This window comes from Pezoporus occidentalis, unplaced genomic scaffold, assembly GCF_034315485.1.
Source record: "Pezoporus occidentalis ecotype Australia unplaced genomic scaffold, CSIRO_AGI_Poc_V1 ctg1, whole genome shotgun sequence".
In the NCBI taxonomy this organism is placed as follows: Eukaryota; Metazoa; Chordata; class Aves; order Psittaciformes; family Psittacidae; genus Pezoporus; species Pezoporus occidentalis.
Window position 1 is genome coordinate 1204935 of NW_026912778.1, and position 60948 is coordinate 1265882.

The window sequence follows — 60948 nt, forward strand, 5'->3', positions numbered from 1 at the left end:
AAAACATCCATTTGTCTTCAAAATCTCATCACTGTGGTTCTAGTGAGGCATTCTCTGATGGCCATTTGTTTGAACCTCTAGTACACGATTGGTCATGACAAGTAGCTTTTTAATCAGAAGCAAATTATAACAGTGACACCACTTTGCTCTTGTGTGTCACTGATGCCCCTTTCACCTCTTCCCACAGCTACTACTATTCCTGTAGTTTTCTTTGGCATTCGCAAGAGACATTTCATTACTTTCTGTTCTTTAATCCCTGGTCTGGGAAATGCTCTCATTTCCATTGCATGGGTATAGAACAAATTTCCAGCAGACAGGCAGGTATCATTAGCAACAGCCTACATCTACAGGTTGAAATTTATACTTTTATATGGATTGTGCAATGGTTTAAGGTCAGAAGAATATTATTTTGGCAATTCTTACTGCCAAGGAAAAGTTTGTATTCTAACTTCTCAGAGCACCTTTCATTGAATCACGGAAAAATTCTTAAATTAGGTAAAACTGCAGCTGCTACTATGGTATTTTTTCAATCCAAGAGATGTGTTCAACAAATAGATGAATGAGCTTATAGAAAAAAAAAAGAATTTTTCCTGTTTCTTTTAAGCTTGTTCATTTAATATATGCTAGGTAATTAACATCAGAGAAAGTGAAAAATACCCGTCAGCCATAGACCACACATGCAAAATCTGAGCTGGCATGCAGAAATATAGCATGTATATATACCGAACTTGGTCTTATAATGATAATCCCTTAAAAACTTCTTTAGAAGCTAGGTACACTATTCAACCAACTATTCTAAGAAATTAAGGGGAGTTACTGTCATTTCAGAAGACCTTTAAAATGTATTCCCTATAAAAACTGCCTTACTGATCTATGATATATATCCACCTAATGTAATGCCACAACTTCACTTGCCTGTACTTGATGTTTGGGGAAAAAGCATAGAAACCCATTATATTCAAAATAATCTTGGTATACCCTTCTGTTTTCCAAATGGCAGTGATTTAAGGGCTTCTTGAGTGAGAGGCAGCATCCAGAGCACTGTTTCCCAAAGAGCCCACCCTACTATGGAAACACATCTAACCCTTCAGCCACTTGTGTCTATTAGCTGGGCATAAAAGAGGAGAAGGATAGTGACAGGAAAAGTGAGGACAGTAGAGGACAGCTTCACAGTGAGATAGAGCTGAAGCTGGCAGGAGCTACTGGAGAGACACAGGAGCACTTCACTGACATGAGAATCAAGAGCTACACAAAGTCTCGTTAGCCTTTAGTCTTTGCTTCCTGCCAGCCTGACTTCACAGCTGGTCTATCTCCTGTACATGTGTGGTATGTTGCACGCAGAGAGGAGCTATCAAAGCGCATTGAGTCAAGGGTTATGCTGCTATAAACACATGAACAACAGGATTTAGGGCTCCTGCTGAGGTGCACACAGGCCAGATGGAAGCATGCAGGAAGAAAAATCCTAATGGAACAGGATGCGGGTGCTAGTTAATCACCAAATCTCCATGTTACAGTTTATCACTAGATTTTGACCCATTGCTTGTCATTTTTAGGGCTGTGGCATCTTGTTAGGCAGTTTCATTTTCAGGCCCATGTAAAATTTAGACCTTTCTACTGTCACAAGTAAGCCCAGTCAGTGAATAATAGCACTGTTGTATCTGAGTCAACTGATCTAATTATTTCTTGTGGCTTAGCAGGGATTTCAGACATTCATAGTTGCTTAGACAAGGCATCACCTTTTTAGTATGCTAAAATTTCACATGATTATTACAGCTCAGGCTGAAATGTTGCCAGTTTATATTTGTCATCACATATTTGCGATTCATCTAACACTTCTGTGTTCCTGTCCTCCTCATCCTAATTGCTACTTTTGCAATTTACGTTACTGTTCTCCCTAAGGCTCAAACCACACCCAACTCTATGGTCAGTACATCTGTGAGATGTCTGTCATGACAGTTAGAGATTAAATATATACAAAGTTCATCCATTGTCTTTGACAGGTTTAGATCTGTTTCATGAGAATTTAGGGTTTATTGTGTGCCCACATAACCTGCAGCAGTTACAGAAATGGCACCCACAGGTTCAACAGCACATGTAGTCCCTTTTCTGTCCCTGACCATGTTCTTATGCAGGAAGAAAAATGGTGCTTGTTTTTCCCTCCTCTACTGTACAATGTAGAGGTAAGATCTAATACTGTAATAAATAAACACCAATTGGAATTGCTGTCCCATATCTTTCTCAACTGAAATTCTTGCTCTCAACAAAAGTTTTCTGTGATGGAACAAGGCAAGGGAGTTACTATGGCGTTCACCATGGGTACCATATGGATGCTGCCTTCCTCCACCTGGACATGCATGTCAAGGGACCCAAAAGCCAGGTCCCAGCTCCCATCTCTGGTGGGGCCTCAAAACATTGTGAATTAGCTCCAGGTCACAACCTTGGCACTTGGCAGAGGCCAGTACTGGCTCCTGCTTCAGCTCTGGTTAGGCAGTGACAGAAACTGGGACTTGGACAAGTTTCTGTCAACTACAAAGCTAACGTGGTAGGTGTGCTGTGATATGAGAAGCACTGTCTTTCACTGTCAGATACTGTTTTATTTGCTCCACACTACCACTGCTGCCATCCTGTTCTCCCTAGTTACATTCTTATGAGCATATAGGTTCACCATCTCCCAGAGTTTCTGGGTTGTGACCAGTTATCCTGTCCTCATTATGCTTAGCTAAGGAATGCTGCTTTGGGATTTTTTTGTTTTTTTCTGTTTTTCTTTCTCTTACTTCACATTCTAACCCTCCACTCAGTTTTGCTGCTTCTTCCTGAAGCCTTTCCAACTTATCAATGCCTTTCCTCTAACGTAATGCCCTGAACTCTGTGTGATTGTTTAAATTTAAATTTGGTCAAATAGATTAACACAGAGAAACATAGACCCTTTCTTGTTTAATCAGCTGCAATTCTGATATAAGCACCTCAGGAAGGATTTGCAACTATCTTTCGCAACAGCATTAGTGTTTTGCAAAATCAGTTCAACTTTGGTATTCTGCCTCAGATTTAGGCTTTGTTTCTTCACTTCTCATTAACATAATTCTTTTCTTGAGAAATCTTAAAGTCCACGCAAAACTCCTGTTTCCTCTAGAGATTTGACTTTAAAAATTCATAACTTTCATAAATACATGGGGCTAATTCTTCTCCATATAGCAGCATTATTTTCTGTTAATACTTGTTAGTCTTAGTTTTCATGCTTTTTCCCTCTCTTCATTTCTATTTTCATTGCTTCCAATAGTAATTTAGATTTTTATTAATTAGTTTCCTTTTATATCTTAATTTAGATCACCCATTACCAAATCCACTACATGTGAGAATTGACATTAAATTACAGAATAGAAACATCTGGGAAGAATATAAAGCATGCGTAAATGTTCTCTTCATTTGCCTTGCAGTTTTCAAAAAGGAAAAACTGAGGAAGGAATTCTCAAAATAAGGACTTTTAAGAACAGGCTTACACTTCTCTCTAAATATATTATTTCGGGATTTGTTCTTGCAATATTTAGGATTTGTGAAAAAAAAAAACCAGAAGATTAAACAATACAATTATCAATTGCATTTTCCTAGGCTCCAATAGCAACTAATCAGCTGGTTTTTGTAATAGTAACAACTCTAAAGCCATAGCAGAAAATGGAAGTGAATATTGCAGGTGAGCAGCTAGAAGGGAAATGAGATTCAGTAAAAGATATTTTCTTCCTTGACGGCAGTACTGCTGCATGTAAGTACCAGCAGTAGGAAATACAGAATTGAGTAGAATGAAAATGGTAGAGATTCACATGTATTTATTGTTTCCCTTGGCTCAAAAGCACACTCAAAGATGGGGAACCAATGCTGAGATATTCCACCAACTCAGCACCCCAGCATTTACATTACATAAAAAAGGCTGAAGTGAGCATGTTATGAACAACAGTAGGTCACTAAAGGCATTAATAAGTGTTGACATATTTATTTTAATTAGAAAATAACTAATAGCTTGGGTATCGCAGCAGAATTTTTCATGTCTTGAATCTATCCATAGAGGTGGAAAAGCTAAAATACATTTAGTCTTGCCTGTGTGGGAAAATTTTTTCTGTGTAAATTCTGATATGACTTAATGTCAAAAATTAAGGCAGAAAAACCATGTGGCTGCAACTGCCATATTTTGTTCTAGCTCACCCTGTGTCATTTCAATAGGAGTTTTAGTATGCACGGCCATGCACTTGGCTCCAGTGGTAATTATGCTTGTATAACTGACAAACTCTCTCTTGCAGGCAAAATCTTGGGTTTCCTAGATTTGATGCATGGTGAACATCCTGAATCAGTGACCCTAACAAATCTTGCCTAAACAGTGTTTTAAACTATCTACTGGGACACAATAAATGACGTGCATTAGCACATTAAATAGTGGTGTGTTCTTATCATACCAATCAAACCAAAATAATTAAGTGACTAGCCTTCCAATTTTGCAGTTGTACCCTTCATACAAGCACCAAAAAAGCCATGCCTGCTTGGATGAGCAGTGCCAAATTAAAAAACTCTCTTCATTTTCTCTGGCAAATGAATGCCTCTATGTGCTTTTGCTATAGTTTTGATATACATCCTTCAGCTTATCCAGGATCTCCAGTGTATCATACATATTTCACTAGACCAGCCACTGCTCTACAGCTTTTAAAATTCCAGCATAAAGAAAACGTTAATCATCAGTCTTAACTTTCCCGTAATTTTTTCTTCCTTGTGAGCGAGCCATTACATTATGTCTGATTATTAAGAACAAGGAACAAACATTTCCCCTCTGTGAAGAACAGGAAACAATGTTTGGAGAACAATCAACTCAATTCTCCATGGAAAATAAAATGTAGCAGCAGGGGAGAGGCTTGACCCTTTTCCAATTAGAAAAAAGAAATACGTTTTCATCCGAAGAAGAAGAAATCAGCTTATGTATTCACCCAATCTGACCTCTTTTCTAAAGATGTATTTCACTGTAAAGTATATTTAAATAACCATGCATAACCATGAAAACAAGCCAAAACACTAGGAGTTTTAGATTAAGTATTTGCTTTCATCTTGTGAAATTCTTGTTTGTATCTGCCTGCCATTGTAAATTATGTTTTCAGCTGAACATGAAAAAATGTGCAAGATACATGGAGCACACATGAACATGCACTGCCACCTGCTTGCAGCTGTAGTTTACATGGGGGAGTTAGCCTGGGAAATAGCATTGGCAAAGGCAAAGCAACTGCCCTGACTGCAGTACAGCTGAGGTCTTGTAAACATCAACAGTTCTCTTCTCTGATTGGAGTTTTTTTTAATTTTGATCTGTATTTTGTCCAATATTTATTAAAACTCAGGTTAAAAAAAGAAGAAACAAATGTGCATGGTGCTGGCACATGCAGTGGTGCATTGACTTCCTTAATTTGACAACAGTTTAGGTCATACATGTAAGTATGCCTCCTGTCACCTGTCTCATCCTATCGCATTGTGTACTCCAGATTTCTGCATCATTGTATACTTCTTCCCTTTGGACTAATAATTAATTCTTCAGTGTGGGGCAGTATGTAATTTTGTTGCCACAGCAGCTAAGGAGTCACAATACAGTTCCCAGTTTGGCCCAAAGGGAGGAAGTAATTGATGCCAATTTTTAACTGATGAACAATACTTGCCTGTGTGTCAGCTCAGACATGTGGTTTGTGCATCTGGGAACTAAACACAAGGTTTAAATGTTCCCACTTGCACCCCACACAGCAGAATGTGATGGAAATTTTTCTCCTTGCAGTGCTGTGCAACAGCTGCACTGACTGCCTCAATACTGCCATTAAATCCCTGAATCGGTACTCCCTCTCTGGCCCCACAAGTGCCATGAGAACACTGACATCTCAATGCAGATTTACCAGTCATATGCAGCAATGCCATTGCCAGAGCTTATGGGTTTAATGTGAATTTTATCCTGTTGAGCAGTATTTCCCAACTTGCTGACCAATAACAGAACCTCAGGGAAGGAAGACCTTTTTTTCCCTTTTTTAAAGCATGTTTCTAGATGTTCTGGCTAGCAAAAGAAAAAAAAAAAGAGCTTGAAAACATCAAAAATATGTAGTTGCTGGGGCACAAAAAACAGGAGGCCAGAGGAAAGAAGCTGATGTTAATTTGTCATATTTTTTAATTCAGTGTTTTTCATCTGAACTCACTTCCATAGAAGAAATTGTGGTTTTTTAAGACATGTGAGTCCTGTCTCAATGAAATAGCAAATGCTCCTTGCAGTCCCTCTGTGCACTGTAAGCTTACACATTTCTATCACTGAGCTCCTAGCCTTCATGTCTAAAACCAAGATAATGAAAAAGGGCAACAAGATCAGAACAACTTATTTTAAGGGAATTAAAACACATTGCAAAGGAAAATGCAATGAGTGGTGTCTGTCAGATATAAATTCCTACTTGGAGTTCACAGGAGACTGAGGAAACAATGTTCTTTTAAAGGCTGCACACTTAAAAGTTGCCATGAAATTATAACCTGTGAAACTCATTGCCATTAGACATTACAGAGCTTAGAACACACCAAGAAAAAGACTAGTTCATATAGGTGAGCTCAAACACTGACATGCACAAAGACACAAAAAAGCTGGGGAGAATTTGACCTGGTGAGCAGGAGAGTATGAAGCAGTACCTGCAGTATGTAATGATTATTGGGTTTTTTTCCCACAGAAAATAACACTCCATTGGTGCTTGCCAAAGCACTCAGCCACCATCTGACAACAGGCTGAGAGCTTGTTGATTAATATGTATAGGATAACCTTTCTGGCACATTTCTTTAAAATTACCAGTTGCATTGTAGCTGTGTTTCAGATTTTACTCCCTCTAGAACCAGAGAGTCTGTCAAATGCATTCAGCAAATAATATATTTACTGAATTTCGTGATGTTTTAGAAAGCTATGATTCAAAGGAATGTTTTCAATGGTTCATTCAACTCTGGTCAAGGCTCTGCCATATGGGCTGTTGTTGATTGAATTTGCAAATCCTCCTACACATGCAGAAAAATACCAAGGCATCACAAGAACAAGTTAACTTTATAAATCTCAATCACCTTTTCCCCTTGATTAAAACAATGCTTCCATTGTTTTCTTTGCAAAATTCCTCATGGTATATAATGATCCTTAGTCCCAGCATATCACTGTACTACCACAGAGATCCTAACTTTTGCAGTTTGCTGGCGAAATTAAGCAATCCATCTTGCAAACCCAGAACTTCCCAAAACATTTTTCATCTCAGAAATCTGGTGTCTGGGGGCTACTTTATAAAACATAAGGAGCAAATTCTGTTGGTAGTTGTGTCACACTGAGTACAGAGCAAAAGACTGATAGCCGTATCTTAGACATTTAGCTATGCATTTATTGTAAACTGTGAGAATATTCTGGCAAGTTATGAACAGTATTCATTAATCACAAAACTGGATTAATTCCCCTTTTTTGCATTCCATCCAGGTTTTAATGCATATTACGGACTGAATTCCACATACTTTTTGGGTCTTTTCCATTTTAACTCATTCAATTTGTACAGTTAGAGTTAAAAAACAAAACACAAGTTGGAAATTGTACACTCCTTCATATCTCTGTACTCATACTAAAGAAATTATATATCATCTCAAAAGTTAACTTTTATTTCCACCGGTACAGGAAAAGCATTTCTAAATTAGCCTCACAGTAAAATAATCACTGTCACTCTGTTTTATGCTGTGAGGATTTACTGCTGGGTTTGTAACCCCTTCCAACCAGTATAAGACTTGAATACTCCTGGTAAGTGTCAAATATATTTTGCCTTTTTGTACAGTACAAAATTAGGGCTATCCATGGACCTGTATCAGAGGCAACCCCCAGTCAAAACAATAGTAAAATGCTTGTGATACCAGTTCTAGTCTGACAATGAGCCTGGCACCACAGGCTGGTCAGAGCCTGTTGAATTTGGCACCAATTCAAGACAGAATTTGTCATAGGAGCATGCCATAAAAGTTCTTAAAAGGAGAAACAATGTTTGCATTTGGTGAGCTAGAGAATTGAAGGCTAATTGATGTTAGTAAAATCCAAAAAGAGAGCTGCTTTGGTCACAGCCTTTGCTGATACTGTTATGAATGGTTGCATATATGGCAACATTGCAATTACCAAGCATACCCCAGAGACAAGTGTGTTTCAGGACTCCAGGCATAATGTGAGAGCTTGTACAAAACTCTCAGTTGTGGTTGGAGGAGAGAAGGCTGTATTCTACAGAAGCTGCACAGAAGAACTGCAAAGCTGAATTTAACAGCAAAGTCACAGGCCTGAGTGACAAGCTGGCTGCTGATGTTGTCCACAGTGACAGGGGAGCTGTCTGGAGCATTTGAGGAAAAAGATAAAAATCTTCATTAAACTTTAGCTGCTGGCAAGAAATCCCTGAGATGGTATCAGGCAGAGGCCAGTCAAAACAAACTGGAGGCTTGGTATTTCAAGGCAGTTTAAAAAATGCAGACAATGAGGAACTGTTCGAAACAATGGTAATGTTTCAAATTCTTTTTATAGTTTGTCTCGAATTTTTCCCAGAAGAACACTAACTTGGTGTGAAAAGTGGCATGCAAAAGGGAAAACCACACATTTCTGCATTTTCAAAGAATATAAAAGGATACTGAATTAACGTATATTTGGTACAAACTTCTAAATATATATAATATATTTATATATTAACCATCTCTATAAGGTTTACATTAAATATATATTGATTGCTTCAGACATCTATCATTTAAATCATTATGCTGTTTACTATTTACTCATTGTCATGACTGAAAATCTTTCTATAGCAAGAGCATGACTTCACCTTAAAAGCCTTTTAGTTACAGTTTCTTCTAGGAATTTTTTGGCTTTTCCTGTCTTTCCCCAGTTTAACTTCACCTCACTTCCACATCCGAGCCCTTCGGTGCCAGAGCATGGGAGGAAAACCTCTTTATACACGGCGGTTGGAGAGGAAGTGGAGATGGAGACAGTAAGGCTCAACTAAAAGTCTATGAGGGGAAACAGAGTTTTGTCTTCTAAATCCTTTTGCCTTAAAAAAATTGCACCTTAGATTTACCTCAAAGGAATTGCACCTCCAAGTCCACAGGTAGCCATGACTGCCAAACACAAGCTGCTGTACCACCTCTTCCACCAGTGCACACATCCTTGGACCTCCCATCCGCTTCTCTTCAATGAACCTTAGTGCCCCTCCATTGCTCTGTCATCTCTCAACAGAAACTTACATATTTTTATGTTCTCTCTCCCTAAACTACCTTCCATTGGAGAAAATTTGACTTTAAGCTATACTGTGCATATGCTATACTGTATAAATGCTGTGCGTGTCCTTGCACCTGTCTTGTGACCAAGTGGACTTGCCTCATGATCAGCATGCTGTTGGCTGAAGCTGGTTTCACAGGACCTGTTCTATCCCTCCTGGCTAGGGATGGGGGGAATGCACTCACCCCTGGGGCCAGCCTCAGCTGCCAGCTTGCCCCCACTCCCTCGGGCCCCTGAGATAAATGGCTAGGGACAATTCAGTGTCACTCCTCACTACTTTCCCCACTCTCAGGAGAACAATTATTTCTCTATGGCTAGTACTGGGGACCTGACTTTCAAGGTGATGCATTCAGCTGTCTTGTGTTGAAATACTCTTAATCTTGTTCCTATCTTTTGTTTCATTTTTGAGCTAGCTCTATGACAAGCAGCCCAGCCTGGATAAACAATCCCATACATCATCTTCATCCTAAAAAAGACAATTGTTTCCCAGTTCCTCTGTTGCTGGATGGTTACACAAATGGTGTGAACATCCTTCTGCATGAAGATTCTGGCTCTGGCATAGTTTGTCTACATGCTCACTGTCCAACGTCTTCTTCATTTACGCTAAATTGTTTAGTGGCTTTACAAAGTCTTGCCTTCAGTGTCTCCTTCAATTCCTAGGAGAGCAAGAGGCTCAGAGGAAGTTTTTCAAGGAGACGCTTTATGGTACTCATTTTCCAGTGGCTGACTTGACTCACCATGCTCCATTAAGACAGCCTTGTATACTAAGAAAGCCTCAGAAATGGAAAATTGTATCTTACAGTAATTTAGAAACCAGCACCCCCAAAAAACAAGATTAATTCCTATAGGATATGTGCTGGCACAGCTCCAAGCAGCTGGGCTTGCACAAAGCAGCTCTTTTTTCTTTAATAGATTCTGGTGAAATTTTGTCCCTGTCTGTAAAAATTGCCTGTATTATCCTGAAAATAGAAGCAATTGAGCTTTCCCTGACTTAGACTGGAGGAAACATAAAAAGACTCATTTTGCTACAAAACCTAATTAATTTATTCTCTCAAAGTTCATCAAAAAAACTTTGTTGAAAATTATTTGGGAAAGCAAATGAGCCTGCTGTTACTTACCATCCATTGCCTGGCTGTCACCCATTCTGCTTCCCAGGGAGTATTCTGGAAGTTTACTATGTGTGACAATTGCACAACAGTATCTAAACCAGACACAGGATTTCTTAATGTTCTCCAGTTTCATGCTGGAGAACTACTAAAACCAACTATTTGTACGGCTTTCTGGGGTACAAGGCTAGGTTCATAGCACCATCACATTGCTTTTGCAACTGCTAGAATACATGCAGGACTGTCATGTACCCTAAACAGGGATGCTCATCTTGCATGAGAGTTTTATTTTACACCAAGCATTAAAGTGCCCTGTTTTCTTCCATCCATCATATTTCATAAATTCTGTGCTAGGTAACAGAAATGTCTTGGATGTGTGAGAAATTTTACACAATTGAGTTTCTGAACTCAAAGCTCCAGGAAACAGGCCCATTTAAAAGGGGATAGTTCTGTGTATCTGTAGATAAAGCACCTGACAGAAAAAATGCCTGCAACCCTGATGTTGGGCCTTAAAACTGGAATTGCTGGCTTCTGAAACATACTTTTGTCTGTTCTCAGAGCTACAATAAAAATAATCACTACAAGAAAGCAGCTGCCTGTAGAGATACAGGAGAAGAAACCCACAGAAAAGTAGGAGACAAAGGGAAATGTGTGTTAACAAGAGCCAGTGGAAGCACACAGGCCTTCGTTAACAGCCTTCTGGTCCCCTAGGGGCACTGCTCTGCAACCAAACACCCCTGCCTGAGACAACCAGCTGGCAAGCGTCACCCATTACAGACTTGGCTCCAAATCAGAATGGCCTAATTAAAGATTAATGCTTTTTAATTAATAACTACTTTACATATCTGAGAGAATGACCCAAAATATTTTCATATTTTTACAGCTGTCTAATTGGATTGAAGTTTCAGGGGTTGCAGGTCTGGACACCCTGTGATGATAGTTTTAAAGCTGATTTGAAGCTGTATTGTCAGACACAGGGCTATTGTCATCACCCAGCTGATCAGCTTTCAAAGCTGTTATCAGATTCTGAGTCATCTGTAACTCAAAGAAATTTAGGAAATATTTTTCAACAGTAACTTTATGCTTGTGTGAAATCTTCCAATTTGAGTTTAAAAAAATATATCACCCTCATGAGGTGAGAAGTCAAAGGCAATCCAACTGGTTTAGTATGTCATACTTTTACTTTAAAATATATGTAAAATGATAAGTAATGGATGTTCATTTCAAGAACTGTTTCATTGCAGCGTTTGGTAACTAATTCATTAATTTGATGTGGCATCTGAGACTATGTCTTCAATGGAAGAGAAATCAAGCAACTATATGAATGAGCCCAGAAAAAGCTATTATGAGGAGGCAGCATCAGGGTCGGGGCTCACTTTTGCTGCTTGCAACATTTTTCCTTTGTTGTAGCAGGCAGAAATGACTCCCATTTTATGACTAAGAGAAGTTCTGCTCTCAGGATTCATTGTGATGCTCACACACACACATTGTCAGTATAGCTTTTGTAACAAGCAGGAAGATAGCTTTTACTTTTCAGATCCATTTTAACCATTCTGAAAAATGTTGAGTTCAGAGTTTCTCAACATCTCTGTGTTGTAGAAAAATTCACCCACAGAAAACTGAGCTTTCGCCAAGAAAACTGTCTAGTTTCTAAATCTGTTTTATTCATTCATCTTTTTCATTATTATATTTAGACTCAGTTTGCTGCATTATTTTAAGCTTCTTTTTTGGCTTTGTCTCTGATTGACTGTTTGGAGCAAATTTCCTAATAATCTTACTCTACTTTGGAATTTAGAGATCAAACACACCATGCTGGGGAGCACAGATTAGCCTGACTCTCAAGTGAGCATTCACTATCACAAGCCTGAGCCAATGGTTACCACATTCCCCGGGACTAGTCTTCAGGGAATGTTCTACCAGATTTTAAAAGAGGAATGACCTTAAGATAAAATGGCAGCATCCAAAGAGTTTAGAGATCCTGTTTTAGCTGGAAATGTATTTTGTATTTCTGACATAAATATTCTGCTATGCTTGATTCATACTACTTCGCACCTAAAAACTGCAGCATTGTGTGAAACGTAGCATATACAGTTTAGCAGCTTTTGAACTGATTATGAAGCCTGAGAGACCTTTCCTTAGACAAAAAATTATATTACATATTTGTATAAACCCAAAGGTGAATGATTTCCCAGAAAGCATTAATGTCCTTCCTCATGAACCATAATAGCAATTTTTACTTTATCATATCCTTCTACACAGGAGGCTGCTAAATTGGTTTAGATGAAAAACAATTCTAAATTGTATATGCAAAATGTGTGGAATAATATTTGTATTGTTTGTTAAATGAAAAATATCATTAATATATCATGAATCACAAGTGAAAACTTCGTGTAAGTGAAAACTTCCTTCCTTCCAGCGTATCAAACAAAAAACACAGCTTGGTGTCATCGGCAAGCTTGCTGAGGGCGCACTCAATCCCACTGTCCATGTCAGCGACGAAGATGTTAAACAAGACAGGTCCCAACACCAATCCCTGAGGGACACCACTCGTTACTGGTCTCCAGCTGGACATTGAGCCATTGACCACAACTCTTTGTGTGCTGCCGTCCAGCCAGTTCTTTATCCACTGAGTGGTCCATCCATCAAATTGATGTCTCTCCAATTTAGAGACAAGGATGGCGTGTGGGACAGTGTCGAACGCTTTACACAAGTCCAGGTAGATGACATCAACTGCTCTACCCCTGTCCATCAGTTCCACAGCCCCATCACAGAAGGCCACCAAACTGGTCAGGCAGGATTTCCCCTTAGTGAAGCCATGCTGGCTGTCACCAAGTGCCTTGTTGATTTTCATGTGCCTTAGCATGCCTTCCAGGAGAATTTTGCCAGGCACAGAGGTGAGACTGACTGGTCTGTAATTCCCCGGGTCATCCATTTTCCCCTTCTTGAAAATGGGGGTTATATTTCCCTTTTTCCAGTCATCGGGAACTTCACCTGACTGCCATGGTTTTTCCAAATATGATGGCCAGTGGCTTAGCAACTTCATTCACCAGCTCCTTCAGGACCCACGGAGGGATTTCATCAGGACCCATGGACTTGTGCACATTCAGATTTTTAAGATGGTCTCAAGCCAGATCCTCTCCTACAGTGGGCCCAAGGTCTTCATTGTCACAGTCCCTGCGTCTGCCTTCCAAGACTTGGGTGGTGTGATCAGAGCATTTGCCAGTGAAGACTGAGGCAAAGAAGTCATTCAGAACCTCAGCCTTCTCCAAATCCTGTGTAGCCAGTTCTCCCAAGAGCTTCCTGAGGGGGCCTATGTTCTCCCTAGTCTCTTTTTTATTTGCTATGTACCTGTAGAACCCCTTCCTGTTATCCTTAATATCCCTAGCCAAGTTTGGGCCTTAACTTTCTAACCTAACTGGGCCTTAGCTTTCCTAACCTGGTCCCTAGCTTCCCAGACAACATCCCTGTACTCTTCCCAGACCCCTTGTCCTTGCTTCCACTTATTATAAGCCTCTTTTTTCATTTGAATTTTCCTCAGCAGCTCCTTATCCATCCCAGGAGGTCTCCTGGCCCTCCTGCTGCACTCTTTCTAGTCGGGATGCAACACTCCTGAGCTTGTAGCAGGTGATCCTTGAGTATCAACTAAGAGTTTTGGGCCCCCCTGCCCTCTAGGGCTATATCACATGGAACCTTCCGAAGCAGGTTCCTGAAGAGGCCAAAGTCTGCTCTTTTGAAGTCCAGGGCAGTGAGCTTGCTGCACGCTCTTCTCACTGTCCTGAGGATCTCAAATTCGACCATCTCATGATCGCTGCATCCAAGGCTGCCCTGGAGCATCACATTTCCAACCATCCCTTCCCTGTTGGTGAGCACGAGGTCAAGCATGGCACCTCTCCTTGTCGGGTCCTCTATTACTTGCAGAAGGAAGCTGTCTTCCACACAATCGAGGAACCTCCTGCATTGCTTGTGCCGGGCCGTACTGTCACTCCAACAGGTATCAGGATGGTTGAAGTCACCCATGAGGACAAGGGCCTGCGAGCGTGAGGCTTTTCCTATCTGTCTACAGGGTGCTTCATCCACAGGTTCTCCTTGATCAGGCGGTCTGTAACAGATCCCCACAGTAATGTCTCCCATAGCTATATTCCCTTTAACCCTGACCCACAAACTCTCTGTTAACTGCTCACCTGTCCCCAGACAGAGTTCCATACTCTCCAGCCTGTCCCCAACATAAAGGGCAACTCCTCCTCCCTGTCTGCCAGGCCTGTCTTTTCTAAAGAGCCTGTAACCTTCCATTCCAACACTCCAGTCATAGGAGCCATCCCACCATGTTTCTGTGATGCCTATTATATCATACCCCTGTAGATGTGCACACATCTCTAATTCCTCTTGTTTGTTCCCCATGCTATGGGCATTTGTATAGAGGCATCTGAGCCGAGCTCCAAATGAAGCCAACTGATTGGCTGGAGCACTGGAATATCTCTACATTGCTCTGAGCATTTATTATAGGTGCTGGCAACTGACTGGGTGTGTTGGGAGGGAATGATGCCCCCCTCCCCCAACACATCTAGTTTAAAGCATCCTTGACCAGTCTGGCAAGCCTCCTACCAAAACTGTTCTTTCCCTTCTTTATCATCAGACCAGCTCCACCAGCCCCCACTAGACCTGGCCTACAAACTTGGGTCCCATGTTCAAGGCACCCAAACCCCTGACTATGATACCACCCTTTTAACCATTTATTAACCTGGCCAATCATCCTAGCTTTTTTTAGGCCCTCCTCTGTATCCTGGAGAATTGACGAAAAGACTATCTGAGCTCCAGAGCCCCTAACCACCTCCCCCAGGGCTCTGTAGTCCTAATCTAGCAATTCACTGTTATCTGTTGTGCTTCTGAAAAATTATTTCTTATTTTAGAAAATATAGAGTATATCTTGGGATCATTAAACATGCTGGAAAACCTTACGCTAAAGTTAATGTAAAAACTCTCTACTAAAAAGCACCAGTATAAAAGAGAATCAGAACCTCATTAGGAACACATAACTAATGTGGATCATTCAAAGTTTCCATTCTTGTGAAATTATGCCCAGGGGTGTATTTAAAAATTGTTAGTATTTAGGGAGGAACTGGGTAAACTGAGAGAGAGCCTAGATACAATTTCACATTACCAAATCTTCCATTAGCTATCTTCTTTCCAAATTACATGGCTAGTCTCTTCTTTGTCCATGATTCACAATGTGAGAAATTGCCACAAAACACAGCATGCTGACTGGGCAATCTCATAATGTTGCCAGAAGCAAATGCTGAAAACTGCATGTGTACACGCAATGTGGACGAAATCACCTATTAACAGCTGCAAGCTTGGTCAAAGTGGTCCTTTTCCAAAGGATCCTGATGGTTAGAGCACACTTCTGAATTGAGAAGTACCTGGACTGAAATCCTTCACTGTTAAATAGTATTTGAATGTAGGTAACCTTTCTACAGGACGATAAGCCATTACAGTTGGGAAGGAACCATTATAATAGTTTTTTTTAAATGGATATTTCTGAATTTCTTCTGTGGAGCCCATTCCAACTGGCACTCAGAAAATTCACTAGAGAACTTTTCAGGTCAGAGCAGATCTTTGAAATCTGAAGGAACCAAACTCTGGTCTCAGCAATGTTCATCATCCTAGGAAAGGGATGCACGAGTTTTACTGGGCTTTAAGCACAGCTCATTATGAAGACCAACGGTTTAGGTTTATAAGAATTTCTGTAAATAGGAAAAGTTTTTTTCTCCACTGAAGTTGCATGCTTCATTTGTGTCCAGAATGCTTGAACAGATCTTGGTGATATCTGTATGCCAAGTGAGAAATGGGAAACAAAGCCTGGGAATATGACGTGTAATTACAGAAGTTTCCCTGGAGCTGGATCAAGTTTAGCCTTACAGGACACAACCTTTGCTTCCATTAGTGTCAATAAGGACTTTGTTATGGAGGCAAAACATACACAAGAGTGGAACAAAATCTAGCAAAGCTAACCATATACTGTGTTGCAACACAATCCTATGGTTGCTTCAAAAACTGAGGCTGCTAGAGTGGCCCCCAAGGGAGGTAGTCTGGGGGAGAGTAGATTAGAGCCGGCTATGTGAGAAAGTGTGGCCTCCCTTTATCTAGATCCCACAGTGAAAGTCATCCAAAGTGCAGGACTTTTCCAGGATTTTGTCATCAGACATTGGCAGGGAGGATGGCAACTTACAAAAACCTTTGTTCAAGGAAGTTCACTCTGTTAAACACTCATCCAGTCCTTAAAAAGTAGACTAGCCATGATATTGAGCTCCATAAGCTGTTTTTTGCAAAACTGAATGAATATCAGATCATGTTTTCAGACCTACACTTCTGGAGTATGCTTTTCTCTGATGATTTGCAGTCCCTCCTTATGAGGCATATTTACACAGTTTTTGGCAGGACTTCTTCCCCATCCAAGAGGGAAAATGGTTTATTTGTCCTTGCTAATTACACTATTACCTATACTTAAAATCAGGGAAAGTGCATAGGCTGAAAATTTGACCCTAAACTATATGTAGGAGGCAGGGTGCCAAGAAGTACTGAAACACATGTAAATTCTGTTTTCTTAGCAGGAAAGGCAGCAACTGTGAAAGCTCGAGTAAATCGATACTGGGTGGTAAAGCTGACAGCAGAAAATCAAAGGAATTTTAGCACTAAGGCAACAGTGTAACAAAAAAAATACGCGTCAGCTCTCCATGCCCATGCAGATTGCCACTCAGATAAGACTGACAGAGGTGAAGAATTCTTTCCCAGTACGCTGTTGACACTGCATAAGCTTTACTCTGTTGTTCTTTGCCTTTTGGATCTCTTGCTTCGGAACACAAACACTAACAAGTTGACAAAAGCTGTATTTGCACATTACAGCTACTTGCAAACTAGCATTTCAAGTTCAAGTTTAGACATGAGCATGTAAAGCAAAATGAAGTGGAAAGTTGTGATTTTAATGGGGATTTAATCTCTTGTATTCTTTGAGCTTTTGTGGCTCTCAGAATACATCGACACTTCTGTCGCATGAGTTGCCTTATTGGCTTAGTTCATGCTGATAACAACCAAGCAAGCATTCAAGTATGACTAGGGCTGGGGCATCTCTCCTAAGAAGACAGGCTGAGAGAGCTGGGCTTGCTCAACCTGGAGAAGAGAAGGTCCAGGGAGTCCAGGGAGCAGCCTTTCAGTACCTAAAGGGGGCCCACAAGAAATCTGGAGAGGGACTTTTACAAGGGATGGAGTAATAGGACAGGGGTGAATGGCTTTAAACTGAAAGAGGGAAGATTCAGACTAGATATAAGGAAGAACTTCTTTACTGTCAGGGTGGTGAGACACTGGAACAAGGTGCCCAGAGAAGCTGTGGATGCCCCATCCCTGGAGGTGTTCAAGGCCAGGCTGGACGGGGCTTTGAGCAAACTGGTCTTATGGAAGGTGTTCCTGCCCATGGCAGAGGATCTTTAATATCCCTTTCAACCTCAACCATTGTATGGTTCTATGATTCTATGAGTAGAAGCATAGGTTTTGATGGTATTTTGCACTCCTTCTAGTAGCAAGTACTGTAAGTGCTATGCAATGGGGTATAAATCCTATGAATCAGCCCAGACCCCAGCTGCCATCCCAGGTGCAGTGACTTCTGCAGCTGGACAGAAAAATCCTCACAACTCACTTAGAAAGCAACTCTAGAAAGAAACTGCTCAGGTAGCTGGCAGTGCACTGAGTATGGAGGAATCACCAAGTCTGCTGAGCATTTCCTCTCAAGAAGGCCAGAAAAAGGCAGAACAGCACTTGAACAGAACTATAACTTCTCATAATGCAACTTTTTCAAATCTGATTATTAACAAAATGACACATTGTATTTTTAGTGTATGTAATAGGAATTTTTAATTTCTCCTTCCCTTTTATGCTACAAAGCCTTCTTCCCCCTGTAATGGAAGTCTTGTAGTTAAAAGTGCAACAGGAACTGAATAACTGCAAAAGAAACCGACAGCAGAAAAGGAACCCACAGCAGGAGGAATGGGCTAGCTGAGGTCCTCTGTAGTAGTGATCAGTCAAGATGGAGCCAGCAGTAATTTGTGGATTACCCATGTGATAACAGGTTTCATATTTTCTCCCACCAGACTCACCACAGTTTATCTCTCACCTGTGCCCCCCTTTCAAAAATTCAGCTAGATACACTCTAATAATGATGCACATGAAATAAATTCTCTGGGCATTTATGTAGCCAAGCTGCAATTGCAGTCCTGGATAGTAGCAGTATCTGCTATAATAGGAATATTATATGGAGGGAAAAGATATGACAAGAAAAAAAGATGTTGCTTTTGTATTTGAAATCTGAGAGATGAGTGGTACTGATGCTTCACATCACTAAAGATCATCAAGAGAAAAAAAAAATAGGTATTGGATGCAAAAGAGGCTTGCATCCTGTAGGGACCAGGTGCAAAATAAAAACTGCAGGTACAGTGTTAGCAGTTTTCATCTAAGTGGTTCAGCCCCAGAAGGAGGAAAGGTTAAGCCTATTACATTAGCAAAATTTGAGTATCCTGGGTATTCAAACTTAGCTGTCTTAAGTTCAGTAACCTTTATATTATAGGCCAGTGACAGCTGTGATTATAGGATTGTCCATGTGATCACAAAAAAAGGTAGCAGAATGAGTGAATGGGAGTTTGGGGAGAGATCTGTTACAGCCGTGTGGGCCTGAGCACCCTGTCAAAGAATCTCAGATGCTTTTCTCACACAGTGAGGGTTTTTTAAAGCTAGGTCTTGTCATATTTAACAAGATGAATCTTTTTGTCTTTTTTTAGCACAATGTTTTCTATAAGGCAGGTCTACCTTCTGTTTGGGTATCACCAGTTTACTGTGACTATGCCACAGTTGCCTACAGGGTATGCTTCAGACAGTTTCATCTTTAACATTTTGACTGCATATTTCTTTCTCAGGAGATCTGAGGTAGGAAAAAGGTTATTTAGGTTACCAGAAAAGACCATGTCTTAGGTATGTGATATATCCATGTATATCTGAAAATTAAGATGTATGACCTGCAGTTATTTCAGAATTCCCAGAGCAGAGCATCTCACTGGACTGCCAGCTTTTACCATCTGTCAGACACAGTTCTCACACTTCATAAGGCTGGGTTTCACACTGGTGCTATTTTCCTTAACAGTTAATAAATTCCATCCAAATCTCAAAGTGTTTCTCATAGCCAGCTGAAGAATACCTCTGATAAGCTGTGCTTGTACAGCTTAACAGACCTCCATGGAATGCCATGCCAGCTTTTCCATGGAAGGAAATACAGATAATGTTCCTGAACAGTGGACACTGAAACCAAATGATTAAATAAGAAGTAAATGTACTGCAGAAGGCTGAAAGGAAAATAACACAGGAAATGGCTACTGGAACTGAACTAATTTTTAGAGAAAGCCACTTATTTCAAGATCTGATTCAGTTAAATAATGGCATTGGTAAACCCAGTGCCAAATACACATACAATAATGAATCGCATTGGAGAAAAAATGTTTATGCATTTTGTCTGCATTTTGTCTTTTCCAAAAGAAAAAAATCCAGTTAACTGCTTTTGGAAAACTGTTCTTAGGCATTAGATTGTTGCCATCTGATTTCTTTCTTTTCTTTCATTGATGACAAAGCAGACTCACCATACCAAGCAACTCTATTCTTACAAGCAATTATATATATTCTCATAACTAGAGAAAAGGTCTAAACAGCTTACAACATTGTACCTGGCTGAATAGCCTTCAGATACAAGAATACATGGAATTCCCCTCTAGGTCCCACCAATGGGCTACTTAGCCCACTAGTAAGTACTGTGGCAACTTGAGGTGAGCACATGAGCTTGGGGCAACATAGGTGGCCCCTTCCCCTTATATTCTCCAGCATCTAGAATTGTTGTATTAAGAATTTTAGAGGATGAAAGCTTACCTAATTCTCACAAAATCCATATGTAAACTTTCTGTCCTTCAATCTGTCTAATTCCCTTTGAACCTCCTGGTACTATCAGTTTCCACAGTCCCTCATGGCAGCAACTTCCAGAAGCTCAATACCTGCTATGCGAAGAACTTTCTTTTATCCGCTTAAAAGTGATACTAGTTTCACTGGGTGTTCCACACCTCTGGTACTGCAGGATTTGCTGAATAACACTTTTTGTATTCACCTCATCCATCATCTTCATGATTTTGCAAACCTAAACTAGAGGCCCCTCCAGCTTTCTCATCTTCAGACTGAAGAAATCTCTTCTCAAAAGACAGCTGTTTCAGAACACTTCAGTTTCTCTTCTCTCTCCTGACTCTAACTTCAGTTCATATGTCTTGAGATGTAGAGACCAGGCTGCACACACAATCCAAGATTTAAAACCTCTCCAAGGTTTTAAACAGCAACAAAGTAAAGCCTTTATATTAATCCATACCGAAGCTCATCTGCTGGGTTGGACCTACTCAGTTTCGTGAGGTTCTTGCATGCCAAGTTCTATACCCATGCTATATCTCAGGCAACTCTCCTTATTTGTCCCCCTCCTAAGATCACATTTTGGTCTTAGAGTTCAGTGCTCTGATCTCTGAGAATATGGATTAACCTAACTGACTTAAACTGTATTATCTGGAAAGGGGATAATTCAGTGGAATTGTAATTAATTTACACAAATATATCTGATAGAATTTAGCCTGAAGTATTCAGTAATGTGCAAAAACAAATAATGTTTTTAAAAAAACAAACCAAATTACTTTGTGTGGGAAAGAGAATGTTTAAAAATGTTTCAACATTTCTGTGTTTCCCATTAGTCTCTCTTGGATCGTGGAAAAAATGTAAATTTAAGAGATCAAAAGTTCTTGGGCTACTTTAACTCTGTGCGAGTTTCTATTTGACATGGAATTCAGTGTCTTTCTCCTATTCCTGTACTTACTCATGGTCTATTAGAACATTTACCAGTCATTGACCAATACTTCTGTTCTGGCATCGTAAATGGCCATGGCCTTTTCTGCTCAGTGTTTGTGTAAGCAGGCATTGTCAGAATGGCTAAAGAAGGCAGTAAATGCTAGTGCTGCCATAACCAGAAGCTCCACGGCTACAGTGAATCATTTTAGTAAGAAAGAATTACAAGTCTTGTGAGTAAACAGCTAGAAAATATTTCCACAGGAAAAGCTTCATAATCTGGTTTGGACTGTGTCTCTGAAGAAGCAGTTTCTAGGCCATAGCTCTTCCTAAAAAGTATCTAATGACCCACATATTACATTAGTATGTATTACAGTTTTATTAAAGCAACTTACAGATCTGAACTGACAATCTGGTGAAGATAACTATTTTATTTTGTATATTCCTGGACATTATATGGCAATAGCAGCAGAGATTCAAACAATTAATTACTTGTGATAATGTCCTTACTGTTACTCATAAAAAGACAAATAAATTGACTTCAAAATTCAAAAAGAAAGTGGAAATTCAGTATCTAATATAAAAATCCATAAAAATATCTGAGTTGGTCCTGGCAGTTTAACTCAGATAAAAACATATTGCTGTTTTTCTCTACAATTGTTAAGTAGAAAACTTTCAAGATTATATAAATATCTTAGCAAGGGAAGAGTTAATTCTTTCAGAACAAAAGCTTCATTCATAATAATGTTGTGTTTAAACTTCAATTTGTATACACCCAAAATTGGACTTACAAATACAATTTTACAAGTAAACAGCAAATTGTATGAACAACTTTTTATTAGGCAAACTGACCATTTTATAGAAACAAGCCAAGGTATATATACACATACATGTATGTTTGTGTTCACACACACGCACTTGCATTAAAGTGTTCCCAGAATTGCTACTGGAATCTTGTCCCTTAATGTACCCTAAATCTGTATTTGCTCATTTGAAACCATGGAATTTATCTTTTCTAACATAGTGCATTATAGAATACACACCAAAAAAGAAGGAAACTGCTCTCACAGTGCTCCACAAAAGTTTTCATGTCCTCACCTTCTGAAACATTTAAGATTATTAAGTTGCTGGCAGGCTCCTGAGGAATTTTAAAGCATCTGTGTCTGGGCTACTTATTTTAAGCTCTGTCTTCCACTGTTATGAAATCAGCAAACTCTCTTGACTTTCTTAGTAATTCCATTTCATGTGGTTCTGGCTTTCAGGCAGACTCAAGAATGACATAACTGTCTTTTCCTACCCACAGGTTTTGGACTGTTGCCGTTGGTTACACCCTTCTGAGTAATGTGCAACATGAATATTTGTCTGATCCCTTATGCCCATAAATGGAAGACAGCCCAGCAAAGATGGCTAAAACACAGTTTCTTGGCTTTCTGTCAGTCACCACTATAGGTAGAGTAAGGCTTCTTTGGTTTTTTTCCTGTTGGTTAATATTAGTTAGGCTACAGTGCAGGAATGTCAGTCCAACGTCACACTGTTTTAAAAGGAAGTGGACTGAATGAACTTTACTCCTGTTACCAAAGGGAGAGCAGATATCTTTAATGTAGTAGCAGCAAATAGACAAGCTCTGCAAAGTGTTTCTGTTGTATTTTTTTCACATTGGCACATTTATACAAATGTTCTAAAAATTTACAAAATTCTTCATTTTTGTAAAAAAACACAGAACTTGGCTAGTATGAACTCATAACCACTATCGCAATCACACTTTGTGTTATTAAGAATACTGGATTCAAGTACCAAGCTCCATGGCAACGGGATAAACACTATGGAGAAAAGGCACTTTGTGGAGTTTGTTATCAATGCTAGAGAATTAGAAGCAATTTACAGTCCAGTTCCACTGCCCAATCTCACAAAGCCTCTCTTGACTTTCCTGAAGACTAAAAGAGTGTTTGTATGCATAAGAAATACCGCACAGAAAGCAGAGCCTCCAGCTGCACACAGGGCAACACTAAGATGCCATTGTAAGGTGAAAGAAGGATACAGAACTCTTTGCCCTAGACCCAAATTCAGACATTCAGGGAAAGTATTCCTTCACCCTTGGAAAGTGTCATGCATGCATCACAGTCTGCCTTGGCCATTCGCTCTGGACTCACTGGTGCCTGCAGCAGCTCTGAGAAGACGGTGCCTTTATGTGCCTTTCTGATCCATATTGGGCAGCAGAGGGAAATTCACCTACCCTTCTCCTTGTACTTTTTATGTGTCTAGATATTGTTTTGCCCTGTAAATTAGCTTTAACGAGAACTTGATCTATATGCCTCTGACACAAAAAAATGTCTAGTAAAAATTACCATTCATTCCCTAAAGACATTCATTTGCAGGATTTGTCTCCAGAATATCTTCTCTTTACAGTTACGCTTTTCATGCTTGGGCAAATTTTCAAGTACTGCACAGCATCATGGCTATTTGAACCTCTTAAACTCAGGACTACCGGGAGACATTGTTCCAGGTCAGCTTCAGGGCAATTACTTACTAGCTGGCAGTTACATTGCTGCTTTAAGAGCTGGCACTGAACTGCCAGGCAAATAAAAAAGGATGTATCATGCTCAAGGAAACAATAGTCCATGTCCAGAAGAAATGGAGAAGAATGCATCAAGTTATCACCATAAAAATAAATTACCTAACCTGAAAAGATAAAAATTCCTGATTTCTTTCTCTTCTTGGGCAATGAGTCAATTTGGGAAAAAAATATAACTGGGCAGTGTGAGGCAATGACTTGGCATCAAGATGTGTAGTCTAAAGATAGAAAGGGAGAATTTAGAAGGCAAAGCTCTCATGGCACTTTTTTCACGATCAGGTGCATTCTTGTATACTCACTTAGCCCTCATCAAAGTTCAAAGCAGCTGAGAGTCATGCCTTTCTTTTACTCCCAGCAGCATATAATAATCCATTTGAACAGGTATCTAGCAGGAAGAAAACTGGTAAGATAAAGAATGAGATAAATTGATCATAATGATCATCAAAAAGTGAAATTTACTGCAAGAGCAATTCCATGTGAAATGGATCCAGCTGATTATTTCTTTCTCTAATCTCTGTTCACAGTGTAAGCTATAGTCACATTCTTTCTGTGATAGAAATTGTGTGGCTAATAAATTACAATATTTTAAGAAAGGGATAACATGAAAATCCTATAAAATTCTACTTGGTGCTAATAAGAAGTCCTAGGCACTCTAAAACATGCCCTCTCAAGGCAATAGTTAAGTTCTAGGAATTTTTTACAAATTTATCTGCCTTTGCTGACAGAATAAAATAAAAGACTATTTAGATGGCCATGCTGTTAAAATTTTACTAAATATTTTAACTCTGCTTATACTGAGATCTATTTCTTCTAGTAATGCAATTATTGTTAATAGCTCTTCTGATGCTAAGAAAGAAAATCTATTTCAGCTGCAGTGGAATTGTAGTTACTTAAAACATTAAACTCACCCATCCACATTAACATTGACACAAAGCATTTTAGTTTCTCATTAATATCATTACACAAGCACCTTAAAAAGTATTTTAAAATCTTACACACCCTATATTTTTTTACTATGTATAAAGAAAAAAGTAGCTATGAAAGTATTCAATTTCTGCCATTATGACAAGAAGATAATAGATATTTCTCTAGAAAGACAGTATGAGTATTTCTAAATAGACAGGTAAAAGGTATATGTCATGATAGACTATATCAGTTTGTATTTTATTTCTGGAGTAGATGAAGGTTAAGAATCCAAAGAGCTTATCCAGCCTTCCCTAACTAGTTTACCTGCAGCAGTACTTGGGGTGAATCATCAGCTAGAATCATCCCCTTGCAGTGGTCAATCTTAATGGAAAAACAGATTCTGAACTTCTAGCTAGAGATGGGCAAGCAGCACAAATGTTTTCTGTGATGAGTTTAACAACACTCACACCCTTAGTAGGTCTGCTTTTTGATAATAGTCTATAAAAAATATTGACAAGAATGTTGTAAAATGTACACTTATTTAGCACCATATTCACACAAGGCTAAAGGTGAATTCCTTTTTTAAAACTAATGGTAATAAAGGACAATTCTGTGAGTTAACCAATAGACAGTTAATCAACAGGCAGAACCTTCACCCGTACATCCAAACAACCTGTACTGGAAATAGTACACTGTAACGAGCAACTCATGACAAATTGTACTCCATACGGAACAGGTAAAAGTTTTCTCAAATTAATTATTGTTGTTAAAGCCATGTTGTTCTCACTGTTTTAAATTTCCCTTATGTCCAGTGCAAACACTCCTACATTTAAAAGAGTCAGATTCAGTCCTCAGATTTCAAAGATCAAAATAAAATAAAATAAAATAAGCCTTTGGAAAAGTTGGCATTTTAATATTTATAATCAAAAAACCCAAAACAAATTTCTGTACTAGATATGTTTCAGCAAGATGAGATGACAGTTTTCATCAATGTATTAAGTGCTTAAAAATATCTGCTCCCATTCAAATTTGCAATTAAACTTTCATTGACATGAATGAGGAAAGTAAGAGTGATCCAGCTTAATGTATTGAAAATCCCTTTGCTAATTTTCAAACAGTTTAACAGAAGAAGTGTTCATGGTGCCTACATATTATTACATTACTTATTGTACCAGTTGGTTATTTTTCATTTCATTTCACTGGTGACATAGAAGAGACTGCACTGAGATGAGCTGTAGCTGACATTTAAATGTTGCTTTTAAACCATGTAAGATTTCTTACTTAAAAATAAACTTGAAAGTTTTGGGGAAGAAAAATTAAATTATCCTACGAATTAAATTAATTTTACTGTCAGGTTTTGGTTCATGCAATTTTTTTAAAGACTCTCCGACAGAAACAATACTGCTTCATTCATTCATCGGCAATACTTTGGCTCCATGTGCATTTATATAAGTAAGAAGAATTTTGGACCTTCTTTCTATTACATCAATAAGCTTTTCAATCCCATTTCTGCCTCCTTGGCTCTCCCAGTATATTTTGTCAAGGAACAAAGACTGTAGCAGCTTCTCACGTAAACGCTGGCTTCTCAGCACTGAAACTGCAGATTCAGGGAATCTGGAAAAACACAAAGAAATTCATCAGCTTTGCCATTACTCTGAATTGTAATATTTATGTTATGGTTTAGCAATCAATTCTATGAATATACACTGCGACTCAGCTAAAAGTCCATATACATGTTAATTGTATCTTTTACAGCAGTGGGATTACTCATACACTTTTAGACACACTCTGTAAATGTCTTAGGCCAATGATATCTATTTCAGTAACTTGGCATGTCTCCTGCTCAAAATGGGAAGAAAATATCAATCTTTTTACAAAATTAATAAAACTTACTCATTGATTCCTTGCAGTATTTTGAAGTCAAGATTGTCCTCGTTTCTGTCAAAGAAACCCTTATTGTCTATAAAGACTAAGTGCCTCTGGTCATGGTGTCTCTGAACTATGTGTGTAAGGTGGACAGCATCTTGATCACTACATTTCAGCTTCAGTCCTTGCTGCATGCAGGAATCCTCCCTGAGAGGTTTGAATCCACAGCAGTTTCTGTCTAGTCGACTATATATCTAAAACAAAGTACAGCAGAGTGCCAAGTGAAAACAATATCAAAGTATTTGGGGCAAAGTGTCACTGTGAGACATTGCTCACTAACATAGCTGACAGGAAAACAAGCTCAGGATAAGTATAATTAAAGTCAGCAGTGAAATGGCATGAAGACCTGGTGCCCATACTTCATGTGTTGTCAGAAGAAATTTCTCAGACTATATTTCCTCCATGCTATAGCCATGATTTCTGTCAGTAGAAAATCTTTGGAAATAGTGGAACAATATCACTGCATAACTGGAATAAAAAGATGATGAATACAATCCCATTTTTTTTCAGAAGGCTGCAGTTTTTTTACATTTTCTCTGCTAGAGAACAACAGAAATAGCACAGCCTGACACACACACAGAGGGTCTCCAATGTGGGACCTAACAGACTAATAGTATGCAAAATAATTGAAATATTAGTAAGGGGCACAGCAAACCACCAGAAGCTACAAAATGCAAGAAGAGTACATTTATAATCACAGAGCAGACTCCCTGAGTTACACTTGGTATATACTTTAATGGCATGACAATCCAGGCTATTTTTTCCTATATGAGCCCTTGCTTATTCATTGCACAGCACTTAATGGGAAGGAATACATCTGGTCTAACTTTAGTGGTGTAAATGTTAAGCATCTCTTCTGACTTAGTTGTTTATGTTCCCTTTCATAAACAATGACAAGAGCAAGGCACCCCCAGAGCAAAGGATGCCATTTTAGGATAACCATCTAATACAGGAAGAATAAATCACTCCTTGAAAGTGCTTCTACCCTTGTTGACAAGATGGGAGTAAATACACAACATTGCCAGGCCCTGAGCACACAGATAGGCCTTAATTGCCCTGAACAGCCTCACTTGGGACCTCCACACACACACCCCCTCTGCCCATGAGTCCCATTTAAGCTCAGGGCTGGAGCTACAGCCTTATTTTGAGCCCTTGAGAGAGGTGGTGTCTGCTGCTTGTTTTGCTACCTGATGCTACTCTATTGCTGCCTGGGATTCGTGTTTCTTTGCATTGGAGTTGTCTGTGCCTTACACTTACTAGGCTATCAACGGACCTGCAACTTTCTTCCCTGTTGGGTTGCCTCTCCTGCTGCTGACCCTGCCTGTCCTGCCTGCAATGGGGTTGTTCCAGGCTCCAGCTCCTGCTGGCAGGTGCTTACAAAGTGGAAGCCTAGCCAGGGCATCTAAGCCTTAATGAGTAGCTTAGCAAAGGTAAATAATTATTTTTGTCCTTATTTGTTGTATGCAAACTCATCAAACTGCTCTAAGCATAAAAGCATTAGTGTTCACATAAGACCTTTAAAATTATACTTTTAAGTTTGTCACCAGCAAAGTGTTAGGACTCTTCTGCTGATGTAGAACTGTACCGTGTGTTGAAAAGGCCTCTTGATTTTGTTCATCAAATGAATGTCTGGGACTTGTTTTGCTTTTTCTTAAATATGTAGTGCTATTGCCACTACTCCTGTTAGTAATGTTGGTTTTCAGAAGTGAAAATCCTGATGAAACAAACAGATTTCTCTTCCTCTTTCTCCTTTCATGAGCAGTATTCAGCATCTGCAGGTACCAGAGCCCTGCTTGCTTGCAGTGTTCTAGCTCACATGACCTCATTCAACTCAAAGGCTTTGCCAAAAGTGACACAGAGTCCCTCTAGATGCTCTTTTGATGTATAGCCCTAATCCAGTTGCACCACACTTTACATGCATTAAATAGATGAGGACACCATATTATTACAGACAGCCACTTTACAGTACCTTGCATCATTCCTGTGTTAAGACAGAATGATGGGAACTCTGGAATCGATGCTGCAACCTTAATATTTTACCATTGTTTTTTGTCCTATACTTACGTACATGAGAGGCTCAAACACCCAAAATCAAAAGAGCCATTTTACTTTTAATGACCTTATTTTACTTGACTTATTGCAGAACGCAAGTAAAAGGCAGCTATAAGCATTTCTTAGCCTGCTCCCATGTTTTATAGTATTTGAAAGAAGAGATTAGGAACACCTATCACAGGTACCAAACTTCTTCTAAGGGGAGTAGATTTAACAGAGAATACTTTTCATCATTCTTATTTCTGAATGGCTCATGAAGCATAGATTTTATTTTTTTCCTCAAACTTAGAACCCCTTCTTGGCATTTTTTGGTTTAGAGTCTCCATGTTCTATTACTGATAAACTTTAAAGTTAAATCTGAAAGAATCCAGGTAAAATTTTAATCTTTAAGAACCGTAACATCCACTTTCACTCACTTTCTGGCATGCATGTTCTTGTCTGGTATGCAGCTGGAGGTATGCATTACTCTGATACCAGCTACCATTGCAAGTGTAATTTTTTTTGTCAGGTAAAGCTCAATCCTGTTTTATATTATTTTACCTGAGTGTTCCTTCTGGATAATAGGAGGTTTATTATGAATAATAAAAACTTGTCTTAGAAGACCTTAAAATTAAAATCAACACAAAAATTGAGAGAATCTTTAAACTGTTCAACAAGAAGACAATGGCATGAAAACATTGACACAATCTGTATTATTCCTATAGGGGCATGACTTTAGTTTAGTATCAGAGTAATCCACCTATGACTTTATACTTGTTTCTACGAATTATTTGCTCATAGTGGGACTAAAGATGGAGTCATTAGATGAGTGATAATCTATTTTTAGAGAAGACTCATATGTTCTGGTTAACATAACCAGTCTGCAGAAATTAAACTAGCGCTAGCTGAAGTTTTAAATAAGCCAGCAAGTGCTGCAGGAGGCTCAGTCACCCGGACCTGTCTTAGCAGGTAAGGACAATTGGAAGTATTGCCGTATCTCAGGAAGCCATAAAATTAGCTTCCAACCAGATGTTCAGTTGGATCCTTATTACAGGGAGTGTATTAATACTCTGCTAATTGCTGTAACTGTAGCCACTCATGATCCTACAGGACAGAGCCCTAGTCAGGTGTTATTTGGAAAGCTAATGATTATGTGCAGTACCTAAGTAAAGAACAGCAGCCATATCATTCATCAGTTGCTGCTCTACTCTTTCCTAAGTCACTGGCTATATTTTTAAAAGGAAGGAAAATTAGCCACTATAGCTGTTATCTTGATCCAGATTTCAGCTGACCAAAAACATTTAAATGACCTCAGGGGACTGGGGAGGGGCAGGAAGCACCACTCGGTTGAAAGAGGCTTACAGTGGTGAACATAGTCACAAACTATATTTGGAGAGACTAAGGAGTCAAGAAGAAACACTATGCCTGCCTCAAGGTGAAGTAAACCAAAGCAAAGTAAAACAAAGCCAAAAGCCTTTGCTTCCTTTTTTTTTCAAGAAAGTGAGTCAGTCAAGCTCCTGATCTCATTCCCTGATTATAAATCTAATTTTGGATATTTTAATCATAAGAAACAAATGGAAAAAAAGTTCAAACTGTACAAATACCTCTCTTCCTCACTGAAAAAAAAAAAATAGTCTCCTATGTATGCTCATATGACTTTTGAGGCCAATAGTTGCATTCAGTAAATGTTTTACCTGCAGAAGGAAATCAAAGAGTGCCATCTTGGACCATTCATGATGATGGATTTCAGTACAGCCCCACTCAGCTTTTGGAACTTTACCATTCTGCCAGCATTTCTGCTTCAATAGCTGCTGATATTGCCCCCAGGTTAATCTCACTGAAGAATGGGTACTGTTATCTGTTGGACTCAATGATGAATCCCAGAGAATAACAGGACAGGCTTGACCATCTGAAAACAGAAAAACAGATCATCAGTATAGTGCAATACTGTCAGTCTTACTCAATCATTCTTTAGATGTTGCTCAAGATCAGCAATTATACTATATTACAGATGTGGAAGGAAAAATAGCCACGGACTAATAACTTGACATCCTTTGGTTAATGTGGTCTTATTCTACATGTAAAAGCAGATACCACAGGAATGGAAGAACCATAGACATTATGAATGCCCTCAGCATTCATATGGGAGGCTTTCTCTGTTTGAAGCAGGAGATGAACGTACAAAGTCATATATTAAACCAGACTCTTAAAAAGCTTATAGATAAAGAGCTCACTGTGAGAAAATGATGTAATTTTTCTCTGTTTCTAGTGAACTGGTGATGATTTTTAAGAGTTGAAAACAAATGTCAAAGTAATTTTAATGCACAGTGCACACAGAAACACTACAGGAACAAACCTCAGCAAGGAATTTAAAATTGAGCTTTCCCAGTGTAAGAACTGATAAATATATTTCATGCAATATTAAAAAGAAACACTGAGCACTCCTGAAAACCAGGCTTCTTCCACTGAGGTGCCTTAATAAATATTTAGGAAATTAATTTGTGAAATCTTACCTATTTCCTGACTCTGACTCCATCACTTACAATAAGGATTACTTTAGCCAAGTCAGGCGAACTATCAGCTAAGCTACTTTTCCAAGCCAGTTGGAGAAATTCTACATAAACACTGGTAATTGCCACAAAAAAAAAGGGACAGCTTTCTACAGGGTCAAGTCTGATCTATTCTATCTCAAATAACAGCTTATGTAGCTATTCATGAATTCTTCCACAAACCAAATACAAAAATGGTCTCCTAACAAAATAAACATCTCCTGTCTACGCAAAAGGGACATGATAAACAATAGTAATATAAATACTTGAAAAATATGAATAATATCTTGCCAGTTTCCATTAAGATACAAAAACATTTTTAAAAGACTGAGGTTAAATACAGGAAATGTTTGCATTTCAGAGGAAATGGGAGCAGAAAAGATGAGCCAAAATAAAATCTTTCAACTCTGTAACATAAGCTGAATTACAGGAATATGAAACAGCAGCTTCAGTAAAGAGCAGTGACTCAAATTTTTGACACTTGCAGGAAAAACATAAAGGTGCTGAACTAAAGCAGAATAAGAGGTCTGATTTGTAGCTGCATGAATTGGCACGACACCACTGAAATCAGTGGAGCTTTTCTGATTGAAACCTCATGAAGTCAACTGAATGGTGAAAAGTAAGGGCTGGCTAAGAATTAGAGCTTCCAGACTGATACAGCCAAAACTGAGGAGGCTGAGTACACTTCAGGTTAAGTTCATAATAAATGTCCATAATAAATGTGTTCTGCATGTGCTTCTTTCCTAATCAGCTTTATATATAAACTCAAGGGGCTACTGCCTTTCTGTTGCTGCAGCTGCATTTCACTGAATCTTGCCCTAAGATGACTTACTTCATTTTATTTTCATCTGCCATTTTATATCTATATATCTACTTCATTGTCTAAAGATGATCTGCAAAATTGTACAGGAAAGATTCTTCAAAACTTGTGTTGGAACCAGCCTCCCAGTAATTCATATACATTTTTAAACATCAAAACATTTCTAAAAACGTCTTAGGCCCTTAGGAGCTACTTGCTCAGGATGTTCTAAGTTGACTAAGGTAACACAGATGAAGCCTCAGACTGCTGAGACTAGACTGCCTCAAGGTACTCAAACTGCTTCATGTGCAGTTAAGTAATGTATCGCTGCATGGCGGCTTCAACATAAGCATCACAGTAGATATCCACACCCCACATCAGTTTCAAAATAGTCAAAATAATTTCAAACATGCCCATGAGAACATTGCTAAAAAGAGCAAATCTTTCATGAGGTACTTTAAACCCTTTATCAAACTTCTCACTGTTCACATGAAAGCAGTACAGCTTACCACTGCCACATTTGAAAGTAGCAGTTTAGTTGCCCATGTGTTAGCAGGAGAGGAAAGCTTAGTGTGGAAAGATGAGAGGGACTGACATACAGAGGGGGAAGGAGGGTGGTTGTCAGCTTGCAGTAATTGAGGCCCTCAGTAAGCGGCACAACAAAACTGCACAGCAATAGCTGTGTATTTTGTACCAAAAGCTGAATAAAAAGCTCAGCCTTGTTGCTATGATGCAAGCAGCCAGAGTCCTATCCCTACAGCTGCCTGGTGCAAAACAGACATAAACCAGCTCCAGCCTGTGTTACTGCAGTTGTAGCTCAAGCCCTTACACTGGCATCATCCTACCCTGCAAACGCTGTTGCTGAGCCAGGGGCAATACATGCAAACTAATTCTGTTGAGGCTGTGGCACCAAGCAAGGTCACATATGTCTCTTCTGTTCCTCAGGTTAGGGTGATAAAATAATGAAGATTCTAGGTCCCCCGGTATTAACATGACTATCCTAAAACTCAAACACACAAGGGTCAGCCTCAATTTTCTCCACATTAGACACGGTTTTAGAGAAGCATGGAATAGTTAGGGTTGGAAAGGACCTTAAGCTCACCCAGTTCCAACCTCCCTGCAATGGACAGGGACACCTCACCCTAGACCACGCTGTCCAAGGCCCTATCCAACCTGGCCTTGAACACTACCAGAGATGGAGCATTCACCATGTCTTTGGACAACCCATTCCAGTGCCTCACCACCCTCACAGTAAAGAACTTCTTCCTTAGATCTAACCTGAACTTCTCCTGTTTAAGTTTGAATCCATTACCCCTTGTCCTATATGCTTATTTCTTGTTGGTTTACAGGCTTATCTTTCTTTATAGGTGTTTTGGAGCTCTTGACATTTTTCACACCTTGTAGGTAGCAACTGCAATAATGACTGCTTGGATATGCCCAGAATAGTACTCTCCTAGTCTGTAATACTCCCCAGAGATTTTATGTTTGGCCAATTCGTTTACATGAGGGAAAAATTCTTTACAAGGACGGTGGTAAAACACATGCACAGGTTGCCCAAAGAGGTGATTGATGCATCGTCTCTGGAGATATTCAAGGCCAGGCTGGATGTTGTTCTGGGCAGCCTGATCTAGATGAAGATTTCCCTGCTCATTGCAGGGGGGCTGGCCTAGATGGCCTTTGAAGGTCCCTTCCAACCCAAACTATCCTATGATTGCCAAAATATGAGAAAATTATACCTGATGGAAAAAAAAAGATAATATACAAAAATTTGGTTAGCATTTAAGAGGGTTTACAGCCAGGGAATGGAAGGACAGCAGACAGAGGACTTGCACACAGTATTTTGCTAGACTTCAAAAAAAGAAAAAATCAGTGGGGGATTTATGAGAATAGGGGAAACAGAACCTGCGTAGGGATTTGCTAAGCAGTTCTTTCAAACTGCTTTTGACAAAATGAATGACAGTTTTGAAAAGCCCATTTTTTTAAGATTTTAATGCTACATCAAACATGTCCTGTTAGATCACATCACAACTGAGGCAAGCTAAAGGGATGTGTAGTGAAGAGAGATATCAGCCCAGAAACTGTGTACGTTCATACACACATGCACAGTCTCTTAATCCTGCATTGCTCTGAATTCCACGTGAATAACCATGATTCACAAAACTTTACAGTGCCCACCTAATCTTAACTTAAATGCCTGTGGGTTACAAAAGTGAGCTAATTGTTCATACTATTTTAAAGAATATATTTTTGCTCATTTGCTCAACACAGATGTTTTCCAGATTATGCCAAACATAAGCATGTAAATAGAAATGAGTGCAAGTAGGCATTAGGCATCTGAGCTCCAGGATATTTCCAGGCCAAAGGAATGGTGAGAGGCAAGGTACAGTAACTGTTCTGAATGCTCTGCTCACCCTTTAGCTGGAAAAAATGAAGTGAGACCAAAATAACATTACTTCTCATCACCTAGCAACACTCTTCTTGCTATAGGAACATAGCCAGTTATGAGAAAAAAACAAATTAAAGAGGGCAGAATGACACTCTGTCCCAGACAGTCCAAAGCATATTGTAAGGTGACAGATACTGAGCAACATAATGCACAATTAGCCTAATAGCAGTTTTCAGAGGCTTGCAGTCTGTCATCTCTGCAGCCATACTCTGCAGAGTTCCTCCAACCGAGCTATCTTAATGCCTTATGACAGCCCTGTAGCAATAAATCTTGTTCCTAAAAATAAACTACACATAATGTATCTTCCATTCTCTGGAAGTATGAATAATATTCAGAAGCCTCCAAACTGTTTTCCTAGAGATTCATTCACATTATTGTACAGGCTGCCAAAGGGAAGATCTACAAAGCAGGAAGAAATTGGAGATCACTGGGTCGTCTTCCTGCTGTCAGACTTCAGAAAGGCATTATTACTTTTTTTTTTTTTTTAAGTAGACTGATACAAAACTATTTGGTATAAGCTAGATTCAGCAGTAAGACATGAACAGCAAAAACATAACCAGCCACTTTAGCAATGATTCATTAAAATGCAACGTACTCCTTTTGGATCGTGATCTGTGACTGTGCAAAAATAGCAGTTAGGCTATCTTGTTTAACAAGATAACAATTTTAGAAGTTACATTACATGTCTGAAATCTACCTTTAATTTCACTAAAGGTTAAAAATCAAATTTCCAATTGAAAACTTTATGTCAATCATGTAACAGGCATATTGAGAGTATTACTGTGTATATTTATTTGCACAACATATAGATGTGTATAGTGAACCTCAAAACGTAACAGCAGAATTTACTGAAATGTAAGTTTGGTTTAGGGAGAGGAAAGAACTTTTTAAAACATTTTAAGCTCCCAGAGGCATTAGTATCAAGTCTCTGCAGGAAGGCTCTCTACCTCTTTGAGTAGGTTATCTCATTAAACAAACCCCCTTTCCTACTACCTGTTTGAGATGAATTCTTGTGCTCACCTTCAACAATATTTCATTAAAGCCAATTCTAAACAATGAGAAAACTTAAAACCAGAAATACCCACCGAATCACAGGTTTTTCTGGATTTTTTTCACCAGTTTCTCTCCAGGCAGCCTGTACAACATCATGCAGTCTGCAGATGACTCCCTCTCTTTTTTCTCCCATTCCAGACTCTTGTGGAAGAGAAACTGCTACTGCCCTCAGCAGCTAATGGTATTTGATCTAAACACTGAGGTTCTGCATCCTTTGGACAGAATAATTGCACTGCAGAAATTGCACACAGACACCAGCTTTATTTCCCTGTAATGATGGGGTTAGTTCTCAGGCTCGCAGGAGTTAAAGGTCACAGCTGTGGCCCCATGGTTAATGCAAGAGGAGGAAGGAAACCTCAGCATCCCACCTGCAAGCTGAAAACCACAGGAATGTGTTACCTTGGAAGAACTCTGATCTCCTGCTTACAGAAGGTAAGCTCCTGTTTAGCCCCAAGATCCTATCCAAATGAAAGGCAAACACCTCGCTGATGTCGAGGGGTCTTTTGACGATGCCACAGTGTCCCTGATTACAAGCAGCTCCTGTCGTGCTGGTACCTCCTGCAAATACTACCCGGACTGCTTTGTGAGAAGATACTCCTTGAATGCTTCCTATCCGAGAATCTGCTAGCCTGCGCATGTTTAGGATATCATCTTTGCTCAGCCAAGGGGGAGAGCTCTCACTGTAAATCCTGATATTGCTTTCCTCAGGCTGGGGTTGTGCCTTTATAGCTTCAGAATTCCCTCCAGGTCTCCGGTGACCCCTCTCCCTGATTGCCATTCCTTTATGCCTGTGTTCATCCTTGTGCTTTCCTGCTTCCAGGGCTATTGGTGCTCCCATTGTGCCAGCAGCATGCGTGGCCTTCCCTGGCTGTTGGGCAAAGGCCTCTTCCCGGCCAGTAAAAGTGGCTTTTGGAAAGTGCTGCCCATAGGACAAAGGAGTTGCATGTTTCTTCCTGCGTTTTGGCTTCACTGTGCCTCTGATGTTGGCAGGCTTGCTGCGCTTGGACCGCAAGGTGATATAAACTACATTGGGTGGCAGCAAGGTCCCATTGCCACCAAGCTGGGGTTCCTGGAAATTGGGCGGTGACAGGGTGCCATCCAGTGGGATGCCCAGAAAAGGAGTTTGGGCTGCATCTTGGAGACTTCTGGAACTGATCTTTTGGTGTCTTCCTTTGTGCTGGGGTAAAATGTGACCCACTTGACTGACAAGGAATCCCAAGTAGATCACACATGCAGTGCCCACTAGCAGGTTCCTCCTTGTCCTTGGGCGCCTGCAAGTCCAGAGTCTCAGCAACCGTGCAGGGCACGAGCAGCAAATAAACAAGTTTTTGATTTTACTTGGCTGATCGAAGGTGGTCATTTCTCTAGTGAATCCACATGGTGAAAACAGCATAAAGTCTTCCATACATTCCAGTCAGAATGATGATGCATGATTTCCCTTCCCCAATTTCTATTTCTCCTTTTCAAAATAGCTTCCAGCATGGATGATGGACAGAAGCTACTGATATGCCTGGGAAAGAGTTTAGCACTAAGGATGCTGACACTCCACCTTCTCAAGCCACTGAATTCTTATCAGCCACCACAGGGGAAGTGACTGGCTTCAGAGAATGAATGGAGCTGGCTGCGTAAGCAAAGTTTACTGACTTGTAGCATAAAAGATCTGAACTACCTCCTTTGCAAACTGCAAAAAGAAAACAGCAGTATTTCATTACCCACACATGGCATCTGTGGTTCTGTATTTTTAAGAGACAGAAGTTTTAAATGAGACAGCATGCATCTAGAAATATGTCAGGATACATCTTTCACTTTCTCATTACAGTATAATTAAACACCAAAATCATTAAATAGAGGCTCAATTTGTAGTCTCAGCTAGCTGTTTTCAAGCATTAGAAGAAAAGCTTGTCAAACCCAGATTATCATCTTTTTCTTATAAGACAAAGCCTTCACTAAACCTCATGTTATGGAAATGCTGTAAATTATACAGTATTAACCACCAATAACTGTAATAGTTAAATATGTACATAGTAATTTAAAAACTCATTAGTAGTGCCAAATTTCCCTAGCTGAATATGAATATAGTTCACAAAATTCATAAACAATTCAAAATTCATTAAAGGTGAAAGATGCTTAATTCTCTTCGCTCTTGTGAAGCATAAACAGGATCTAGCTATAGTTTTTTCAAATAAAATTACAGGAACATATGTCCTTTCAAAGAAACAAAGGTAGAATAACTGCATGTTGTATATATAGGTATAAAAATATAAAATCTCTTACCTATTCAGCTTGACACATCCTTTGTTCTGGAAAACTCCTTAAGTTAATAGAAGTAACTTAGTAAAAGCCGGCGTTCTCAAAGTATTCTAGCACATATTTCAGTTTTAAGTATAGTTCTTATCTAGGTCTTTCATTGCTGCAAGCTACATACCTTTTGGAAGCTAACTGTACTGAGAGGTGGTTTGCATATGAACTGCTATAAACATACATGAACCCCGTGTTATTAAAAAAAAAAAAAAAAAGCAACAAACAAAACCAAACTCCAGCAACTTCTATTTTCAATTCTGTAATGAAAAGTCCTGTGAAGTATGTGCCTTCCAGAAGTGCATTCCATCCATTTCTAACTCCTGAGGGCCCTCTAGTGCACTACACGCAAATGTACTGCAGAAATTCCCACTTCCCATGCTTGGTTGTTTTGGGTTTTTTTTTTCATTTAAAATAAATCCCCTGCCCCCTGAATTTTAGAACTGTTGGTAATCATATCTTCTTGTGACGAGAAATGAAAAATCGATAGTGGCTTTTAAAATGGTATTAAACATGCTATTAAGCGGCTCAGGAGTGCTTCCTATTTGTGCTTTCCAAAATGAGGCATAGCATACTCATTACACAGCTGGAAAAGTTGAGGCAGAGAGAAGAGCTTGTATAGAGTTAAGCAGCGAGACACTGGCAAAGCTCAGACTTCTGCCTCCTTGCCTAGTCTTAGTGCAAAATAATATAATGTATATGTTCTCTGAAATTCAAGCTGAAAGAAAATATTCTCAGTTAATACTAAAAGGAATAGACAGTTAAAGAGTCGGTTCATGTTTTAGATGGGTCCAATCTGAATTTATAAAACTTTGTGATTGGAATTTTTCACTGGATATCATTTTCCTTTTAGTCTAAATATGTACTACAGAGTTCAGACTCCAGCAACTGAGCCTGTTACCAGGAAAAGAGCCTTCATATCTTTATGCTTTTTTCAAATCTGAGGAATAGAGATTGTAAGAAATCCCTCTGGACACTTAAGTGGTTTGTTTGTTTTTTTCTTAGTTCAAATTTGAATGGACATATCCCAAACAAAGATTAACTGAAAATGCTCCAGGCAGGTGTTATCAATAAAGTCAGTAAAGAAAGATGTGGCTATTGCTGCTTAACGTCTTTTATACTTTAAAGAACTTGCCAAAGATGGACATTATTAGATCAGCCTTGGATGCTTGAGGGTCCCTTTGAAAGATGAAGGGTCATATTGAGAGACACCAAGTTTGCAGCCCAAACAACAGACACTGTACATGGCTCTCAGAGAGAACAGCCTTCTGCACCCTTTTTAATATCAGTGCAAAGTGAGTGCAAAATACCAGCAAAATCATATGGCTAAACCCAAGGTAAAAACAGGTAACTGGGTATTGCAGCGTGAGAGCAGAATTTCATTCATTGCAAATGTTTACACATACTCATGAAGAAATTGTTTTTAAATGCTCAAGATAGGCTCCCCTCCTTTAAGGATCAATAAGGATTTTGACAGTAAATAATTCAGCATGGAGTTTTTACTCCACTATATTTCTTCTAAGTGTCTTTGAATTGGCTATTTTTTTTATTTTACTTTGTATTGCTAATGGCACAGAGTTGCTCGAGTTGGAAATGTATCACGCTGCAATAGCTGCTCTCAAACATCGTCCTTGCATGTAGACTGCATCACGACCTGTCCATTAAAATCAAGCAGTTCCAAAACAGAGTCCATTCCTGTCACTAACAGCTTTCCTTTGCTATGACATTTTTCTTAAAATAAATTTTGGAACCTATATAATCTTTCTACTTCAACTCTTTAAGGATTACCTTTAAATTAGAGGAAATCACAATAGGATATGAAGAGATCTTATTCACTTCTCATTTGGTTTGTAGCCCTGAAATCAAAATGTGGTGTACCCACTGATGTACAGTGTTGAATGCCCAGCGGGGTTTTAGGCTTTCTAAGTGTGATAATGGCAATATTTCCTTTATTTTTTCATGTTCAGAAGGGAGAATGCATTCCTTAAATGCTGCACCACTATATTGTCTGGAATGGATGGTGGTAGGAATTCAAAAAATAGAACTCAGTATCTTCTAATGTAGCAGATACTTGCCTCTAATTTGGGTTCTTTAAAAGATAACATATGAAGAGATGTTCCTTATTTCAGCTCTTGTGATGAACAGCTCCAGTGGTGTACAGCTCCAGTGTCCTACTAGTTTTTACAAAATAATTAAGGCTGGAATGGTTATAGAATTATTTGGAAACCAAACATTTCTTTGTTTTTCAGGAAAGACAATGTTTGTTGTTCAGGCGGGTAGTATTCTTTTTTTTGGAAACATTACTAACCCAATGCTGCAGGTGGGCACTAACAGGCATTACTGAGCTGAAAGGGTTTTTCCTCTGTGGTCAGAAATATTTAGGACCCTTTTTTTAAAGAACAGACTGAAGAACACTAGTTTTCTGACCAAATTCTGGCCTAGGTTATGGCACTTTCCCTATCTATATTTAAGCCTGTAATGTCAGTCAGATTCTATATTTATTCCTTGCTCTAAACTCTGTGTTATTGCCATCTGCATACATTAAACACAACCCATGTTATTTCTTTCTATACACATATTCTGTGCCCAGTGTTATCCTTTCCTTAGGTTAGGAACATGGGAATATCAAGTCCTGTGTTCCTAAACATAAATCATCCTCCCCTGTGCAATCTTCCTATAGCCTTTCACCTTTGCATCCTTCTTAATCCTACCAAGTACAGCTTCTTACTTCTCGTTCTACTCCTTTTCTACAACTTTTTTCATTGGTGACCTTCCTTTAATCCAGACTAAGTACAGCCTTTAGGGACAGTGAATACTACACCTGGAGAACTAAAGAAAAACAAAGAGAAATCAATTTATAACAACACAGTGATGCATTATTATCAATACAAAAAGCTACATAGTAGTATGTTGCTCTCCAAAATGCCAGAATGGTGTCAGTTTTTACAAGTATCAGGTTTGTATTTTAAATACATCTCCTATTTCTTCATCTAACCCTTCCCTCTTGCTCCACTCAGTCATTTCAGTTTTAAAAGATACAGGATTTAAAGATGCTTATTGTTTTCTTTTAGTTTTCCAAGATGTCTCTGTTTGGTTATTCCCACTGCAGTTATGTCTGCAGAAGTTGCTGGAATTCAGCAAAGAACAAAATATTGCTTGTGCTGGTTTGTAGAGCATTTTGCAATAAAAGACCCTCTTTAAGTGGACACTTGTTATATTCATAGAAGGCTCTGAAATATGAATGTGGCCATTTTTCATTTTAGCAAATACTGTGAATTCATGGTCCTCCTTTCCCACATAGTTTTCAACTCCAGTAACCTATGATTTCAATAAAACCAAACAGCACGAATGAGTCAGAATCTGCCCATATTTGAGGTGCTTCATTTGAAGTGTCATGTTAACTGTTGCGTTAATGACAAAAACAATGCTTCAAAACCAGCATGGTTTGAAGAAATTGCAAGGAATAGATGAACAGTGAGGAATAGATGAGCCTTAGTTCGAGTGGAGCAGAGTCAGTAACTAGAAGTCATTGCCAATGACTCCTCTGAGATTCATTCTTCCAAATGATACCAGGGCAGGATTTTTGAAAAACGTTTTATTCAATATCAGGATTCTTCAGAAGCCAAAGCTCATCACCCCTCTTTGTCCCTGGACACCTGGAAGGATGTAGTTTCGGGTTAGGCTCCTTATTATGCATACTCTTGTTTTCTATGTGAAGCTAGTTCAATGTAAATAATTAATGTTTTTCCTAACATTTTCCTTTTTTTTTTTCTGAATAAAATAATGTAACACAAAGACACACATTGCCTTTATAATAAAAAGTACTTCTTTCTTCCCAGCCTACATTTGTGATTATCATATGGGATGTTGTTCCTCTTGGATGCACTACAGCTAAATTGTTTCCATAGAGATGTTCTGCAGTTCATCTCTCTAAATGTCACACGGGCAGGCATTTATATTAAAATGATTGATAAACGGTGCACTCCGTCTCAGCTTTACTGAATCCATGGGACTGAGAACTTACACTCTGGAGAAAAAAAAAACATATGTCATTATGGATAATGCGGATTTGATTTGCAAAAGATGAAGCGTTACTTTAGGCTTGTGCTGTGCTCATAAGGAGATGAATTTGGGCTGCCATCTGGAAGCTGTACACCAAGAAGACAGAGAGAAATGTTTGCTTCCTGACTAAACATGCTGACTAATAGTCTGCGCTTCAACTGGTCTGGGCCAGATCCTTACAGGGAAATCTGCAAAAATCTCTTCTTGACATCATGCAAACCATGAAGGCAGCTCCCAGCGGGCGGGGAGGCCTCCCGGGGCGAGGGAGGAGCCGCAAGGCGGACACCCGTCCCCCTTGGGCAGGAGTCCTGCCCTCAAACTGTGCCCGTGGACTTCGGCCAAAGGCAGGGTGCACAGCACGGTACCAGCGACAGCGTGTGAAGTACACAGGTGCACTTCCACTTAGCATAAAAAGCCATCTCATCGGCCGCGTTTCAGCTCGGGGAGACGTAAAGAAGCTCTTATCACGCCCTATTTGCCCAAATTTAACATTTCTCTTAGTGTTTCACCCTCCGCAAGACTGGCAGCCGGTGCCCCGGGAGAGCCCCTGCGCCCCGATGGGTTGCCGCAGACCGGGATCGCCTCCGCGACGGCTGCCGGCGGAGTACCGGCGGACGAAACGGGCGCGGAAGCTCGCCTCGCCCTCCGCCGGCTCGCCTCCACCCGCTCCCGGCCCTGGGAGCGATGGGGAAGGGGCGGGCCGAGGCAAGGGGCGGTGCAGCGGGCGGTGAGGCCCGGGCGGGAGGCCGGTGCGCCGGGGGAGGCCTGTGGGTGACCTTGGCAGTAGCGCGGCGGGAGCTGGCACGGAGCTGGGTGGGCAGCAGCGGTGGCCGGGGTTTAGCGGCAGGCTTAGGCAAGGGAACAGGCGGTGCGGACCCATTGCTGGCCGCCTCCCCGCTGGCTGCGGGAGCGGGGCGCTGTGAGACAGGCCGCGGCGGCTGGGGAAAGGTGTCCGCATCGGGTGGGGGCTCTCGAGTTTTCTGTCGGGGCGCGCTACCGAGCAGTTGGCCTTCCGAGGACCTGGCGCTGCCTTTAGCGGCGGCCTCGGCCTGTCCCGCCTGTGTGTCCCGCTTGCAGCCTGGGCCTGCCCTGCGGAGCCAGCCCCCGGCTTGTTGGCGTCTGTAGAAGCAACATTCGCTCGGCTGCGTGTTCTTCCTTGTTTCCTTTACTGAAAATACTGCCCAAAGAATGTCTCGCAAATGCATTCATCTTAGGAAAGAGAAGAAATGTTTCTTGAGCAGCTAGCAAGGGGTTGTGGTGTCACTTGAGGATGGCACTCTCTGCCATCTGGGACTGATGGAAGTCTGCTAAAATAAAGATGAAAGTATCCACCCATGATGGCAAATAGATGATAGGAGAAACAGACAAATAAATAATGTGACACGCAACCTCTAAAGATACCTTTCAATTCGTGTAAACAATTTCTTTAGTATCTTGACAACAGCTTGGATCTGTTTTGAGGTGACAGTTCTCAAGGGCAGGCTTCTTGATTTCATGCTCGTCTGTGGAGATGGCAGCAATGTGTTGCTGAGTGTTGTAATTTGTTGTGTCGCTGTGCAAAGGGAGAAAATGGTGTCATATTTCTGAGGAAAGAGGGAAAACACAGAGCACAACCTTCCAGTAAGATAAACCAGTGAAGTTAGTAGTAGAAGGGCAGCATGTGCCAACCAAATTAGATTGTATTTCCTCTGCAGCTTGAATTGCCCTTCAGTAAGGGCTACCTAGCAAAAAGAACCCTTCAATAACAGCAGTAATTCCAGTTGTCTCTGCTTGAGTTGCAGATACAACCACTATGTTGTAGTATCTTAGCAGCTTGGGGAAGTGCTGCTCGTTTGGCATTTGGTAGCTTGTAGGCTTTGGAGTCATGTATGCTGCAAGTCTACCTGGCAGTAACATAGGATTGTAGAGAAGAGGCTTTTAATGACCTCTGAAGTTTTGTGATGTGCAAAGATTAGCAAAATAAAGTCAGCTTAATGCTGTATGCCAGAGTAATGCCAATTCCAGAGTCACTCAGCTTGAATGGGACCTCTGGAGTTCATCTGCTTCAACTCCATGCTCAGAGCAGTGCTATCAACAAAGTTAGAGCAGGTTGCTTCAGGCCTTGTCTGGTTGAGCTGTCTCTTGAAGGCTTTAAAATGGAGTTGAAAGCCGTGTCTGAAATTTAGACAAATTTGGAGCTAAGTGCCCCAAAGTTTGGAAAGTTACAGTTTTAAACAGTCTGAATGAAGCATGCTCTTCCATAGTTAGCTGGAAGTTGTGTTTCCTTTCCGGTTTTGGTGTCATGATGTTGGGTCTCCAGTTGTGCAACAGTCTTCAGCGTGCACAATATAGCGAATTTTGGAAGATAAAGGGCAAGCAGAAAAATGTATTGCCCCTCAGCATCCAGATTTTCTCTTAGTAAATACAGAACTGAAATACTTTAAAAGTAACATTTCTTTGTCATTAACAAAAATCAAAAAGGCTGATAAACGACTTTAAATTTGAAAGGTTCTTAGTATCTTGCCTGAATAGTGACTTACTTATTTAAAGGCCAAAGGACTGAGTCCTGTGTTCATAGAGATGCAGGGTAATCAGATTTATTTCTATGTTCTTAACAGCATGAAGTTCTTCCCATACAAAACCCACGTTTTGTGCCTTACTTGTCCTCTAAATGAATTGAGTGTATTCACTCAGTGAAGCAAGGCTGATGGAATGAAGATAGCTGATGTAAACCATTATCTTTCTTAATCCATTCATGTAGCATAACTATGTTTCTTAGCCCATGAAGTCAGTCTTTGAAGAAATCCCAGCATTATTATTTGCACTGCTTAGTGTCTACAGGTCCTAGATAAAACATACTTTATAGAGGAGTCTTAAACACAGTGGAAACTTCCTGGAGAAGCTTATCCTCTAAGTAAGCAGGAAAGATGAAGCGAGAAGGAAAAAATGATAAGATAAATGAAAATACCTGTGCTGTTGTACTTTCCAGATGTGTCTCCTAGATGTAATCTTGTGTTTTTCTTAAGTACCCAAAAATATACTGACATCCTTTAAGAGGAAAAAATTATAGAAACTAAATGGTTATATTAGTTATGGGATTGAACTTTTCACCTGATAATGCAAATAAATAATTTCAGCTGACTGATGCCCCTGTGTAAGCTGTAGATAAAAGCACAATGTCAGCAGATGCACTTCTCAGTGTCCTAAAGACTCCAGAGAAGGTAACACTGGAGGGTAAAGCAAGATGAAAGGATGTGCAGCAGCTCGACTCTTCCTTTTGTGCAGAGAGTGTAGTCACAGCATCCTTTACAAGACTTGGCAAAATTTCTGCCATCCTATTTCAGGTTTTTTCCTCCAGACAGTAGCTAGTTCACCTACACTGGGGAATGTCAAACTACATTAAGATGCCATTTGAGTCAGTATAAATAGCATTACTTCAACAGTAGGATTGCATGTGTATCTCTATAAATATGCCCCTTTGTACTCACAGCATATTAAGTATGCTGCTGCCATTTGAAGGTAAATTTCCAAATGCTTTTCTTATATTTAGTCTTTTACGTGCATCTTAAGATTGTGTATGCAAAGATCATATTGTTACAGTTGTCCTTAGAGCCACTTTTTCTGTGAAAGTCACAATCTATATCTGAAGTACGTGTGTAGTACTTCTGTTGAGTGTAACCTCAAGATGAGTCTCCCCTTCAAAGAAAAAGAGAGGTATAATGGGATTAAAAAAAGTCTTTGCCTTTCTTATTATAGTGATGTGAAATGAACTAAGAAACTTTAGAGGCAGTTTCTTCCTTTGTTACCCACAGAAAAAAATGAACCTTTATTCACATTTTGTATCAGCTAGAGCAATCCCTGTGGTTATCTTATGATCCTATATTAATCCTGCTGTGGCATCTATAGAATCTCTGTGCCAGTTCCTGACGCCCAGGAAGCAGGGCTGCATTTGCTATAGCTTCTGCCAATTAAGATTTTGTCTCTAACCCCTGCTTTTTCACTCATCCCAGTGTGACCCCCACTTTGGCTACAGGAGTAAGGAATATTCTGGTACCGCATCTCACTAGAGTGTCAGGTCTCTCAGATTCAAGCCCTCATAACCTTTGCGTGCATCTGTACATTGGTATTGTGTGGTTTTAGACATGCTTTTCTGTGAAGCTTATTATGAAACACACGATAGTGATATATTTGTGTGTGTGCATCTGTTCTTATGTTACTTCATTCATGGTTTATGGCAGCTTCCCATGGGATTCTACAGTATACTTCCCTGTTCTGTCCAGCTTCTGAGAGATTGATAAGTAGGGTCCTTTAAGTTTCAGATTTCTGAACTAGGTTGGTATTATAGAGTAATAGAATGGTTTTGGTTGGAAGGGACCTTAAAGATCATTTAGTTCAGCCCTCCCTACCATGGGCAAGGACATCTACTAGACCAGGTTGCTTAATGCTCCACATGTTTAATTCCACTCTCTGATTTCAGAATCTGCCAGGTCCCTCAGCAAGACAACTTCACAAAGAGGCACCTTCAGAGCAAAGATGAACATTGGAAAAACTTACAGTACCTTTAATGTCAGCAATGGAACGGATCTAGCTATTGGCTTTACCTCGTCCACAGTAGCTGTCCTTCTATTTGGGACAAACTTTGTGCCTGTTAAGAAATTTGATACCGGTGATGGTAAGCTTAGTTATATTCTTTTATTGGTTTTGGTATTTTTGCTAATAGCAATAATATTTTGCCAGCAAATACAAGAGTTTCTATAGTTAGCTTTATAAACAACTTTAATGTTTTAGTTTTCTTTGCTATTATTATGGTATAAAACAATAGTGTATTGGTTTAGGATGTGGCAAATCTTTAGGAGAGCCTTTCTATATGTTGTTACGCACTTCAAGAGTGATGATGTGTATTTCATGACCATTTAACAATGAAAATTTAAATTTTATTTTTTCTACCCTTGTGGGGGTTCTCAAATTAATATATTATTTATATTGTAAAAGTTGTTGAACTTCAGAGTATTGCCTTTCCACTGGGGACCTAACATAAAATCCATCAAAAATTGAAATTGCAGTTTGATCTGGTGAGTCAGTGAGAGGAAACAATCACTTCTATTTCCTAATTGGAATTTTTAACATTTTACTAGGTTTGTGTCATATTTACATGTTTGTGTGATGCATAGTCAGTTAACAGATCCCTAGATGAATAAATCTGCCATTGTGTTACTGCAATAATAGTATCTGCATTACAGGCAAGGCTAGACTTCAAAGCAAAAGTCTTTGCTCAGCTGGTATAAAATCAGCTGGTCTGCCTTGCTGACCCTTAGAGAGATTGGTCCAGAGTTTTTGTCATCCTCAGTGTCCTGGATTAGTGGAAGAGCCTGAGCCTTGAGCTTTGAAGGAGTTTTGTCCTGTGCAGTCATCTGTGTTACTTGCTACTAGGGTGGTGGAAGAAGTTTGCAGTAACTGAACACCTCTTTGTCAGAAACCTGTCAAAAGTGTTTGAGAATCAGGGTTTGTTTAAACTTTATGCATCAAAATATCTTTTGCAGCTGCATATAAAGAATGCATGGTAAGGAAAAGATTGACAGAATTATAACATACAACCCTAAAATGTATCTTTTGAATATACTGTAACATGGTTCCCTGAAATTCACAAAGGAGGTGGGCGCCTTTCACATTTTTCTGTACTATTTTATCTAAAGCATAGAATGTTAAGAGATTCACACATGTAGTATTCTACAAGTTCTCTTTTGTGTGCATTTGATTTTTTCCATAGGCATGTTCTTCCAGTGGATTCTCTGTGCCTCTATATGGGTAGTTTCTTTGGTGGTCAATTTAATCCAGAATTGCCCGCGGTTTTGGCCTCTGGCTATGGTTGGGGGTTTTGTGTGGGCTACAGGTAAGGATAAAGAAGTTCTGTTTCTTGAAACCCAAAGTAATCCTAACTCTTCATAAAAAAACAGTGATAAAAATTTGTCAATATATAAGGTAATAGTTACTTGGTAGCTGTTTGGCTTTTTAAAGTTTTTCTGCTACTGGAGCTGTATCCTTATAGAAAACATTATTTATTATGCTTATTTTATACAGCAAATTCACAAAAAATAGCTTTTAAAATGGTATTGAGGAAAGAAACATGTTTGATATACTTATTTTTGTAAAACACTGTTTCCTACCACCTTTGGTTGCCTAAAATTCTTTGCCTTCTGAATAGTCACAGAATCTAAAGCAAAAATATACAAGATTACAGTCTAGTTTTTCATTAATTTGAATTTTGCTTTTTCTGTTTTAGGCAATGTTACAGTTGTCCCTATTGTTAAAACTATTGGTTTAGCTCTTGGTCTTTTGATATGGGCTTCTTTTAATTTGCTGACAGGTTGGGCAAGTTCAAGGTAAGTTAGTTTAAATCTCAAGTCATACGTCATTAATATTGCCAGTTCATCGTTAATGACTGCAGTGAAAACACTGTCACCAATAAAGAGGATTTATCATACATGCAAGATCTTTTTTTCATCTCGGTGGAAAGTACGCAGATTAATTATTTTATCCTTTTGTGTTTCCTCTGTCTTATTAGGAAGATGAATGCCCAGTGATGTTCACTAACATAATTGAGGGAATAAATAATGTATTTGTTAAATGTAAAACTAGTACACTGCTTGTATTTTTTGGTCTACAGCATGGACTGATAAAATAATTTAAATCAACTTCAATTTTTAAATAGATTTTTAAAAATCAATGTAAATTAAATTTAGTTTAAAGTTTATTTTTGTAAAGTAGATGTAGCCAACAAGCCAGCTGAAGCACTGATCTGTTATTGAAAATACAAACTCAAGCAGAATTATTTATATGAGTAAAGATTTCCAAGACTGGGTTATAATTTAAGTATTTCTATTCAGTCAAGGCAACTAAGTGAAACTGATTGTTTCAGGTTTGGTTGGTTTGGAATTGACCCAGAAGAAGTATCAAGGCCAATCTTAAATTATATTGGAGCTGGGCTTTCACTATTAAGGTAAAAATCTATTCTTATAATAAATACCTGTAATGTAAAATACATATTTAATAACCATGGGGACAATTTAACTAGAGGGTACCTGTTTTGAAGTATTTCTTGGAAACTAATTTACTGCAGAATTTATGAGCTATCCATACCTAGCTGGTCAGAATAGAAACATATATAATACCCAGCACAGTGGTGAAATGGTTGTTCATAAACACAGAAATATATTTTTATGCTGGTAGGCATGTTCAAGGCAAAGCAGTGATATGCTGATTATCTCCCTAGCAAAGTAGTTCAAATGGTTCACTTTCCCCAGATTTTGCAAGAGGGAACACTGACTAGAAGGATCTTGGTGAGGAAATTCCTCCGAGATTTCTGATCTGACTTCACTCAGGGGTACAAATCCTTCCCTCTGAACTGTAGAACATGTGACAGGACCCCTTCCCAGTTCCTTTAAGGTCCATGGAAAGGCAGAGGCTTTGTATTATTTCTTGTCCTTAATAGCTCCCTGTCTTGTAACTGTTAAACCACACTTACAGCAACACCCAAACAGTGTCTTCCTTTAGGATCTTCTGAAAGGCCTTCTACTCTTCTTTCTGTTTATATTATTCATATGAGTGCACTTTGGTCCAAACACGCAGGAAAGATGGTCTTTGATATCTAGCGGTGTTCTTGCTTTCTGACTGAGTGGCCAGGAAGGTCTTTTCAGGAACATAATGGTGGTCCTAAATCCAAGGGGCAATAGGCTTGCCATAAGCATGCTAAGCAGTAGCTGAATGTAATGCCTTTAGGAAAAGAAGTGTGTTAAGAACATGGAGATGATGCAGCCATTCTTGATTGTTAGGAGAGAGCCAGTGCCTTAGATTAATGAATTTTGCTTCTGCTCTTCCTCTTCTAAGAGCCTGCAGCTATTTACCCATTACTGTTACATGTAGCATGTGATTTTGTGAGGTACTTAGAAAATAGTAGCAGTACTATTATTCCTGCCTGATGAGTTCATTCACCTCACCACCTGCTTCCTGCCTTTTTCTGAGATATCATGGAGAAGTGATCAACAGGGAAAAAGACGTTTTCCTGGCAAGCTACGCAACACCTGTGTATGTTGCTCTGCAGAGTTCAAAAGCATGTATTTCATTTTAGCCTCCTGTGTGGAACCTGTATATGGTTTTCTAGTCTCTCTGGAGGAAGCTGACGTCTTTTTATACCTACCCTTATCCCTTTAGTAGGAGGTGAATCATTCTTCAAATGGAGACGTTCTGTTTACAGTTATGAGAAGGAATTCCTATATCATTAAAATATCTTTCATAAAAATAAAAAAAAAACAGACCCTGTGCGTTCTGATACACATATTTACCTGCAAGCAGTAAAGTTACCCTTTCTTCTTTATTTTATTCACTTAGTGCACTGGAGCGCAACTGAGCAATACCTCTTCTCCTTCCACATATGCATGAGGCCCTGTAGGAGCAGTATTTCCTCACTCACATAGGACAGACGACTAAAAACTAACTTTTTTCCTTGAGCACAGTGCCAGTGCTGTGCAGGTTTAAGCTGTTCCATACAGAATTTTCAGGCAGATGTTCCACTGCATGTGTGGTTTAGTACAAAAAGACAGTGTTAACTAAAGCAACATTGTTAATGTGGTTGTAACTACACACTGTAGAAAGGAGACATTTCAATTCTGTTACATAGAAGAGAGATCTGAGAAGTGGTACAAAGACTAATCTATTTACTTGCGTTCACTTAAGTTGCTTGTTACGACTGTTAAAAGCAATTGCATTTTTAAAATACATTGAAGTGACTCTAAGGCAATAATGAAAATAAAGTATTATGCTTCCAAATACAGCTTTTGTCTCTGGACACTACTTGTTATGTCCTTAGGAGCTGACCTGGTATTTACTGGCCTTTTTTTCTCTTCTAAGTGCTGTCATATTTCTTTTTATAAAAACTGAAGTCCAGAGTTCTTCAACTTCATTAGAAAGCACGCCTTTACTGAGAGAAAGTGTAAGTACTCTACAGTTGTTATTTTACATCAGTGGAAGTGCATATCCATTTAAAAACAAAAGGCTTAATTTTAACCAGATTTGCTAGCATTTATGGTAGACTACATAAAACTACATAATTATGTGTTGATTCCAGCCCTAACTATTCTGTGATTATATTTAATTTGAAAATCTTGTATATACAACAAAATGTGATGAACAGAAAAGGTTTTTTCAAGCGTTTTTTCTCTATTGTGAGGTGTAAATGACATAGAAGTCCCTTTTCATTATGACAGACAGTATGTAAAAGACAGTGTGTTACTTTCCTATCCTAGAAGAGGAAGCAAGTTTAATTAAAACTATATAACTGGGAGGGTACTTAGATGAAAGGCAACAAGGTATAACTGTTATCCACCAGATCTTTGCCATGTTACTGAGCCAGGAGAATTCTCAGCATCAGTTGTGGCACAGATTGGAGATCAATGAGGGGTGCCACATTGGAAACAGAAGGTAGAGAGCGATAGGCTCCTACTACCATTGTCCCTTCCTGTTGTAGGTCAGTACGCAGTTGCTACCCGAACAGAGTCCCTCAAAGTTTTCTGGCTGTGCTCAATGCTCATTAGAGGTTCAAGTCTACCAGACAAATCATAGAAGACAAGCCAATTACAGGATTAGAATAAAGCGATGTTGCAATTTCTTTATGCTGCAGACAGGCCTTAATTTCCCTGTTTGCAAATAGGCCCAATATTCTGATAGTAACACCAGAGCTATCAACAAAAGGCAAACCCACATTATAAATAAAATCTATAGATTAAATCATTTATCAGATTTCAGAAAGTACAAGTTCTGAAGGTCAGATCTGTCCACATACAGATTAAAACATAATGCTAGTGAGTGCTCTATTACGTAGTAAACCCAAAGTGCATATCCAAACTTGCAGACGTCAGCATAGGTAGATCTAATTATTAGTTGTTTTATTAAAAGAAAATTATTCTACTTTCTTCAGAGTACTTCTGTAAATTCCTTTTGATTCTGTTTTTATTAGAGAAAACTGTTCTGTTTAATACAATGTTTGTTTTAAACTAAATTTGTGTGAAAACTCTTGGGTTTTTGCAGTCCATTAATGTTTCTGAAGATACCTCTGATGATTCATGGGTGAACAGACTTTCTCCAGCAAAAAAGAGACTCATGTAAGTTATTAACAGTTTCTCTTACTGATACAGGCCAAGTAGCCAGAGAAAGTAACTGAACACAGCATTAAGAGCAAAATTTTCATCTTGTAGTTTTTCTAGTGCAGTCATGCAGTAATAAATTACAGGTTTTAAGGTACTAGCATAGTGTGCATACCTATATACAAATAGCTGCACAGCTAATTAGGTTGTTTCCTTTGTACTGTTGAGTGTGCTTTACCTTACTAATTAAGTATTAGTTACTACTGTAAAAGAGCAAACATTTGGCAAAGTAAATATCAATAGCAACTAAGTAATAATCATAGAACTGTTTTTTATCACCTGCTTGATTAGCACTCCAGCACAGAAGGAGCCTATGCAAATATCATGATTCTGGGTGTGGTTTCCAAGTGAATACATCTGGAGAAGGCATGCTGGTGTGGTAGGGAGATATAAGTGCTTCAGGGTAGAAGCAGCAGCTAGCAAGAGGCCAGCATGGGAAATGGAAACAGTCAAGAATGCAATAATCTGGAGATTAAAGAGGCAGTGAACCTTAGGAGAGTTAAGAATATATAGACTGCAACAGTGAAGCTGGGGGTGGGAGCATTTTAATTTGTTTGTTTGTTTTCTCCTAGGTTTGCTTTCAGGAAATCCTAGTTAGTTCGTTTATCTTGTCATTAATCTATACTGCAGACTTTTGGGGCAGGAATTGTCTGTGTTACTTGGCAACAAAGCATTGGAAAACTAAGTTACTGTGTTGAACCATTTCTACACTAGAAAATAAAACACGCTAAAATGTATTATTTTTATGGTGTTGCTAGCAATTTTCATATCATACACAGTCTTCAACAGCAATACTGGATTTGTCTTAAATGTGTTATGGACTTTTCTAATTAACACTTGGCTATTTTTTTTCTGAATTTTGCTCTTTTTAAAGAGGATGTAGCCTAGCTGTAGTAGCTGGAATACTCTACGGTTCCAGTTTTGTACCAGTACTTTACATCAAGGATCATGGAAGAAGAAATGAAACTGTATACGCAGGAGCAAGTCAATTTGGTAAAGGCTAATAGATTACTTCGACTTTATTTTGTCAGTCTCTTGTGTTCTCCTGCTTTTTCAAAGGCATAAAGTGAAATTCTTGAGAAGCTTGAAAATAGGCTGTACAGCATACCAGTTTTGCGCTGTTATATGTTGTCAGAATCATAGTACTAGCACTCTCTTTTTCTCAGAGGTTCATTGCACTGTTAAAAGAACAGTGAGAAACAGCCCAGAGGATACCATGCTTCACTCATAGCTATGTTCCAGAAGGTATTAAATACCAGCCATCTCAAAATGCAAAGTTTATATCCTGGAACATGAGGTAAACAAAGGCACAAGCTTTCCAGTTACCAAATTAGTACATCAGTAAAGGAAGAGAAGAGAGTTGATCATAACTCATGCGGAGAAGAGATATATAACAATATAAGTAATTAAAACCTTGTAGGTTTTGAAACAGAAACCTTTTTACATAAGCTTAATTGCCAATTTCAAACATTTCCACAAAATTTTTTTTCTTAAGATTTAGTGTATAGTCTTATCAGGTAATACCAGCTGCAGTTTAAGAGCAACATATTGCTGAGGAGTCATAATACTGCTGTTAAGAAATTGTTTGTTATGTCACATACAATTTCTCTTGAATACTGCAGCCTGTATATTCCCCAGCTAGACGTAACAGATGTTAACATTACTATAGCTGCCTGTCCTGTTGAGAATTTACAGCTCCAAGGAGACAGCAATCACCTTGCTACATATAGAATAGTTTGGGTTGGAAGGGACCTTAAAGGTCATCTAGTTCCAACCCCCCTGCCATGGGCAGGAACCCCTTCCACTAGACCAGGTTGCTCAGAAACAATCTCTTTAACACATACGAAGTCCATAAAGGGTTATTGATTATAGTGATCAAAACTGTGATACATTCTTCAAGATGACAAAAGGACAAAACTGCCGTGTCTAGCTTCCACACTATGTGCAGTTGTCTTGCCCTTAAATATACAGAAAAGAAATAAGGCTGTATACAGGAGTACAAATGTAGATGGTCAGGAGAGGATGCAATTATGTAAAATCCCTCCCCCCAGTTTTCTAGCCTCACCAGAGGATTTTCATGAGGTTTTAATAAATTATTCAGCACTTTGACTAACAGAGTTCCAAAAATAACAAATCACAGAAATATATAAAAGCCTGTAATAAATGCTAAGGTTAACACAGCAGTTAATTCGCATTTAATATATATGTAATTGACCACATCCATCCAGTCAGACTCGCAGCTATGTTGGTCACAATCACAACTGAATTTGAGTTGTTAGAAGTAGCACCATATGGGGTTTTTATCTATGTGAATGCTGTCAGTGAAATTAGTTAAAATTAATAACTGATGGTTTAGACTAATGTAATTTCATGATTTCTCTTTTAGATTTGGATTATGTTTTTGCACACTTCAGTGGAATATTTCTTACAAGTACTGTCTACTTTTTGATCTACTGTGCAGTCAGGAAAAATAAACCTAATGTTTATCCCCAGGCCATTTTGCCAGGTATGACTGGTTTTCCAATTATAAATTAAGTTCAGTTACTTGTGACTGTTTTCAGTAATCAGTTTAAGCTATGTGTCGGAATTGTAGTTTGCCTTTCAAGTCTCTTCATTTGACCTTTGTCTCTTTTGAAAGATCACTCCTATTTGATTAATTAATTAAAGTTAGGAAACACTGATAAATTTTGTTCTAATCTGAAGCTGGAGCAAATGACATTGCAGATTTTCAAAAGCTGACTGCCAGAGTGTAGAGCACGTTGCCCAGAAATATGTGAACTTTAATTAATTTGATACTTCAGTTGATGTAGCTGATTTTGTCCCTTGAGCTTTGGTTTAGATTATCAGAGCCAGCTTGTTAAAGTAGTTAAAAAAAATACATACATGCGGTTTCTGTACTATGTTATAAATATAAATGTTCCATAAATTGCTGTCTGTACCTTGCTGTGCATGTTTTTGATTGGGATTTATTTTTCTAGGGTTTGTGTCTGGTGTGCTTTGGGCAGTAGCCAATTGCTGCTGGTTCATAGCCAATCACTATCTCAGTGCTGTGGTCAGCTTTCCAATAATTACTGCAGTAAGTATATAAAAAATAAAATCTGTGACTAGAATTAAAAGTGAAAGGTTTTTTTTCATCACATTTGCTAAATTAAGTTGAAATTATGACATGTCTAGAACATTTTAATAAAGAGTATACATTGCGTGCTCTGCTTGTCTGTGCCAGCCTTTGGGTTTTTAGAAACATATATGACTGTGACAAGCACCATCTTGGTCAGTGCCAAGCATTAAAAAACCCCAGAAGAATAGAAAGTGTGAGTCTTCAGGTTACATAAAAGTCAAAGCTGTGAAACCAGAACTATATCAATTCTAAATAGTAAACTGAAGTAATTTAATTTTATGCTTTCATCCCAAGAATTAATTTTGTTCTGGATGTTTTCATTTGTGATTTTTATCCTCTAGCAATCATTTTCCTTAATTAAGTCTGCTATTTTTTCTTTTTGCAGTTCTTGAACAAACAGAACAGATTATGTATTGATGAAAATAATGTTCTTATGCAAATGAGGGAAAAAATAGGTTGGCCTGTTTTGTCTGTTTTAATCCTATGTATGATACTCTACCTTTAAAGCACTGTTAACATCCAGAGGTTGCATAAATTCCATCACTAGGTAAAAATAAACTTTGTGTTTACTTTCTTGCCAGTCTACTAGATGGTGATGCAGAGATGGATAACTTCTGCCAAATGAGAGTTCATAAATATCAAAAACAAAGTTTACTGAACAGCAGTTATTTTGGAAGCAAACTAATGAAACATTAATGGGGATTAAGCTTTGCCTCAAGATGCAGTAAATCAGAATAAACTCTGCAGTATGCAATATAAAAAAGAGGCTTGGGATCATTCTAATTAGAAATTGAAGGATTTATGGAAAGCAGCTTAAGTTAACTTAGTTATCAGCATGCCTAAAGGGCAAGCATATAAAATCATGAAATGAAAATTTAAGGACAGCACTGATGAGAAACTGCCTATCTGGACCACAGGGTTCAGAACTGCTGCTTTCCTTCACCCTAGAGAGAATTTCAGACAGCTATTCATCACATGCCTGTAACAGTCTGTTTCATTTTAAAAATGCATTCCTCTTGCAACGTACATTATTTAGGAAATGAAATAACACCTTAGCTATTATTCAAGTAATAGTTCGCAATTTCACTAGGAAACAGCACCCACAAATACATTCAGCATGAGACGCTGTTTTCCTGCTGGCCTAAATCTGTGTCCTGTCAGCTGTACTGAAGACGGAGAGAAGATCACTATCCAAACATCTGTCAAGTAGTTCTGAAAACAGCTCTAATGGGAAGCATTAATAGAGCCAGTTTTTGCTTCATGTTCAGATAACATTTTCTCATCAGTCATGAAAATTCCAGTCATTACTCCCACAGGGGGAAAACTATATTACCAGGAGTGCTTGGAAATTACCATTGTGTATCACTGTTCGCTGTTAGCTGGGAAATCTGTACAACAGTATCACAGATAATCAGTAGTTTTCCTGACCCATCTATCTGGCTGGCTTTGTGCTTTGTCCAGATGCCTGCTATACAGGAAACACATTTATGTTTCAGTCTCTTGATATCACACTGTGTGATAAAATCAAACTTTGTCCAGCTAGTTACTCATGCTAACAAAGGAAATGTTAGGAATATTCATGGTACCTGCCAATAAACTTGAATGGCCCTCTGAAATGTGGTAACATTGTCGACTCTAGTTTGGACTTAAGTGTGTCATATTTGGAGCCTACTAAAAGAGTGTATAACAGCCAGTGAAGACTCTACAGCATAATTTAGAAAGAAATTGTGCCTTCTTGGAGGTGGGGGGAGGGGGAAATAAATAAAGTCTCTTGCCTCTTTAGCCCTTCTTGAAGATTTGACTCTTACTTCATAAAGATGGCAGTGATATTTTTGCTTTTGCCATGAGCGCCATAATTATATGGAATGTAAAGGCCCGAATTCGTTTTCCAGACACATTTCAACCACCCTGAGAACAATAATGAGAAGATGGTGCTTTTCATGATGTTTTAATGTACAAATGAATCTTATTTTTTAGGGTCCTGGTCTTGTTGCTTCAATGTGGGGAGTCCTTGTATTTAAAGAAATTAAGGTAATCTTACTATGGCTCTTACCTAGTCTTTCATGCTTGTCTTTATCTCTAGGAACAGTATGAATTGGTATACACCTGTGTCTCTTAGATTTCTTCTCCTTACAAGTATTTCAGTATGAAGCTGAAAGTCATATCATGCAATATTAAGGTTTCCAAGAAAGCTGAAAAACTGGACAATCCTTACAGGACTGAAAATTTAAACTCCATTACTATATGAGCTGCAGTGAGAGTAAATGAAGAGTGTATCAGGGCCAGGCGGCAGGATGCCAAGCACAGCCTGAAAACAGTATTTATATGAGCTGGTTCTTTCAGTGGGGCAGGAGAATGAGCAGTTGTCCCAGTAATCACATAGACAAGTAGATTAGACTTTTCAAGTCAGGTTCGCCAAAGAACTGAAAAATGAGGCGGAGGTTAGCTGGGATTGCAAATTACAGTATACTGTGGAGACCCTAAACCAATACAGCAGTGGCTGCCTAGAAAAAGCTAATTTACTGGATGTTAACATACATGGCAGATACTATTTTTCTAGTGGAATATGAAGCATTGAATACTAGCAGTGTAATTCTCAGGTTCCCTTAGCTAATCTGTTCAGGATCCGCAGGTACCTAATTTGCCATTGGAGATCATCTTTCCAAGTTTTTTTGGAGACACTAAAATACGTTAGGCATCCCTTCATCAGGAACTAGAAAGTTTCTTTTACTCCCCCAGTGCAGATTAATGTTGCACCACAGTAAAAGACTATCATGTTCCTTATCTAAATGTCTGTGATGCACTAAATCTTTCATCTTTTCCATACATTCTTAGAATAGTGTCTTCATAACTGCTTACTACTTAAAAATAATCTGAAAATAGACAAAGCCCTTTAAAAATACTTTTTAAAATTGCTGAATTAGTTTTGTATTTTACTTTAGTGTATGGCATCATAGATTACTTGTATTAAACTGTTTTGAACAGCAAATATATTACAAATTTATGAAATGAAATGAGTAATAAATTTACTATTTCATGTAATAAATTTATGAATTTTGTCATAAAATGAAACCCTGGTTATTACTTTTACTTGTTTTTTTTTTGTGAAGTTGTATCTAACAGCCTGATATTTTTCTTTTTCTCTCCCTTTGCTTATCCAGGGACTGAAAAACTACGTTTTACTCTCAGTAGCATTTTGCATTGTTGTGGCTGGATCATTCTCCACAGCTTTTTCTAAAGTTTGAAAGGATCTTCTGGACCAGTAGAGGGTGCTGCTGTTTAATATACATAGAAAGACAATATTGGTATATAGCAATACATAATGATTTTCAAAATGAATGTCCAACATTAACTTACTTCAGGCAAGTGAAAAAGAAAACCTTTGCTCCCATTTGGCATGAATAACTGGAAATGTTTGCTTCTGCATTTCTTGGACCAGTAGCAATTTCAAAGGATTTTAATAAATAAAGCTAAATGATTTTATAGTTATTAACTTTTTTTTCCGGTTCAGCTACCATGTAATCATAAGTTGCAGTTCACTGTTGTTTTGGTGGATAAATGGATTCTAATTCTTAGTCTGTAATTATGTATTTGCAAGCTGATTTGTTTTATTATAATGTCTGTCTTACTGATTTGAATATAAAATATATCTTGAAATATTCTTTATGGAACTGATACAAAGATATGAAGCATTTTTTAATTTAGAAGCATTATTCTTTAAAGTCATCAATTTACATAAAGATGTTACTTCCAGTCACTTCAGAATTTTGAAGGAAATATAGGAAAAAAAAGGGTGCTGTAAAATAGATCACTTGTGTTTGCTGCTAAACTGTTTTGCTGCAAGAAATTATGTAGCAGTCAGGACCAGGGTACAAAGTTTGAGTTTATTTTGGTTGCAACTTGACATTACATTTCTGTGTTGAAATATTAATTATGCAGTCCAAATAACTTTGGGCATTTTGTGAATACTTACTTTTCTATGTAGCATATTGAAATCTTAAAAATTATGTATGGCAATATTTATTACATCAAAGCATCATGCTAAAACTAGCAAATCTGCCCCATAAAGGAAATTCCCTATGAGGAATGTTGCATACACTGTTCCATGACAGATACTGTTTAGTTTCCTACCCATGGCAGCTAAGATCATACATGCAAAGCATGTTGTCTGAACCTTCCCATAGTTTTTCCTTCAGTATATTAGACAACCCCAGCTCCTGCAGTCTTCCCTTGTTTGTAATGTGCTCATCATTTTTCTTGCTCTTTCCTGAACTCTATCTGTCTAGAAATATTAGACATGGCAGTCAGACTACAGTCTTAGAAATAAAACGAGCAGCAGCAGCAAGATTTTTTTGGTTTCATCCAATTTGCAAGCTCTGTTCATGGTTACACATCATAGTATGATGCTGTCACAGCTTGGTATTGTTAACATGTTTGGTTTGCAATCATAATTTCTCCTTTCTCCCTTGCACTCTTTGTTGTCTACTATTTATCAGATTTTATCTCAGAACTGTTACTTAGCCTGATTTTTTCTGCTCTATAGTTATTCCTACCCACATGTCAGAGCTTGGCGTCTGATAGGTTTTTTCCCCCCTTAAGGCATTTCTCTAGTTTTGCTCTGTATGTTAACCCTGTCCTCCAACAAGTTGGCAGCATTTTCCAGCCAGATGTCATCTAAAAATGTAGTAAACATACTCTGTAATTACTGTAAATAATTTATGAGAATGCTGCATGATACTGGCCTTCTCTTACTTTCTGATACCTAATGTAATACTTCTTTTCACTCTGTCAGGGAACAATTAACTGCTCCTTTGAGAACAATTTTCCTGTCTTGCAGTGGTTTTATTTACACTGCATTCTCCCAGCTTTTATGGAACAGTTGTTCAAGTCAAGATACATAATATGTACTAACTTAATCCCTGATATCGGAAAGAAAACTAATTATTTTTCTTTCCAATATCCAGGTCAGACACAAGTTCTTCCTGGCAGATCCTTGACTGCTACTTGCCTAGCCCTTATTCTGTTGACTCAAATATGAGTAATTTGTTCCCATGTTTGTGAAATAACTTGAGTTAAATTGGATATTTATACTTCCCCTGGATCTGTTTCCCTTCTTCTTAAAGATTACAAGAACTTCTGTATTCCTGCAATATACTCCATGCCAGAAAATTGCTGATAAGCAAAGAATTGACAAAACCAAAATACAGTGTTCTCAGGCTCCTCTACTTTACAGGTACACTTTAATATGTCAGTTCTTATTCCTGTTTCACTGATTGCAGTTTGTTAACACTGACTATGGTCTGTGTAAGACTGAAGGAACTGTAACTCACTGGTTTGCTAAAATAATTACAGTGCAATGCAGTATTTATAAAGATAGTGTGATTACAGCACCAGTCCACTTTGATACACAAGGATCATCTGTTTAGTTTACTACGGTATGCAGGTCATCTTCCACATTTGGTTAAAGTCTGCAAGTACAGTCCACGCTATTCAATGAGGTATTCTCTCACGAGTTTATGGTAAGCAAATTACTAATGCCTTCATGTTGGAAGATGTTGAGCCAGAACTCTCAGGGAGGAGTACCATGTTCGCATGGGCTCAGACAGTGAACTAGCCTGTTCATATGTCGTGGTTTAAACCCAGTCAGGTAATTCATTCGCTCACTTCCCCCCCATTTTCTTGCCCTCCCCCTGCTCTCGGAGGGATG

General features: G+C 38.8%; 2 protein-coding genes across 3 annotated transcripts; one reads left to right on the top strand and one right to left on the bottom strand.

The window, feature by feature from the left end:
- Window positions 1–22125: 22125 nt before the first annotated feature.
- Window positions 22126–38176, bottom strand: GASK1B (golgi associated kinase 1B). Its single transcript, XM_062611550.1, has 5 exons — window positions 37863–38176; window positions 35988–37269; window positions 30436–30650; window positions 26678–26904; window positions 22126–26398 (listed from the first exon to the last, which is right to left on the bottom strand). Exons 2-5 carry the CDS (start codon window positions 36991–36993, stop codon window positions 26191–26193), a joined length of 1656 nt encoding a protein of 551 aa, XP_062467534.1. The 5' UTR covers window positions 36994–37269; window positions 37863–38176; the 3' UTR covers window positions 22126–26190.
- Window positions 38177–41938: 3762 nt separating this feature from the next.
- TMEM144 (transmembrane protein 144) lies at window positions 41939–60447 on the top strand. Of its 2 annotated transcripts, none has more exons than XM_062611675.1 (12): window positions 41939–42338; window positions 46405–46599; window positions 47695–47817; window positions 48208–48307; window positions 48844–48924; window positions 50832–50913; window positions 52008–52081; window positions 52998–53116; window positions 54510–54629; window positions 55102–55199; window positions 57219–57272; window positions 58403–60447. In XM_062611675.1, the coding sequence occupies exons 1-12, from the start codon at window positions 42161–42163 to the stop codon at window positions 58484–58486; spliced, it is 1308 nt and encodes a 435-aa protein (XP_062467659.1). In that variant the 5' UTR covers window positions 41939–42160; the 3' UTR covers window positions 58487–60447. The 2 variants fall into 2 exon arrangements, with proteins under 2 accessions (XP_062467659.1, XP_062467737.1); XM_062611753.1 differs by lacking the exon at window positions 41939–42338 and adding an exon at window positions 42793–42896.
- Window positions 60448–60948: the final 501 nt, after the last annotated feature.

What these genes read in the sequence shown, in the direction of transcription:
- TMEM144 (XM_062611675.1), top strand. Translation starts at nt 42,161, where the DNA reads ATGCAAACCATGAAGGCAGCTCCCAGCGGGCGGGGAGGCCTCCCGGGG. An exon ending in ACAGCGTGTGAAGTACACAG is followed by an intron (nt 42,339 to 46,404) that starts GTGCACTTCCAC and finishes CTCTGATTTCAG; the next exon opens with AATCTGCCAGGTCCCTCAGC. An exon ending in GGGTTTTGTGTGGGCTACAG is followed by an intron (nt 47,818 to 48,207) that starts GTAAGGATAAAG and finishes TTTCTGTTTTAG; the next exon opens with GCAATGTTACAGTTGTCCCT.
- GASK1B (XM_062611550.1), bottom strand. Translation starts at nt 36,993, where the DNA reads ATGGAAGACTTTATGCTGTTTTCACCATGTGGATTCACTAGAGAAATG. An exon ending in GAGATCAGAGTTCTTCCAAG is followed by an intron (nt 30,651 to 35,987) that starts GTAACACATTCC and finishes TTCTGTTTTCAG; the next exon opens with ATGGTCAAGCCTGTCCTGTT. An exon ending in TCTTTGATTTCCTTCTGCAG is followed by an intron (nt 26,905 to 30,435) that starts GTAAAACATTTA and finishes ACTTTGTTTTAG; the next exon opens with ATATATAGTCGACTAGACAG.